Genomic DNA, 72,089 nt, shown 5'->3' on the forward strand with positions numbered 1-72,089 from the left:
TTTAAAAAAAAATAGCTTACAGGGCAATAGTGGCTCAGAGGCAGAGCTCTCTCGCCTGCTATGCTGGAGACCCGGGTTCAATTCCTGGTGCCTGTCTATGTAATAATAATAATAAAAAAACTTACCAGTTAAAAAAAATCTTTTTCATACAATCGATTGAAAGTTTTATAGGACAAAACATTAGCTAAAGTTTCTCAACCTGGGAATCTCCCAATGTATTCTAGGTGGGGGGTAGGGGGGTGTTGGAGAATGGCTTTCTTTACAAAGGGTACTACAATCCTAAATCTGCCCTGGTTAACTAACCCATCAATGACTTCAGAGCGTCTGCAGAGCAGGGACAGTGTGGATGGAGCCACAGGCTGAGGTATGCAGGTACATTAGGGGGTGGTCATTTTGAAATAAGTCCATTTTTACACCAAAATATACAATGTGGGAGCTGCCCTGGAATAGAATTTTCTTTCATTAAGTCATTCAAGTATTTATTGAGCATCTACTAAGTGCCAGGCACTCTACTGGACAGTGAAGATTCAGCTGTGAACAAAACAGACACAACTGTCCTCATGGAACATACTCTAATGGGGAGTTTGAAAATAAACAAGATGATAAGGAAAATATGTTTTGAAGTGTTTAGCACTAAAGAGGATATGCTGGTTTGAAAGGATGTATGTCCCCTAGAAAAGTCATGTTTTTAATCAAAATCCCATTTCATATAGGTAGAATAATCCCTATTCAATACTGTATATTTGAAACTGTAATCAGATCATCTCCCTGGAGATGTGATTTAATCAAGAGTGATTATTAAGGTGGATTAGGTGATGACATGTCTCCACCCATTTGGATGGGTCTTGATAAATTTCTGGAGTCCTATAAAAGAGGAAACATTTTGGAGAATGAAAGAGATTCTGAGAGAGCAGAGCAGAATGACATAGCCACGTGAAGCAGAGTCCACCAGCCAATGACCTTTGGAGATGAAGAAGGAAAATGCCTCCCGGGGAGCTTCATGAAACAGGAAGCCAGGAGAAGAAGCTAGCAGATGACACCTTGTTTGCCATGTTACCTTCCAGCTGAGAGAGAAGCCCTGACTGTGTTTGCTATGTGCCTTCTCGCCACTTGCGAGAGAGACCCTGAACTTCATTAGCCTTCTTGAACCAAGGTATTCCCTGGATGGATGCCTTTGATTGGACATTTCTATAGACTTGTTTTAATTGGGACATTTTCTTGGCCTTAGAACTGTGAACTAGCAACTTATTAAATTCCCCTTTTCAAAAGCCATTTTGTTTCTGGTATATTGCATTCTGGCAGCTAGCAAACTAGAACAGAGGAAAACTAAAGTAAGGAAGGGTTTATGAAGAGAATGTGATTGAATGTGAGGGAGGCAGCACAATATGGAAACTTAAGATAAAACAGATCAGAAAGCCTCACTGGGGTGGTGACTGAATAAAATCCTAAGGGAGGTGAGAAGGAGATGTACGGAAGTGTGGGGAAGCATTCCAGATGGGTGTGTCATGTGTCCTGTTTCTGGGTGTGCTGTACAGGGAAGAGGCTGGTGTGCAGTGTGTTGGGGTGGGGGTGTGGTGGCAGTTTGAGGAGGTTATGGGTAGATCCTGTGATGACATTCCTGATGAGATGGAGAGCTACCAAGTTTGGGGAATGAATGGGATTGCTTTGGCTTCTGGTTCAAACTGATTGTAAAGAGGGGAGAGGACAAGCGGGAGATCAGAGAAGAGTCTTTTGCAATAGACCAAGGGTATGATGGTGGCCTGGAGCAGGGGGCAGCCAGAAAGGTGGTGAGAAGTGGTCTGATTCTGAATAATATAGCAAGTGTGGAGCTGATAGCCTGGGAGTGGCATGTGAGAAAAAGAGGAGTCAAGATTAGCTTGGAGGAGTTATTAACTGAAAGGACAGGTAATGGAGTAAAAACTGAAAATCTGGGCTCCATTGGAAAAAAAATGTTAGAAAGATCTTTTTTGAAGCTTTCAGTGAAACCTCCCATAAACCCCCTTGTCTTGTCTCTTAGACCACTCCCTTTTATTATCCTGGCCATGCCCCGGTAATACCCCCAGCAGTCACCTCAGTCCTTAGTAAAACCCTATCCCACCCAGTTCCTGATTTTTACTTTTGCTTATCAGCCAGTTCAAACTGGACAAAATCAGAAAATTCTGGCTATCCCTACTTGCAAATGCACAAAGCAACAAAGTTCTACTTTAGGTCAGAGTTATAATACAAAAATTATAATACTAAAATCTCTGCCCTTCTTCATGCTAAGGTTGTCATTTGAAATGATGCAATGTATGCGCAGGTCTGATCGTCCTGAAGGAAGATCCATTTAACCCTGCGCGTGCTCCATTTAACCCTGCCTCCAGATCTACGTCATCTCACCCCATCTGCGTCACCTCATTCCACTTCCCTAAACCAACCTCTTCCAAATCATATAAAAAACTTATACCTTTTCAGTATGGGGAGAGATTTGAGCCTTACCTGCTATCTCTTTGCTTGATGGGCTCACAGTGAACTCTTTCCTGGAACCTGGTGTCATAGTATTGACTTCTACACACATCAGTCAATGAGTCCGCTTGCTCGGTAACACTGGTGGGGTTTTTCTTTCCCAAGATTTCATTGTACTTAATTTTGCTGTCAATTAACTCATATTCAGATGCAGAACAGTAGGTTTGATGAGCCAAAAAAGGTTTTAATTAGCTTACATTGTTTTAGTTAGCATAACTGCTTTTGCACTAATTGTTGGTGATTGAGTTTTAAGACCTAATGAATGCAGATACTGGCTGGAAAAATTCTGCACTGGCTCACTTCTGCACTAAGTCTTGTACATTAAAAGAGGAGGTAGGGAGCTCTCAAAGAGAGAACTCTCTCTTTCCAGTCTCAAGCTTATGAAACTACCATTAGATTCAGGCTCAGGCTCTGGAGACATGGAGCTATCACAGCTAGTTTCAAGATTTGATATTAGAGACCATTTTACTGTTTTTCCAGCACAGAGCTCACTGCACCCCTCTGCTCTCCCTCCTCTCTCCCATATAGCAAGTGTCACAACCCAGCTCAGTCCTAAGATCAAAGAATACGCCTGGCATGGAGTTAGGCGTGAGTTTATTAGGACTTACAGACAGGAGATCTTCCATGGTGGCCACCACCTGTGGAAAATGAAGGTTAGCCTTCGCGAGGGGGTGGGCAAGTGCAAGGGCTTATAAAGGTTTAGGACAAGGGTGTGAGAACAGACTTCTAGCTCAGGAGTTTGGAGGTTTGTTACCAACAGTGATCAAGGGAGGGGAGTTGTAACGCTTTGTTAACGTTACCACTTGTACATTCTTTTCCCTCTAAATAGGTCTGATGACCTTCGATGTCTGTCCTGGTCATGTAGGCAGCTACGTGCAATGGCCTGCTCTCAATATGGCTGGGAATCCTGGGGCCTGGCTCCCTACAGCAAGAATGCAGCTTCAGATAAAATCATCCAGGGAAACTGAAATCTCTGTGTAGTGTGGCGCACCCCCCATATCTGCTTTTCTAAGTGTCTCACTGGACATGTGGACAGGTGACAGATTCTTCCAAATTCATATTTTTGGAGGAAAACTCCTTTCAGGAGAGCAATGGGTCCAGAATTTCACATTGCAGGAAAATTCACAGTGGTGCAATAGTAGGGGAAACACTGAAAAGGACAACTTCCCCCCTGAGGAATCCCCTACAGCTCATCCTGATTGTATTATCTGCCTCTCCCAGCATACACCACATAGTATCTGGGCTCTGATAGAGCCAATTTACAGTAAACATTTGCTAATTCAAATTGGACCCTTTTCTCTTTGAAATCCAATTACTCCTGACACAGGACTGAGGTTTCTCCGTCCAGTGTCCAGGACTGTAATTCTGCAATGTCCCATCTGGCCAAATTGAAGAGGCTTTCGATTTAAGAAAAATCAAGCCAGAAATGGTGAGCCCTTTAGCCTAAGCTTTATTTTCTTAACGTGAGAATGAACTGGGACCCAACACAGGTCAATCTGCCAAAGTGCCGCTGATGGGGACTTGCTTTCTTTTTTAAGAAGGATGTAGTTTATTAAATGGCAGTGGTTATCAGTTTTATGTTATGCAAACTGCCCAAGGTAATGTCAGAGCCCAGTTCACCTCTGGATATGTCAGCCTCCAAAGCCTATCCTTTAGCCATCACACCTCCCACTAGGAGGAAATGGCACAGGGGCGGGAAAACAGATGGTTGCCGATTTTTTAACTCAACTACTAACAAGAAAAGAAAAGCCATAGGCCAGGTCAAGGACAACAGATAGTGTCCACCACTGTCTCTCATGGTGGATTCAGGAGTGAGGGTAAAGCAGTAGTACTACTCAGCTGTTTCACAGGTAGTCTTAGTAAAAACTGAAATTATTCAGCTCAACCACCTTTCAGAAAAAGAAACACTTGAAGAAAGTTGACATCTCAGCCCTCTCCTCCCCAAGCTGGGACCCTTCCTTACAGTTCTTTTTAATAATAAACTCCCTGGTACTAGCCACAGCATGATACTTACAGCCATGCACATACCTATGCCCATAGTGCCTTATAAACAGCTGACTCAACCCTCTGACACACTTTAGAGGGGACATGCCCTCCATTCATAACCTGGGCAAAAGACTCTTAAACAGCTTCAAAAAGCATGCATAAGTGGTTTTGGTAAATTTAGGTATCAAGTAAACAGGAATGCTCTGAAATAACTTCCTGATGCCAAATAAAAATTCTTTGTGCTTTGTGGTAAATATCCTATATGGGCTAATGTTAAATAGACAAGGGCCAAATCAGAGAGAGAGAGAAGAAAAAAGAAAAAAAAATGAGCCAGATAGACTTAAGCCAAATTAGCTGTTGAGGATAAACATGGATGCATGGAGACTAGAGATGTGGAAACCACTGCCTACTTACTCACTTTTACCCTAAGCAGCCCCGCCCGTACTAGTCTACAGAAGTTTCAATTCCTATTTCTTTGAGCTTCTATCTTCTCAGATTTATTCATAAGAAGTTTGCCTCACTGCAAGATAGTTTCCTGTTTTCCTCTCCTTTTGCCAGATCTGACCGGTTCTAGACACAAGGGCATGCAGAATCAGGAGAAGCCCTGACTTACAGTCACCTCGGTCTAATTATAATAATAAAAATCACACTCATGGATAATATTAAGCTGCCATTTTTGAACATGTGGCACATAAAGTAGTGTAATTTGGAACTACATGCTCCATTTAAGCCTACCACTTATCCCTTATCACCTCACTTTATCCTAAACTACCTTGGACCCACCTACCCAAAACTAAATACACATCTCAAACCTTTTCAACTCAGGCAGATAGATATGAGGCATGCCTTCTGTCTCCTTGCTGGGCTGCTTTGCAATAAACGCTTTTCTCAAAATCCTGGTGCCATGGCATTAACTTCTGTGTTCATTCAGCAATTAGCCCCCTTAGGTGGTGACAATATCTGTTGTGCAATCTAACAGTGGGTCTACTAATAGGTTGCTTTCACCTTCTCTCATTTTTCCCTCTAGTGTTACCAACCCCTTCCTCAAGGAGAAGTCTATAGACACAGCTTGACTTGAAGTAAATCAAGGAAAACTAAACTTCCTAACCTGGTTGAGAATCAAGTCCAAAGTGTAGAACAGTAAGGAAAGGTCTTCAGTTGTAGGACAAGGGATTTAGACTAGCACCTAAATTTAGGTTATTCATAAGCATTTTCTGAGTACAGCTCAGGTGTAGTTGTGAGACTGTCAAAGACAGATGAGTAAGTTAGTAGTCTTCCCCAGGCCCCTCCCCTACCGATCTAGGAGCCTGTTCCATTGGCCACAAAATCAACTCCAAGATTCCAAAATAGTGATTAAGCTGGCTCTCAGCTCAAGAAGCCATTTTGAGTTTAAGAGCTCCAGCTTCCCCAGCATCTGAGAAGGTAAATTTGCACTGCTGTCAGAGAACACGTGCATTTTCTTATTCAGTAGGGCTGAGTAATCTGGAGCACTTCTCTTTTTTAACTAAAGATTTAAGACATGTCTTTCTCAAGTCATCTTTACCACTGTTCACAAAAGGTAGAAACTAGCAAAATAGATGGCAATAGTATGATTATGATTGAGGACTTTGAACTTGGTTCAAAACTGTTTCTGGCCCCAGATGGCCAAGTGAACTTGAAAAGGTTCAGCTTCCTTTTCCTTTTATGTAAAAGACAATAACGGCACATTATTATGAGAGGTATATATAATACATATAAACTGTCTTAGAACAGCTGCACATGGTAGGCATCCAAAGAAATGTGCCTTTCTCCTTATAAACACTGTTTCACTCACATTTCTAGAGAAACAGAGTAGACAGCTTTCACTCACATTTCTGGAGAAACAGAGTAGACTGGACTTTTGGAGCGGAAGAAATCCAGCCTTCAATGCTATGCAAGTCAGGCAGGACAACAAACTTCAAGTTGATGCTTGGGTTTATGAAGGCTAATGAATAGTCATCTTAGTGGCACAAAAAGAATGCCAGATAAATCCACTTTTTCTGGAAACTTTGGTGTCAACATATACAGCATCTATTGTCAGATGAAACCTTTCTCCATTAAGCGGATCATTACCGCAGGGAACAAAGGTTCTTGGTGACTTGAACTGAGAAGCATCTCCTATAGCAGCTCTCCTAAAGTGCTTTCACAAAAGTATCAGTGCCTAGACCCCACAGTAAAGCAATTCATTAAATTGGCTTGAGATGGGGTCCAGACACAAGTATTTTTTCAAGCTCAAGTGATTCTCATGTGCAGCTAGAACTGAGAACCACTGCCTGAATACTTTTTACTAAGATGTAGCAGGCTTAAAAAGTGTGTCCCTCTGCCATGGAAAGTGCTCCCATACAGCTGAAAGAGCACATCACCAGCACAAGGGAGGACACTCTTGGGTGGGAGGATGGGGTTATGGTCTTTTCCTCTCAGGCAATCCCAGGCAAAGCTCCCAAATTATACCTCACTCTCCAGAGAAGACATTAATTCCACCTACATAGATTTAACACAATTACTGCCTGGAGGCAGCCCAGTAACTAAGACTTATTGGAAAGGCAGTAAGAGGTGAATTTTTGAGGCACATCAAAATTATCCATTCATTCACCCATGGAAACTTCAACAAAATTACATTCTGGTGAAGAAGCCTGTCTGCTGGGCAGATGCCAAATAAAGCCTTCTTTAAACTTCCTCAGCAAAGATCCTAGTACAAGGCTTTTAAACCTGAGCAATGCTATCAAAGCTTCCCTACCCTAGCCCTACTCAAGTGGTACAAACAAACCCCTTGTGACAGGAGGTTAATTTAAGCGCAGTTATATTCAGAGAAAATTCAGATTTATCTGCAGGGCATCTGATTCTCCCATGAATAGATTCCACTGGCTAAGACACTGTCATCAATTAACCCGGGCTCATACTGGCTAAGGGAACAGTAAATAAAGGTCTAGAACAAATCTATTTCAAGTGATTTATTGAACAAAATAATTTTCCAAGTTGTCACAAAATACTTTGAACATCTGACACCGTAAGTACAATTCCATGCAGTAAGATCATCTCTATATTTACACAATTAATTGGTGATAAATTCCTTTTCTGGAATTCCCATCTACATTCAGTATTTACCATTATGAACACTTAAGCAATATTGAGTTCTGGAATATTGCAGAAGGTCAGCACAGACACCTCTCTGTATGAAACAAACCTCAATTTATACTTGACTGAATGCCTGAAATTCCAACCTAAGGTACATTTTAGACTCTAACTTCTTGTGTTCTTAGGTACTTTCACAGAAACCAGTTAGAATCTGACTCTTCCCTCACCACTATTTTAGGGGAGTGATGAGCAGGAGGAATTTCCACAAGAGACAATGCTATTTATCCAGCTCTTCTTCGGCTAGTCCAGAGCTCAACATATACAAATACATAAATAATAAAAAAGGCTTCATACAGCATCAAAGTGGGAAAACTCTCTCTTTAAATATACATTGGGCTTGAACACAACAGACAGGTTCATGTGTGATGCACATAAACTCTCAGGTGTAAAGAGCCTCTGCATTTAAAAAACAGCTCTTTGCCTGGTTGTGCAAATATGCAAATATGGTACAAACAGAACCAGAAAACTGTCACTGGCCCATCTTTGCCCAAAAGGAAATCAATCACTTCAGAGACATAGGTATTCGCTTAGAAGAAACCATGCATTGCCACCTAGGGGGTGGAACAGAGAAAGGGAGGGCTTGTGGAATATCTAGCATCCAACTAATGACACACATATTTGCCAATGAAAAGTAGAGAGCGCTTTTGTTCTGATCCCTTTATGATCCAAAGTAGACAAATTCCACTACGCACTTAATATATTACATTAATGAGCTCATAAGAGGGTCTGAGGATGTGATTTTTCACGGAGTGATGGAGGTAGTCACTGTGAAAGGAAGACAGGAAGATGTAAACACCCCCGCCCCAACAGGAGGCTTCCAGTTAAGTGCTACATTGTAAGGAATTTGAAGTAAGAAGAATCCCGAGAAAGTGAAAAACTCGTCTTATTTAAAATCTAGTTTCTTCTAAGTTAATAAGCACTCAGCAAGAGGAATAAGCTTCACTATAAAGTTTTCTTCCTCAAGAGATTTGTTTAAAAATTCAAGACTCATCCAAAGACTACTTATGAATACCTGCTGTGTTTACCACTCTCGTAGGCATCATTGGAGAAGAGATAAAAATTAGAGCATCCCTGGAAGATTCTTACTTGTGCAGCTAAGAAATCACAACTTCAATTGCTCTTTTACCTTTTTTTGCATGGGCAGGGACTGGAAATTGAACTTGACTCTCCAGCATGGCAGGCGAGAATTTTGCCACTGAGCCACCATCAAACCACACTTCAATTGCTCTTGACACCCAAGTATAAGGAAAACCTCCTGGAGACCACCCTCCCCTTCCCCATTTTGTATGAGAGGAAGGAAAAATACTAGATTAGCAGCTAACTCTGTAAGCAAATGGCTGATCAGATTTGTGCATCCCTAAATTTTTTTCTTACAATTAAATATGTATGTTCTGAGTATTCTATCAAAATAGAAGAAAAGTCTTTCAAATGATGAGCCAAAACTACCAGGGCTAGAATCAAGACACTTGTGATGGCTAAGAACTGCTAGGTCAGAAATGTTCCTCCTCTAACATCATGAGTGCAGTGATTCCAGGGCTACCCCTGAAGCTAAGGATAAACTGTAAAGCACCCCCTCCTGGAGGCTATAAAAAGCCAAGACATCTGTCAGCAGAACATTAGGGTTAGGTGCCTAACCCCCATGCCAGTATCTCTTCCTTTCCTCCACTGCTCCAGCCATGCCTTCCCCACCTTAGCCTTGCTCAGAAACCATTCCAACTTTTTGGAGACTGTTAGCAGAATGCATCAGTTTCTCAGAAAAAGAGAAAGAATAAGCATAAAAATATTTTCTTAGAAGAGTAACTGAATGGATGCAGAGGCCACACCTGTGCATGTTACAAGTTTAGGAACTACATCAGCTGCTATAGTGTTCATAGGTCATGCTGGGGAGATGAGTTTTTCTAGAATTTTATTAAAACTTTTTAAATGATCTCACACTGTGTTAAAAATAAATGCATTAACCATGTTTACAAATTATATGACTCCATTTATATGAAATAACCAAGAAAAGGCAAATCTGTAGAGACAAAAAGTAGATTAGTGGTTGCTTGGGGCTGGGGGAGGAATGGAGAATGATGGTAAATGGGCATGAGATTTATTTTGGGGGTGTGGAATAGTTCTAAAATTACATTACAGTGATGATCGCATAACTCTGAAAATATACTAATTGTTGAATTGTTCCCTTAAAACGGGTGAATTTGATGGTGTACAAATTATATCTCAATAAAGCTGTTAATATAAATAATATACGGTATTTAACAGTAAGCCATAAGTGTGTCTACCCAAAGATGGGACAAACAACTTTGCTGAAAACCTGGGAACAGAAGCAAGTGGATTACAAAGTTTTGTTCAGAATTCCTTCAACTTTAATTGTGAGGGTTTAGAATGGAAAGGAGAATCAGGCAGCCACTGAGGATAAAATACAGTCCATGGGTAAAATCACAATGCTGCTTTTTTGGTAAAGTGGACATGATAAGAATTATTTTTTTTATTAGTACAAGTGGTAAAAGACTCCAAATTGTCCTCATTCCTCGATCGTCTCTTTTTTACCAGTCTCTTGTCCTTCAAACAGAGGATATCGGGCCTCCACATCGGCCCACGTGATGCTTCCACTGGCCAGATCACGGACTACACCAGGCAGTTCAGACACCTGGGATGAGCAGAAAGAGAAGTCCAGGAGTCAACCAACTTGTTTAGATTTTCACAAAGAATATTTGCCCTGAACCTAGGAAACCTTATATAGAGCCAAAACAGTATCTAAATAGGGGCCCTCTAATGGCCTCACATAATGATCCAACCTTGCTCCTTGTCACTCCCACCAAAGCCTTCTTACTTACAATTGAGTAATGTAAGAGAAAGGGGTCAGTTGCTCCTCAGCCTAACTAGATGTTGGTGGCTGCATAGCAGAGGTCCTCAAATTTGAGTGTGCCTCAGTCTTCTGGAGGTCACATTAAAACAGATTTTGCCTCATTTCTACCTAAGTGATCAGGAGGTGTGGGATGGGGCCTGAGATTTTGGTTATCTAACAAGTTCCCGGGTGATGCTACTGCTGCTGGTCCAGGGACCACACTTTGAGAGTCACTGCCATGTGGGAATGCAGGTCCAGAGTAGCCATAATTGATTTTTAAAAGATAAGCCAGAAATCTGTGACTTCCGAAACAGACCATAAACTCCTTTAGAAAAAAGCAGTCTTTTACTTCTGTTTTCCCTATTATCAACTCTCTGTATCAAGCTGAGTATAGTAGGCACTCTATAAAAATACCTGCTCAACTTTATTAGTCAGGCAGTTGTCAAAAGTGGCTGCCACTCTTTCCTTTGCATTACCACCACCTTTTCCTTTCTGTGCTCACCCATCTTCATTATTCTCTTCCCACGAAGCAGAATTACTGAAACATTATTGATGATTCTGAATGGATTACCATGGAAAAATCTATATATATACACATGTATCCATTTAGATAGAAATATAAATTCACAAATGTTTAAGCCCCCAAAGCCTGCCAGTAAATCTATGGCAACAATCTCTTGGGATATTTCCCTTGCCCAAATAAACAAACAACAATAAAAGCAAACTAGTTGAGAATAAGTCCACAGCTATCCTAATGGCTCTACAAAATTAGAGAAGAACTAATAGATATTTCCATAATTAAACCAAGGGGATTTGGGAATTGAGGCTCTATCTGATACAAACTTATCATTAAAATTAAAAGGAAAAATAAAAGAAGAAAAAGGGAACACAAATACATCGAAATCCAATTCAAATCTGGAGGAACTGGGACACATTTATAATACTGAAAAATGCCCAAGAGAAGCCAGACACCTCTGCTCTTATTTGCCGCATGGAGTCTCGGTCCCTCAGAGTTGCAGTGTGAGGAGTCTTGTTCACTGTATCAAAGTCAATGGTGATGCCAAAAGCCACGCCAATCTCATCAGTCCTGGCATAACGTCTTCCAATAGACCCAGAGGAATCGTCTACTTTGTGAGAAACACCGTTTCTGGTCAGGGCATCCGCTGTCCAAGATAAATTAAGCAAGTTAAAAATAAAATAATGAAGAACATCCCAATGTCATCATATAAACTCAGGAAACTTAGCAAAGGGTCTGAGGCAATACTGCAACTTGTTACAGTTGCAAAAGAAAGAAAAATCCCAAAAGTTAATGGAAGCTTCCTGCTAATCCCTCTCTCACGTGATACAATTGCAGCACTGTACTAATCACCAAGACCAGGAAGCTGGTCCCGACTCTGCCACCTCCAAGCTGCATGACCGCACCCAGCTCAATTAGTTCTTCCCATCTCCCAACTCTGAAATAAGTGGCCACACTGGATTACCACTAGATCCCTTCAGTGTTGAGGAGTGGTGGCAGAGCTCCTAAGGGTTGCCATGCTCCAGGAGGGCTGTCCTGATGAAGTGGGCATCAAAGGCAATTTGAGAAGCAAGCAGGTTTTAAGCATGACTCCTGGGTCCTACTCTGACTCATCCAAATCCAAGGAAAAGACATGCTAATCAAATATACTTCTCTCTTAGAAATAATAGAAGCTAAAATCACTTCAATTTAAAGTTAGTAATGTAAAATTTTTGTTGAAATAAATGATACTTTTCCTGAAATACAGCCTACTTGAGGGTGTTTACACAGAGATTAAGAAATTGGACTGACTTACATAATTCCTTGACAAACGGCATGAACTCCTGATTCTGGCTCAGTGGAAGGACGGAACATTTGAATGGAGCTACTACTGCAGGGAAACTGAAGAGCTAGATGGTTTAAAAAGAAAGAAATCCAGACAGATTAGTTAATAATTATCTAAATAATATCTTGCCCAGTTAATGTCCCAAACCAAAAGAGATTAGCATTCAATGGATATCCAAGCATAACTTCACTAAGAAGATACCAGAAAACATGCTATGAAAAATAGTATGATTAAAGAGAAGAAACAGGACAACCAGAACCAGAATCAGAAATAGACGAATTTCAAATCTGTATCTGGACCAACCTGGTGAACTCTCTCTGAACCCAGTTTCCCCATCTACACAGTGGGTTTTCACCACTCTGCTTACTGTATATATCTGCTGAAAAAAAGTTAAATGATACGAAAGCGCTCTGAAAGATACTACATATATGAGGTGGTGATTTTTTAATAGCACACAAAGCCTTACTTCTTTATGTGAAGATCAACGTTAAGAACCTTCCCCAAATCAAGTAACAAATGGTAGTGCCAAAGAACAGAATCTATGACCCTTTCTTTAACCTTAGTTAAAGAAAACTTTAATTAGCTTACAAATATATGCCCAAAAGAAATAGTAAAAAGATATGCTATATACCTCTACTGAAAAGTATAGCCCTCCTGAACTGTTCCTAAAATAGGTTTCTGAGTTACTCAGAAATGAAAGAAGGCAAAGATGTACTGTGGTATGCCAGAAGCCAATGTAACCAATTTGGGTTGGGAATGAGAGCTGAAGCCAGTTCTTAAATACCTGTACAAAAGGCTTACTTAAAGGGCATGAATATGCAACTGGGAATGAATTATTCCCATAAAAAACAATGACAGGTTCTAATTTAGCTCCCACAAAGCTCAGTTAACATTTTATGCCAAGCAGCAGTGAATATTTCACAGTAAATAAATCCTGAGCTCCACTAATATGGCTGCCTCTTCCACACAAAGTATAGAAATCCACTCCCCTCCTCCATCTTGTGATAATTCTATTTAATGTGACAGAGGGGCAGCAATAAATTTATTAATGTCACTTACAATGTTTTCATACCAAATCTATCAGAAAATGGCTTGAGGAACTATGTTCTCATAATTTGGAAACATTTTTAGTTTCCCACAAACTAATCAAATCTCTCTTCATGACGGGAATCCCAATTAATTCATAAAACACTGCCTTAACTTATTTTTATTTAGCCCTTATGAAATTACTATTAAAAGTCACTGTATCATTACTGTTAGATTCAAAAGAATAGCTAAAAGATTTTCTTAAAGCTATTAGAAAAATAAGTAGGAAAAACTCAAAGAAAGTTTGGTATTTGAAAATAATATATTCACTTATTCCTCAAGAAGAACCACACCTTACATTTATATGCCTGATGCCTAGCCCAGGTTTTGAACTATCTTTTTGTTTTTTAATTATTTTATTTTATTTTTTTTAAATACCAAAAAACACCTAACAAATGCAAACATTCCTATTTTGATCATTCCGTTGAACTATCTTTTGAATGAATGAAGAGCTGCTTCTTCAATGCTAGGAAATGAAGATGCAACTTTAGGGGAGAGATTAAAGCAATGAGTTATTAGCTACATATTACCAAAAGCGTGTTAGTCTTTGTATACAATAAGACCAAGAACTCAGCAGCCTATTCTTCAAGGTTAAATCTCCTAAAAAGAACTAAGGAATTGATACCCAACATTACATGCTCATTCGTGCTTTAGAATTATCATGCAGATGAGGCCATTTCTCTCAATCAATTTCATATAAATCAGCCTCTCCTTTCTAGCCAGCCTTCTGATTGGTTTTCCTGGATCTGTGCCTAGAAGTTAAATGAGTGTAATTTCTGCAAGCCAAATGAGAAAGGTGAAGGTTGAATAAGGAGATAAAGTAGAAGGCATAGAGAAGTGATTAAAAAACACCAGAACCAAAAGAAAACTTGTGGGAGTCTATGAAGAATTCTTATCAACGCTTATCTTCAGCAATGCATGAATATGAGAAAGGGCTATACACTTAAATAGTAAGGCCTAATTTATGACTTGTCAATCTCCCTCTACAGAATCACCTGGGGCTCTTATTTTAAAGTGCAGATCCCTCAGCCTCAGACTAGTGAATAAAATATCTCTAGAATGAATCTAGGAATTTATATCTTAAACAGACACCATAGACAATTTTATGAGTTTGAGAAGGATCCCTTTAACATTTTATCAGTGCATATACATGATTTTTTGGTTTGGCCAAATTCTATGAACCATCTTATTTTCCCCAGTTTTCTAAAAATAAGAGTATATCCAGAAAGTACAAATCTTTCTGTTGCTGCAAACTTCCCAAAGTAATATGTTGTATTTCAGAATTGAGAACACCAGGCAACTATTATTTTGCCTTAAAAGTAATGTCTTCTATTCTCTTCCGGGAGCCTGCTCATGTCAAAAAAAAAAAAAGGCTTCTAGAATAACCTACATTCTCAGGCTCAAATGATATATAAAAAAGTGTTTTGCTTTGTAAACAGCATCACTAATGCATTACAGTAAATAACCACGGATTGATCATTTCAGAGTCTTACTAATGTACTTCAGTAAATTTTATTCTCTAATACTGTAAAAGAACTAAAAACACACTGGTCAAAAGAAGCTTACCGTTCTTTGTTCATCTCCCTCGCGTACATGGAATGTATGCTCAAATACCGTATACATGATCCTTCCCAGGCCAAAGGAGGGCTCAATTACATTTGGAACAACTTCTTCCACTGCAAAAGAGATAGAAATTCAATAACATTCTCTCAAATCCCATATACTTCATCTCCAATCCTCTCCAAACAATTCTTAGCCCTAAAAACATCTCCATTTTAGACAGATTTTGAACTCTGTACATCAGGACAAATAAATTAGAACATTCTTAAAAGTTATTTGCTGGTAGAAAACATAATATCTTTGAAGAGAAAGTTGGAGTGAAAAAATTTTCAATAAATTAGGTAATTCTTAGTTTAAAGAGTTAAAGTGACTTTCAGTGCATCCCTTCCCTAGCTGGTAGGCATACGAGCAATAGCAGCTACAGTCTCATATCACCTGCCTTGCCTATAAAGAAAAGTCGACCACTACAGCTGGCAAGAATTTAACAAAATTCTTGCAACTTCATGCAACTAACACCACATGGTTTGTGTTTGTTTTACTTTTATTCCTGATATCTTGATGAGAACTCTTAAGACAGTCAAGTTACTACTGTTATATTTCCTCAGCTCTGGGGTCAGGCGGGCTTCAGAGAAGAGTTTACATAGGGATCAGCACTGAATCAAAGGCATTTCTTCCATGGGCCCTGGAGTTCTCCCCATGGGGGGTAGTATACCTGTGTTTATACATGGGATATACACTTATTATTCAGAAAGGAAGCACTGCTGAGCACTGTACAGAATGAAGGTAACTAACCCTGACCTTGGAGAGTACATGTTCTAAAGGAATTGACACAACTGGAACCAAATTGCGGTTTGAGTAATGGTGAGGTACAGTTGTGAACTCTCATGGTGATAGCTAAAAAGCCCCAAAACCTGCATAAGACTCCCTTTTCTTGCTCTCATCTCTGCTCAGAACTGCTTCTACTGCTCCCTGCAAACTGGCTACAACGAATCAGGCCCCAAATAAATGGAAAGGTAGCCCTGCTCTCTCCACTGGCAGCAGCTTCTCAAACACCCGCTACTCAGGTTCAATTTCAGTATAATTAACTACCAGTAAAAAAATGCTCCAAAATATTCAGTTCCCAATTCACAGAATTTCTTCTACAAAAAATACCTCCTTAGCTTTTAAAAAAGAATGGAAGATCACTGATCCAAATGACTTTTTAACAAGTTAATTTGTCAAAAAAACAGGAGGTGTGTGATTTTCTCTTTTACTTAAGAAACAAAAGGTTTGCTCTTCAAAATGAAAAAAACTTTCAAATAAAGATATCTTTTTGCATGCACCTTAGGCCATAGGAAATATAAAGGTGGTGTTATAAACTATTCTTTCGTATAAGTACAATTATCTTAAGAAAAAACAAAGCCCGAGATTAAACATATTCACCAAATTTAGGCTTGTGGCATTAAGAATTTTTCTTTTTCTCTTCAAATTTTCTGTAAAACAGGTATGTAATAAGTCATAAAAAATAAAACTTTAAGGAATAATGATATTTTTGTTTGTTTCATTTATTTTTACAAATTTACCATGTAGTGTTTTCTGGAATCTCTTCACGCTGACCATGTCTTTTGTTAACTGAAATGTTTTTCCTTCAGTTTCAATAGTGAATTCCCTATAAAGAAACAAAACACATTATATTAATGAAAACATGCACCCTTTTAAATTGTTTTACACATTATTAAATTTTTTTTTTATTTTAAGTGTAATACAACTTATTTAACTCTCCAGATATAATACCTAAAGTCAACTTCAAATTATTTCAGAAGAAACACCAAATTAAACATTACTCTAACAATGCCACCAAACAGTATTCTGGGGAAGCATGCAAGGATTTAACTAGTTTTATAAAATTCCACAAGTGACTCAATGACACTAATTCCTCTGATTTGAGATCAAAGTAAAGACATAATTTTTAGTTTCAGAATAAAAACAATAAACTTGTCAGATAGAGGCGTGCTGGTAAAAAGACTACTGTTTTCATTATTGTCCCAACAAAGGTAAAAATGAACTAGCTTGTCATCTTACAGGGAATTATTTTAAAACTCCTCACCCTATGGTGTCTTCCTCTCCACCTTGTCTGCCCTTGTATGTGTGCTCAAGTGAATTAACTCAGCCAAGCCATGCTGAGTATCCAGCACTACAAGAGTCAAATGAGTCCCTTCCAGCAACCATCCTGGCTGTCAGTTACCCCCACCCCTCAACTCTCTGCCTCTTCAAGTAACATTTGTCGATGACCCATTGCAGAAGCAGTTTTCAGAAAACTTCTAACTGATCAAAATATTTCAGATAACTTGATAGTGCAGCAATATCCATATATGGAATAAGAAACGCTCCTGATCACTAAGAGCAAACTTGTATGAAGAAGCATGATGTTCCTATGAATCACACTGCCTGGCAGGCTACCAAAACAGACTGTGCCACATCTGAATATATGCTATGTATGGATGAAAGCAATCTGAGAAATATGAAAAGTTAAAAACTGCAGAGCTAAAATTGAACTTATTGCTGTTACGGGAATGACTCTGAGTTTGAGACTGTACCAGTGTGTTAGGTAGCTACTAAGCATTTTCGGAGAACTCACAGTAACACTATCCCATCATTGCTGAAAGCCAACAATAATTAACATCTTTACAGTGATGCTCGAGGTTTTTCAATCAAGTGTGTTTAAGTGTAACATTTCATAGCCTAAGGCCACAGCTTGTTCTGGGGTACATTATATGTTCTTTAACTAACTAGCTCCCCTAACTGAAAATAATTACAAAAATAGTAGAGCAAACAAAATAATAGAACACAAAATATAGAATTTTATATATATTTTAACACAATTATTTCTTTTCAATGTTTAATCTTAAGGAACTAATCCAATGACTGCTAGCATTCTGCTATACTTAATTATGATCTTAATAAATAATGAAATAAAACATCACTTCAAGGCTCAAGTCAACATCTGAGCCCAATGAAACTTTTACGTAATCTATTCTCTCTCTTCAGTAGAGATAACTTTTTGGACAAATAATCACTATTCACCTATACTACCTTTCATCTTTTTTACCCCAGGGACTTTTATTGAATTGCATAGTCCCAGTCATAGGAGTTCACAATCTTGATTAGAAAAGTATTAAAATTCACATACACCCATAGTGCAAACCTGTACGTTAAAAAGATAGGAAAGAGAGATTGACTTATGGAAGTAATCTTTAGCACCTTTGATAATTCTTCATTTTTGTTTATCTTAGTTTATTTCATAAAAATGTCAGCTTATTTGCTCCTTTTTGGATACTTTGCCTCTGAAAATTTAATTGTATCCAGAAAGGACACTGTATATTTTTATCTTATGCTCACTTTGGCAAAGTAGTTTTACATACACATATAACCCAACTGTCAAATATGTATTAGCTTAGATAGGGAAAAAAATGTTTTAAAAGCTGGAAAAAGAGAAATCTGTTATTTTGAAATGATATATAGTGTTCTTTCATTACTGTTTCATTTATAGGAGAATATAAATAATTTCTATGTAATATGAGATATCTGTAATATGTCTGGTTTGTGAAGTTTACATTGTTTAGTACTCAATTTTCCTGCATTCCTTTGAAGATTTTTCTCTATAGTTTTTATATTTATTCTTAAATTAATTACAGAGACCACTGCAACTCTCCAAGAAAGAGCAATGACTTGAGAGACAGGAGATTGTAGCTCCTAATCCTTCTTCAACCTCTACCTTGTGTAAGTCTCCTGCTCTAATAAAGCTTATTAGAAAAAAAATTATCTTTATAACCCATTTCAAATCTATTTCCAGAAATCCCAGCAGACAGTTCTCTCAATGTAACCAAGAGACATTTTAACCTGCAAAAAATGTCTAAAGAAACCAATCTCATCCTAACTTTCAGAACCTGGCAGAGACGACATACCTGACCAAAGCCTACATAAAAGTACACATCTTAAATCTTACCCTTTCTCATTCAGTAGAGTCTCCATTTCTGTAATATAACACTCATCACAAATGGCAAGGTACTCCATCACCAACTTTGCGTCCTTCTTATATGCCTTACCAATTGCTCCCTTACTCAGTTCAAACTGAACAACATTGACTGTTTTGTAGGAAGAAGTCAAGGAATCAAAAAAAAAAAAGCTTGAGATGATCAATCATCATCTTAAAACAGCTACCAGTTCTCTATTAATATCCCACAAGCTGTTTATGTTGATTTCAAACACAAAATGAAACTATCTGAAAAGTCATCCAAACAAACCTCATTCAAAAATAAATAAACCCCTTCAATATAGACTTTTTCAAGGTTATAATGAGATAAAAAGAGACACTACCTAATCAGCAATATAATCCAATCTACAGCATTTGATTGTATTTATTCATTTCTAAAATGTCCCAACACAAGAGAATCTATTTCCTGTTACTGGCTTAGCCCCAAGAAATCAGCTCACAACCTCCATACCGGTAAAGGAAAGAAACTTCTATTGTTGATTTAAAAATCAAGTGAGGGGTGGGCCACGGTGGCTCAGCAGGCAGAGTTCACACCTGCCATGCTGGAGACCCGGGTTCGATTCCCGGTGCCTGCCCGTGTAAAAAAGAAAAAAGAAGAATCAAGCAGGCTAAATTATTATTTCATCTACTTTAAAATAATACTCATCTGTTAACAGAAAAAGTATTCACGAGGTACCCTTTATTTAAAGTGCAGATAGGTAGATAGGTGCAGTTATGGAGAAATGCATTTCGGAACTGGCTGAAGAAAATTGGTCAACACCCTGAAAGACATTCAGAGCATTTCTCTGAATACCTTCCTTTAAGGACCAAATACTGAGTGGGCATATGTCAATATGTCAAATTGTAAGAAAAGAGAATAGGAAAGGACCAATGAGACATGTAAAATAAGAGATTTAAACAAGTGTTACCACAATATCCAAAACATTTTCATTTATGGACTTATATTTTACCAACATGTTTAAACTTCAGTTCTGAGTAACAGGATCTGAGTTTTTAAAATAACCACAAAAGATATGGGTTCTTTCAGAGGTTTCTCAGCTACCAGTGGAACTTTGGTGGCTTGTGCATGACAGGAAAGGTCATAACAGGATCGATCAGCACATCCAACAATTTCAATCCAGCCCTAAAAAGACATAATTAATAAAAACATGTATCACTTACATTGGATTCATTAACAAAATCAGACAGACTATACTAAGCTGTTCACATATTAAAGGAGAATCCAATTACAAGATCTCTATGCATATTTTATTAACGTTTGCAACAGGCATACTTTCATAAGTCAGACTGCTAAGAAGCCTATAAAATATAATTCACACATGTACATAAAGTAGTTTTCTTACTTTCTGGTCAGATTTGCCATACTGTGAATGTAAAATAAACTAAAATATTATAGGATTCAATTACAAAAATAAAACGTGAACCTAGACAACTTGGAGATTTGGTTCAAATTTGTGAACAGGGTTCAAAATGAATTTGGCAGAAACCAGGACCCTCTTTGGATAAAATGCCTACTATTTCACAAGCTGACAACAGGTGGCTGTACTAAATATACTTCAGCTGATCATGAATGAGGGCGTCTTGTGCTCAATTCAGTTTTATTTACTGAACAAAGGAAAACTCAGTTCGGAGCAGATGAAGTTTCAGATCACAGAATAAAAGTGTATTACAGTGTTACTATTGCATTTGTGCCAGTTTTCATTTCTTATAATACCCAAGATCTTTTTCCAAAGCAAAATTCAGGTTGTTTTCAAATACCCATAAGAACATGTTATTTGAACAAGAATAAAAGAGATTAAAAAAAAAAAGCATATTTTAATACGTATCTAGTCAGACTTCTTCATTAATATTTATTTTTTACCTTGATCCAAATTCAACCAACACAGCTACTGTTTTCCAAGCAAAATGTTACCACTCTGGGCAAATAGGAAAGGGCAAATATAAAAGTCATACAATCTCAGAAACCCCAACACATAACAAAAAAGGAATTACAGAAAAGAACAAACCCTGAAAATATCTAACTTGATAATATGACTTCAGTAAAGCTGTCTAGTATATTTATGTTCTTAAATATACAACTTGGTGGTTATCATTTGCTCAAGGTGTCAACTTACACATTTATATACCAAAAAGTAAAATTATCTCAATGTCTTGAACTTGATAATGGCACTTAAGTAGTTACATAGTGAATATCCTTATTCTTGGGAAATGTATATAGCAGAATTAACCATTCAAGGAGCAGGATGCATACAACCTACACTCAAGGGTTCAGAAAATGGACTGATAGACGGCAAATATGGTAAAATGTTAAAATTGGTGAATCTGGGTATTTGTGGTAGGGAAGGGTAGGACTATGTCAGAGTTCTCTGAATGGGGTTTGTATTATTTCTTGTAACTGTCCTATCAGTTCAAAAGTAGTTCAAAATAAAAAGTAAAAATTAAAAAAAAAGTGACATTATAAAAATGTGCCTGAGAACGATAAGCAACAACCTTAGGATAGTAGTAAGATGTCAGGAGAGAGAGGAAAAGGGTGTGGGCTTTGGCTATTATCAGTCACATTTTTTCACTAAAAAATAAAATGTGAAGCACATTAAAAGAGAGTATTCAAAGTCTTTAAAGGAGTTTCTCCACTCGCCTTAAAAATTTCTGCTGTTTGGAGCTTCTGGTTTTCATTAATCCTCTCTTCCAGTGGCCTAATCTCAATGGTAGACCCACATTTTGTGAGCCCTGCAACACAGCTCACAGTGGCACTCAGATAAAGATTAATTAGCAGGCATATAGTAGGGCTTATTATACAGTATAGCACAATGGTTAAGATGGGCCTGGGGTCAGACTGCCTGGGTGCATGTTCCAGTACCACCACCTAATACTAGCTATGAGACTTGACACAAATCACTTAATTTATCAGCACCTCAGTTTCTTTCTCTGTAAAATGAAGATAATAGCATCCATGAATAGGGTTATTGTAAGAAACACGTAAGATAATACATGAAACCACTTAAAATGGTACCCATCTCTTAATCACAAATGCTGAGTGAAAAACAAAATAAGTGAAAGCTAATTCATGTCAGATTTAGAATCTAAATTGAGAGAGCAAGAACTGTACCTGATCTAACCTGAAATTAGAATTAAGGTAACTAAAAGTTAACTAAGGGAGAGGAACTGGTATGGAAGAAAAAGAAAAGAAATAATCTCTTTTCAAACCAAATAAAAAATATTTTATTAGTTTGATCTAAATATAAAACAAAATTCCAGAAAATCCAAAAACAAAAAAAATTAATGTTCACCCATCATTTTGGCATTTGTCAAGCAAGCTTGCTAAGAAAACAAAGTAATGAGAAAAACTGAATAGATTATAATTCTTTTCCTAATTCCATAAAGAAGAATTAAAAACATCAAAAAAATAATAAAATAAAAACATCAAATGCATATTATTATACATTTATACATGCACATGGCCTGTTTTTGTACAGTCAACAAGCTAAAAATGGTTTTTGCATTTTTAAAGCATTGTTTAAAAAAACACACTAAAAACAAAAAAGATATGTGACAGACCATATGTAGCTTGCAGAGCCTAAAATACTACTATCTGGCCCTTCACAGAAAATGTCTGCCAATTCCTCACCTAAAAGAGACTTCCAGGGAGAGACGTGATTATAAGTTTCAATTTCTATATGTTCTTCAGAACTTTTTTTCCTTTTCTTTTACAAAAAACAATCAAAACTTTTTTCCAATGACTAATTTTTATTTTAATTTTTAAAAACTGAACCCATTAAAAGCAAGCCAATTCAAAAGTAAAGCCTTAGTGGTACCAAAGGCATATGGGAACCAGTGACCCTGGGTTAGAGTCTCTTTGCACATGGGTGAGGAGACCTTGCTAGTACCCAATAAGGGAAATGCAAGAAGGCTCCCAGCTACCTTGTTTTGGATGCCTCCTTGATATACTGCTGAAAGTATCTCCTATATTCAAATGCCTTCCAATCCTAATTGCCAGTACTGATGCTCATTTTTGGAAGATGGGAAGGAAGAATGAGGAGGTAGCCTGGAGGTATTCTGTGAATTTTTATGAAATATGTAGAATTTGTGAAAAGGTAGTGTCTAAACCAGAGAGGAAAATCTACTAGTCTTTCTTAAAAAATCTACTAAATAGCTCTCTAAGCTAACAGCACGGACTTTCTTTACTCAGTCCACAGCTATTTTCAATGTTTGTCAGGGTCCTTGTTGGGAAGGAGCTACCGTATCTTAGCTTCACAATAACCCTGCCCATCCTAGAACTTATGTATCAGCACTGTCACATCAGATACCTTCTCTCTCTTCCCGTAAAAAGCTGTGCAAGTCTACAAAGGGCTCCTGGAACACAAAGAATAGCTTTCTCCTTATAAGAAGATAGCTGGCAACTGTCTTTTTTGTTTTGGTCAGGAAAAGAGCTTTCTTTTTGTTCTGCTCTGATAGAATACACAAAAAGCAATTCCGATATCAATGCTTCTAAATCAACAATGTGAAAACTGTATAGTAAAAACAATTCCATTCTCCTTACATAGGATGTTTTAGATTCAGCATCCCAACAGTCACAGGCATAATGGGCCATCTCATTCTCCATGTGTTGTCGGAAGCGGAGTTTATCTGGAGATACTCCAACCTTCATGAGGTAGAGGTAGATGCGGCCAATGAAATATCCTAATACTGAGTTATTAATCACACCCTAAAATAAATAAATAAATAAATAAGTAAATACATAAATAAATAAATAAAGCAAGCACAGAGGAAGGAGGAAAAATGCACATATACTTTTGAAAGCCAAGGCATCATTTTCAAGTTATTCATAACCTACTGAAAAATACATGAATCATACAGTAAACTCGTTTATTCAGCTTTCAGAACAATTTTAAGTACCTAGAAAGTGAGACTGTGATCTTGGCTATTTTTAAAGGGGTGAATGTCAAGTTAACAAGTTGATAATCATGGAGTTATTAAAAATATCTCCTCTGTATTTCACAGGGTAAATAAAAATTCAGCCCAATTTCTCATATCTTCAAATCTATAATACTAAAAATGATACTCACAATATGGCACAAAAGAATGGCAAAAATAACCCCTTCTCAATTAACAAAAGTAGTAAACTCTTTGTTGAAAATATTTTAATGTATTCTTAGTCACTATAAATTTGCGAAGCCCATGCAGCATATGTAATCTGACAATCTTAGTGCTGGAGGGACTTAGAAATCCTCTAGCCCCATCTACTACCAGCTGCAAGGGTTTCTCCGAAACATGGGTGAAAAGTTCATCACCCAGGCTCTACTTGAATATTCTGAGGGCCAGGAAGCTTACTACTTCCCAGGGCCACCTGCTATTGGGCAGCAGGTACTATTGGAAAGTTTTCATTTACTCATTTCTCCAGGCAAATATTTAGAGAAATTCTCCTATATGCAAGGTTTTATCCCAATTATTATGGTATTACAGAAGAGTGTAAAATTCAGAGGGATTGTTTTCTATGAGTCAAATTTTGTCTCCCCCCAAAGTGTTACATATTAAAATGCAGACTGGTGGGTGGTGCAAATGTGGCTCAGAGGAAGAATTTTCACCTGCCAGGCCAGAGACCCGGGTGATTCTGGGAGCCTGCCCATGGCTAAAAATAAAAATATATATGCGGATTGGCGAGAAATGAATCAAACGAAGATATTTTTTAACAAGTGTTCTGAAACACATTTTTTTCCACGTTAGCCGCAATAGTACACAAATTGGCATATTCAGGTGATTTTATGAATGTAAAAGGTATTTGATACTGAATAAAAAGTAAAATGTCTACTAAAATAAATGATTTTATCACCCAATAAGCAGAATTTGCGAAGTGCTACAAACTCTGAGTAGGTATAATCTTAAAAAGTTATTTAAGGAATTTTACCTGTTCCACAGCATCTCCTAGGCGCATTTTCCGAGCAGACTGTCCGCTGACCTGAGCTTTTGCTGAATACAAATAAAGATGGAGGTCTGCCACATTTTGGAACTTGGGATGGTCCTTCTCACTGGGATCTACAAAGTGCTCAATTTCTGCCATTGTGAACTCTCTGAAAGCAAAAACATAAAAGGTAAAAACTGCATGCCATACTACTAAAAAAACAATAAATAAGGCCCTATAATTCAACGGCATACCACACTGAAAAAAGCCTCATACTATAGGAATCTCTTATCACTAAATGGAAAATTGGTTTCCTAAATAATGACGAGATTAAAAAACCCCAAATCTTGGATTTAGGTTTTTCTGGGTAGTTGTTCTAAGCATATTAATGAAAACCCTTTTGCCTCATGATTTAAAATAAATATAAAGCTCTCTGAAAAAATAATTCCTTCTCTCTAGCCAAAACTGTAAAAGATGATTATTTTTAACAGATAATAATTTTTCAAAAGCAGAGTAAGACAGTTTAAAAAATTATGATTTTTAACAGATAATAATTTTTCAAAAGCAGAGTAAGACAGTTTAAAAAATTATGAAATCTTATGCAAATATCACACACAAAAAAGAAAAGAGACATTGAATACTGACTTCAAAATTAACTGGTTTCCTTGCATTAGCAAGTCTTTATAAATATAAAACAAATGAAGCTCCTGATACTTACATATTTACTTTTCATAGAAAAGAAAATTAAAATAAAAATGAATTAAAATTTGTTCTTCAGCTTTTAAAGCAGTTTGGTTTTTTTCTTTTTTATGGCTCTGAACAAGTAAATGGCTGATAATGGCACCAGACAGCTGGTTTCTTTAGTGTAAGAGCTTTTTAAATAAAGTGTTATTAAAGGCAAAGGACATGAGGCATGAACTGAACAAGCTAACATCAAGCTAGCTGCACAGAAAAGAAAACAAATATCCACACAGTAATGGTTTCCAAAGAGATTTTTCTGAATGGCAATTTAGTAGCTATTGGGGAAAAAAGTGCTTTAAAATTAATTTTGGGAGGCAAAATCAAATTTCTCTCCTTTAAAAAAAAAAGAAAACCACATATTCACATTCTGAAGATTATCTCAATGTTTTACAAGTAATGTAAAACTGCTTACATGCATCCTAAAAACTCAGAAAATGCACTGTAAAAGAGCTTTGATCTGTAAGCTTTATTCTTAAATGAAATCACTTATTTGGCCCATCATTATTCAACAACTATCAAACATATGGGTACATAGAAATGTGAGAGAGACAAACAAACATAGTATTTGCCCTCACATACCTTATAACTGGACTGATAGTGACAGACTGTCAAAAATGCAGGGCAGCTAAAACAAGGGCCTTATTATCAAACAACAACAAAAAGACAGAAAAATACAAGTGGTGAAAAGGATTTGGAGAAATGGGAACATTTATTCACTTCTGATGGGAATGTAGAACAGTACAGCTGCTATGGAAGACAGTTTGACAGTTTCTCCAGAGAGCTAAGTATAGAATTGCCATAGCGCTACTAGGTATAAACTCAGAAGAACTGAAAGCAGGGACTCAAACAGACATTTGCACACCAATGTTCATAGCAGCATTATTCACAATTGCTAAAAGACTGAAACAAATCAGGTGTCATCAATTGATAAATAGATAAACAAAAATGTGGTATATATACAGAATTGAATATTATGCAACACTAAGGAGGAATGAAGTCTTATGCATGAGACATGAATGAACCTCAAGGACATTATGCTGACTGAAATAAGCCAGACACAAAGGCCAAATATCGTATGGCCTCAATAATACGAATTAGTTAATATGAGCAAACTATTTTTAAAATTTTTATTAATAAAATCAATCAACATACAATATGAACATTCTTTTTTCATCACATAGTTGTATATTCATCACATATGATCATTTGTATATGATCATTTCTTAAAACATCTGCATCAATTCAGAAAAATAAATAAAAAGAAAACAGAAATAAAATTCATACATACCATTCCCCTTACCCCTTTCTTTCACTGATCACTAGCATTTCAATCTACTAAATTTATTTTAACATTTTCCCCCCCATTATTTACTTTTATTCTGTATATTTTACTCGTCTGTTGATAAGGTAGACAAAAGGAGCATCAGATACAAGGTTTTCACAATCACACAGTCATGCTGCAAAAGCTATATCATTATACAATCATCATCAAGAAACATGGCTACTGGAACACAGCTCTACATTTTCAGGCAGTTCCCTCCAGCCTCTACATTACATCTTGACTAACAAGGTGATAATGCATAAGAATAACCTCCAGGATAACCTCTCAATTCTGTTTGGAATCTCTCAGCCATTGACAATTTATTTTGTCTCATTTCTCTCTATCCCCTTTCGGTCAAGAAGGTTTTCTCAATCCCTTGGTGCTGAGTCCCAGCTCATTCTAGGATTTCTGCCCCATGTTGCCAGGAAGGTCCACATCCCTGGGAGTCATGTCCCATGTAGAGAGGGGGAGGGCAGTGAGTATGCTTGTCATTTTGGCTGAGAGAGAGAGAGCGGCCACATCTGAGCAACAAAAGAAGTTCTCTTGGGGGTAACTTTTAGGCCTAATTTTAAGTAGGCTTGACCTATCCTTTGTGGGGTTGAGTTTCATATGAACAAACCCCAAGATTGGGGACTCAACCTATTGCTTTGGTTGTCTGCACTGCTTGTGAGAATATCAAGAATTCTCCACTTGGGGAAGCTGAGTTTTCCCCCTTTCTCACCATTCCCCCAAAGGGACTCTGCAAATATTTTTTTATTCACTGTTCAAATCCTTCTGGGATTTACTGAGATATCACTCTGGACAAACCTACAAAATCTCATGCCCTTCTCAAGGTTCCATGTACTTATGGTGTTCAATTAAGCTGTCCAAGTAAATTATATTAGGAACTACACTAGTGAAAATATAAATTTTGTACCAAATAAACATTTTTTGCTTCAGTCTCGCACATAAGTTAAAATTTTAAAATATTAATTTCCATCTATTTTCAACACCCTGGATTACTGACATTCCTTTGTTCTTCCTCATGCAAAACATTTTTAAATTTGTACATTTAGTCACTATCGTTATACACTCTAGGCATTCCTAGATTATATTGTCATAATAGCAAACTCTTGAAGTTAAAATCTAGACTACAGGTTAGCAGGAGATAGAGGGTAGTTAACAGGCAGCTGATGCTTAATTTTTTTCTTTTCTTCTTTTTTGCATGGGCAGGCACCGGGAATTGAACCCAGGTCTCCAGCATGGCAGGCGAGAACTCTGCCACTGAGCCACCATGGCCCACCCTGATGCTTAATTTTTACAGAACTTTTAATAAGGTTGATTGTGAATATTTGGAAAGCAATAAAGTTAAGAGTAGCACATTACTGTAAGTATAATTAACAGTGCTGAATTATGGGTGTGATTGTGACTGAAAGGGGGAATTTAGGGTTGTGTATGTCACTGGAAGAAAACTAGAGAAAAAAACATGGGAGTATATAATATAGTGAACTCTGTTGTGGTCAATGACTATGACTAATTGTACAAATATAAGAATGTTCTTACATGAACAGGACAAATGTGTGTCACAATTACACAGTGTTAATAATAGGGTGGTACATGGGAGAAAATTATAACCAATGCAAATTATAGTTAACAGTAATATTACAATATTCTTTCATCAATTGTAACAAAGGTACTACACCAATGTTAAGTGTCAATAATAGAGGGTTAAAAAAAAGTAGGGAGGTATAAGGGGTGTGGAATTTTTCTTTTTGTAGCAATGAAAATGTTCTCAGGTTGACTGTGGTGATGAATGCATGACTCTATGATTGTACCAAGAACCAATGATTGTACATTTTAGATGGATTGTGTGGCGTGCGAATAAAACTATTTTAAAAACAAAACAAACAAAAAAAACCGCAAGGGCCCTAGCCCAGAAACCCAAAAGGAGCTGCTGCCAAAGTCTTTCCATCTGTTCTGTCAAATAATCCCAGCTAACAGACAAGATGTCTGAATTTGACCAGTCCTGCCTCTTGTCTTAGGGCGGGGAACTAAAATACACGTAGGAAGACAGAACCAGCCAATCAAAACAAAATAAAATGGAAATCATCTATGAATAATTTAATGCCCCTGTAATAGAGTTAACAAATGATTATAGTTACGAATCATTACACAGATGCTTTCTTACTTTTTATACATTGTAGAATAGCCAAAAGGAAATAATTGAAATTACTGAAACCCAGTGAACTGAAACCAAGAGACCTTGATCTTTGATAAATGTGTATCCTTCGACTGTAAAACCTCATGACAGGCCCCACTTGTATCCCCCCTTAATCTGTTTTACAATTTAGAGTTTTATGAAATCAGACAACCCCATAATGTTTATTAGTGAAAGAACTTGAGTCAACCCAGATAACCCACCATCAATTCCTAAACTATCTTAGTAGACAAAGCTAGATCTAACCAAAACTGGCCTGCTTGATATGTGCAGTAACTTAAACCTTAACCTATAAGTGACCCATACCTAATTATAATAATACAAATCATGCCCATCATCATGTTAAGGCTGCTATTTTCTTACATACATTCTGTGACTAAGCATTTGATCTGCACAGGCACAATAATTAGACAATCTCTAACTGCATCATCTCTAGTCATTATACTTGTTATCCTAAATCTGCCTGTCTTTGAATACTATAAAAATCTCAGAGTTACTGCAATTTGGACAGGAAGATCTAAGACCTATAAGCCTCCTGTTCTCTCTGCTTTGTACTTTGCAAGAAAGCTCTTTCTCCCTTTGAAACCTGAGTCACAAGATTGGTTGTTGTGAGTAGCCAGCAGAGAACCCATGCTTTGATCGTTATCACTCCCAACTAAAACAAAAGGAATTATAGCTATACAAAGACTAACCAATTTCTAGGTCATCAAGAATAAGTAATAACATTAAACAAACAAATCCTATTCCTATCATGGGGATGTTTACTCATGGAATAAGTAGACTTCTAGTCAGAAACTTGCAAAGGCACATAAAATCAGCCAAAATTCAAATCCAAAGAGAAATACTTTGAAGTGAAAATGATCAGGGAAAAAAATGTGAGAATGCCCTATAAGGACTTTTCTGCCATTAATCTCTGGCTTTCCTACTTAACATTTTTTATTCCACTGGCCCCAGGCTTCACATTACTTCTCAGTCCTTTTTAAATCTGCCTATAGCTAGCTATGCTACTTTATGGTGTGCAAATAAAAAAGCCATAAACATGGCTTTAGACAAGGTCAACTTTAGAAAGTTTCCTCAGTATTTTGAAAGCATAGGAAAGCCAAAAAACAAAATAGATTTAAAAAATAAAGAAAGAAAAACCTAAACAATGAGAAATAAAACATTCACATCCAACACATTTTTCACCGTTAAAATACCTGGTTAAAGTTTCTGACTGCCTCTTCTCTCTACATAAAAGCTCAGAGCGGTCTTTTCCCACTCTTTCTCTAAGTTGTGTAAGCTTTCCTCCACAAAGCCTGAAAGCACTATAAGCCTCAAGATACGGTTTGGCCATAATAAAGAGGCATTTCTTCACGGAGGGCATCATGGGAACTAGTAAGATCAGGCAGGTGCTCTGGGTGCTCTGATCTTCAGTCAGCTGCTGGGGTATGCTATGACTACAGTCTGTAATTACAGCAAGTAAAAGGGAGGCAAGGGAAGGAGTGGGGCCAAGGTGTTGGAGAAAATGTTTTGGGGCCTCAGAAAGTTAAGGTTAATGACATATTCCACTTCTTATGTGGAATTTATTACTCTAAGAGATATTATTAGGAAGAAAATTTATAGAATTTACAAAAAGCTAAGCATTAAACAGCTAAGTCATATTGAGTTTCTAAAGAAAAGTGGAACCCAACAGCACCAGTATTCCTTCCCATACATTCCTGGGAACATCTGACAAAGACAATGTTAAAAGAAATAAAATAGAGTTACCATGGCTAAGAAATTAAAAATGGAGTCAGATCATTCTGGAGGTTACTCTTACGTGGGTCTCAGCCAGATATCACAACCTGCCAAAGTATGCAAAGTCTCAAGCAACAATGTTCCTCAAAACCCTAAAACATCCAAACACCATAAACAAATGACAAAATAAAGAACACAATAAAGTATTAACCTGAAGGACATCTGGAGTATGCCAAATGTTCACCAATCACAAACAACTTAACTCATCTTCTTTTCTTTTCTCTTTCCTTTTTAAATTTTTTTTTGCATGGGCAGGCACCGGAAATTGAACCCCGCCAGTCTCCAGCATGGCAGGCGAGAACTCTACCTGTGGAGCCACTATGACCTGTCCTCATCTTCTTTTCTTTTAACTATTGCCTGGGATGCATAGGTGGTTCAGTGGTAGAATGCTCGCCTTCCATGTGGGAGACCCTGGTTCAATTACCGGATCATGTACCCCCGCCTCCAACCCCCCCCCAAAAAAACTCTTGCCTGGAAATGCCAAGAACGAACACTATTTGAGTTGCTACCTGTATCTGTGCTCCCCAAATTGCAATTCTAAGACTCCAAATAAATATGTCTGCTGCCTTGCAGCTTAGTTTATTTATTGACAGAGAGCAAGTTATTAGAAAAGAGGCAAGTTCTAGTAAGCTAGCTGTGTAGGAGAGGATGAGTTCACCCCAGCTCCATACAGCAAGAGATGCAGTAGAAAAATGACAAGGATAATGGTTCCAAAGTGCAAGTGATTCTAGAGGGTCTTCTGTCCTATATAGGGAGGACTTCAGAGAAAAACCGGATAAACTGGAACAGAAAGAGCAGTGTCAATATATGTGATCATGACTCCACCCACTCCCACAGCTAGCTTGGGAAGATCTTCCCTTTGGTTCCATAGCTGGGAGTTCCTGTGGTGAACTTGGAAGATAACAGATGTGCTTTTCCTGTGCACAGACTCCACTTGGTTAAGGTATAGTGCCTACTCCCCATCCTTATGACACACTGCTGTGGGTGCCCGGTTTTTTTGGCAAAGACTCGGGGACCCTTCCCCAGGGAAGAGGGGGATACATTGAGTGGTACCAGTTCGACACCCAAACAGCACAGAGACTTGTTTTGGTCCTGACACCACTCCCCTTCTCCCACAGAGGTCCAAAGACCGCAGATGTGTACGGATGGAGAGTTGAGGCCAGGGAAGCTGGTTGAGTTGAGTGCCATGACTGGCCACAAGCAGAGCACCTGCAGCTTGGCACAGGTGGGTCTAAGAAGACAAAGAAGACTCAAGAGCACCATTTGCTGGGAAGAAGCAGAAAGTGCAGCCTGACAAATTACAGATTGCCTAGCTCTTAAATAAAGCTCTAAGTAGGACTGCAATCCCCCATTGAGGTTAGGGACTTGGTTTTAAGAGGAAGGACAAATCCAAAAAGGGATCTTCAAAGCTAATACAAGTAGATTCAAAATCTTACACAAGGGAAGGAAATAAATCTCCAAAATAACCTTATGAAGACATTAAAATACCCTGTGTTCTAGTTTGCTAGCTGCTGGAATGCAACACGCCAGAGACAGATTGGCTTTTAATAAAAGGGGATTTATTTTGTTGGTTCTTCAGAGAAAAGGCAGCTAACTTTCCACTGAGGTTCTTTCTTACGTGGAAGGCACAAGATGGTCTCTGCTGGTCTTCTCTCCAGGCCCCTGGGTTCCAACAACTTTCCCCGGGGTGACTTCTTTCTGCATCTCCAAAGGCCTGGGCTGAGCTGCTAGTGCTGAGATGAGGAATGCTGAGCTGCTTAGCAGTGCTACGTTGCAATCTCTCATTTAAGCCCCAGCCAATTAAGTCAAACATCACTCATTGCAGCAGACACGCCTCCTAGCTGACTGCAGATGTAATTGACAACAGATGAGGTTCACGTACCATTGGCTTATGTCCGCAGCAACAAGACTAGGTATGCTCACCTGGCCAAGTTGACAACTGAATCTAACTAACACACCCTGTTACAATTTATGATCATAAAGCATGTGAAGATCCAGGCAGATATGGGTCAGCTGAATGATCAAATTAAATTACCCAAGGTGATACAGAATTTGGAACTAATTAAGGTTGTTCATAAAGACATAAGGGATATCAAAATGACACTGGAGGAGTAATAAAGAAGAATTTGAAAGAATAAGTAGAAAAATATCAAATATTAGAGATGAAAGATACTGTAAACTAAACTAAAAGTATATTAGAAACCCATAACAGTAGACTTCAAGAGGTAGAAGAAACAATATGCAAATTAGAAGAAAGGACAATTGAACTTGAATGTTCAAAAGAACAAATGGCAAGAAAAATGGAAAAAAAATCAACTTGATCTCAGGGAAATCATAAATATGATGAAGCATACAAATATAAGAATTAACAATAAAAAAAGTTAAAAAAAAAAAAAAAGCATTACTGGTGTCCCAGAAGGAGAAGAGAAAAGGGACAGGAAGGCTACTTACAAATATAACACAGAAAACTTTCCAACCCTCATAAAAGAGATCAACACCCAAACAAAACAAGTTTAATGAATCCCAAATAGAATAAATCCAAATAGGTTTACTCTAAAACATGTACGTATCAGAACATCAAATCTTGAAGAGAAGCAAAAAGTCATGAAAGCAGCAAGAGAAAAGAGATTTATTACACACAACAGAAAACATCTAAGACTGAGCTCAGATTACTCAACAGGCATCATGGAGGTGAGATGGCACAGGTATGATACAGTTAAGATTCTGAACAAGACTTCCAGTCAAGAATTCTTTACACTGCCAAGGTATCCTGCAAAACTGAGGGAGAGATTAAAATCTTCAGATAAACAACGACTGCAAGAATCTGCCAATAAGAGACCTACCCTGTAAGAAATATTAAAGGGAGCCCTGGCAACTGAAAAAAAAGACAGAGAGGGAGGTCTGGAAGAGGGTACAGAATTAAAAAGTATTAACAAGAATAACTTAACAGGATAAAAAGTGAGAGAGGAAAATATATAGATCTGACAAATAAAAACTAGAGGCATCTATAGTAATATTAGATAAAATAGATTCCTGAAATCAAAAACTTAAAAATGTTTAGTAACATAGATCATTATTATAGTAAAGTTGATATCTGTAGTAAGTTCCTACTTGCTATTTTGAGAAAGTAGTTTTGACAGCTAGTCAAATGTTATTTAAGATAATGTTTAATATTTAGAATTTAAGAAACTTTGATAACTGTTTCTATAGATTTTTTCTTTGTTTGTCTTAATTTTAAATTAGTTTATGAAACATATTGTACAAACACAGGTTTTACAATGATTATTTAGATGTTTTACTTAAATATGCCTACGGATATGCCAACTAAGATATCCATTTCTAGTGGTTAAAGATTCTTATATGTTAATTGTGAAAACACTTGTATCTTTATATTTTCCAGAAATCAAAAACTTAAAAATGTTCAATTATATAGGTCATTACTATAGCAAAGTTGATATTTCTAATAACTTTCTACTTGATATTTTGAGAATGTTCACAATTTTGACAGTAATCAAATGGTATTTAAGTTAGTGTTTAATAGTTAGAATTTAAGAAACTGTGATATCTTACTTGTAGATTTTTTTCTTGTTTGCCTTAATTTTAAATTACTTTATGAAACTTACTGTACAAACACAAACTTTACAAGGATTATTTAGAAACTTTATTTAAATATGCCTATGATAAGCTAACTAAGATAACCATTTTTGGTGGTTCAAGGGTATTGTTTGTTTTCTTAAATGAAAATATTAAGCCTAAAAAAAAAAAAAAAGAAATGAGGCACATGAGAGCCTGAATTGGAGTAGATGAGGGTAAAGCTTGGTAGCCAGCCTTTCTGTCATACTGGGCGCCAAATACCTAGAGGTGGTATCCAGAACCCCAGTTGGTTACTGAAATACCCACATCCCACTCCAGCAATGTTGTTTGACCTGGACACCCAGAATGATCCACTTTCATACTCATCCCTCCACCCCCACCTACCCTACATTTATACATATCACCACGCCCAGAAACCGCCCAGGTCAGGAAATCAAGACCTTACCATAAACATATGACGAATAAGGGAGAGAGCTAATTTTGTTGCAGGTGAGAAACTTAAACTATTCTTAACCCTCTGTTCTTTCTCTCCAAATTCATTTCTGTCACTTAAAACTGCCTATTAACCCAGAGATTACATTTGGACATTATGATCATTAAAGCACAATCATATCAGGATAAGGCAGAATTGTTTCAAATTATATAATTTAAAACTTTCATTTCCTACTAAATGCCAAGATTGTCCACTAATTTTAGCAGAAGAGTAACACAGACAGTACCTGACTCTGATCAGTCCGGATCGAGGGGAGATCTCATTTCTAAAAGAATTTCCAATCTGGGCAGCAGCAAAAGGCAATTTTCCTTGGTTGAATTCCAAAAGTCGTTTGAAATTCAGGAAAATCCCCTGTGCAGTTTCTGGCCTCAAATACCTACAGATTAAATTAAATCAGTCTGTTAGAAGAAAGAAACTGTGTTTTCCCACTAATCTGAATTCTAGATACAAGTTCAAAAAGCCAAATACACCATTTTCACAAAAAGTAGTGTAGGCTTTAAAATGAAATTTTAGAAATCAACATGTTCCTTAGTAGCATTCTCACAGAAAAAAAAATTCACACATATATGAAAGTATTGGAAAATGTTCCAGGTAACTGGCACGTCAATGCTACTACTAGAATGTCATTTCATGTTTTCACTCCAGTATGTGAAAATACCTCCACTTTCACAGCATCTCTAAAACCTCTAACGTCATCCTTACTAATCATTTACATCGGGGCAGATGACAATTTCAGATCCTTCTGAAAATAAGCCCAATGGCTAAGTTTACCTGTTAATCCACATATCAAAATACAATTTGGGGGCTAAAGAGAAGCCAGTATGGGTTAACATTTAACATCCGAGCTCAATTATTATAAGAAATCATCCCACCAGGATAGGCAATTATTATGGTGATTCCTTATTTTTTTCCTTGTGGTATTTTATATTTTCAACCAGATGCTTCTTCTGTATTTCTCCAATTTTAAAGATACTCAAGCAAATCCTGTCCCTAATTTCACATAAAATATTCTGTGGAAAATTATCAACGTAGAAAGTGTTACCATAGGCTTACTCCAAAATAAATATTTTATTAAGACAACTTTGAAGTCAAGGTAAAAACTCTAAAACTTTACCCTCATTTTCATTCTAATACCAACTCTTTCCATTTTTGTGATTCTTTCTAGATTTCATCCAAATATAAGTATAGCTACAGTGTATATATACATATATATACATACATGTAGTGCATATATATTTACATATTTCTTTTATTTATGTTTCCATTTTCTGAATAATCATAAAAATTTCTCATATTCAATAGCCCAGATTTTTCTACTAAAATGATATAGTTTAATTTACTTAATCCTCAAATTAATATACATAAGACTTTTTTACTTTTAATTTACATACATATTTTATAAATATCAATTCCTTTCCTTTCAAAGTATTTCCTTAGATAAATTACTAGAAGTCGAATGACTCCATAAAATGGATCAGAGGGTATGGCCCTCTTTATGACTCTTTGCATATATTGCCCAAATGAAAGGCTTACTTTTGGTATCTTTCCACAAAATACTCCAAATCAAGATGTTATCTTAAAATAACTAAAAATACTGTCTGACATGATTAAGTGTTGTTACTCTTGGTTCTACTTCAAAAACCAAGATCTAGCTTCCTCTAACAAAAGCCTACACTCTCTTACCCTAAAATGAGATCATAAGCAATATATATGAAGCTAAGAAATGGAACAATGGCTAAGTTTAACAGTGGACAAGAAATTTGGAGATGAAGGTTCCAGTTCTAGATCATCACGTAAACTGTTCAGATTTTCTTCATTCCATCTGTGAAAATCATATCTTTCTAATCAACAGGCTAGACTTACACCTTCCAATATGGTAGGCCACTAGAGGCATGCCTATTTACATTTACATTAAAATTAAATACATTTTAAAATTTAATTCATCAAAAGCACTAGCTCCATTTCAAGTACTCAACAGTCATATGTGGCTGGTGGCTACCATATTGAACAGCACAGTTTATAGAACATTTCCATCATCACAAAGTTATACTTGAAAGAGCTGCGCTAAACTAAATGGTTTCTAAAGTCCCCTTTTTAAAGCTCGATGAATTTAAAAATCTTCTTCAATTGCCCCTCCTGTCCTATGCAGTTGTAACTAGAAGACATAGTGAACATAATTTTTATGATTTACATTATGGCCACAAAAAAAAAAGCATCATGTGCTTAAAAAAATAAAATACTATATTCAGAAAGAATGATTAGAAATACAATCCAAGAATATATCTGTCATTATTTCTTCTTAATATATTTATTTGGACTTTCTGTATATCATTTTTTAATATTTACCTTTCAGAACATTGATATTTACCTTTTACTACAAGCAAGTTTAACAACTTTGTTACACAAAAGAACTAACAGTAGGTGGCACATACCCAGGCATGTTTCCTCCAGGCCCAATGAAGGTCTTGAACATTAAATTAAAAGATACTGGTGGGGACAGATCATTTCCCGTAATGGGAGATTTTACATTGTAGTTCACAAAAAGATCCCCAAGGTCTTGCTGTCCATAGTTATCGAGCTAAAGAATATGTCAAGAAAACAATTAGTATAAAGTTTGAGAGATAACAAGACATAAGATAAAGTACTGTAAATAATGTCATCCATCGTTAAAACCCACATAAAATAAGACCATCACAATTAAATTAACCTTCAGGATATCCATATTAAAATCATAATCAATTTACACACTTTCCATTTAGCATCAGGTAAATGGAGTATATTTCTGGAAAAAACTAAACTCATACATAAACCACTGCATCAGAAAAAACAAGGCAAAATCCCTTTTGCTCAAATATATTCATTGGTCAGTAAACATCTAAAATCATGTAAATAAGTTTTCAAAGATGAGTTTTATTACTATGTGCAAATTTAAGAGTCGAGTACATTTTTTTTTATCTATCAATTGAATGTGCATAAAATTTTCCTTTCACACTAGATAGTAAGCTTCTTGGAGGCAAAAGATTTGTTTTATTCACCTCTGCGTTTCCCAGTGTATTGCACATTCTATATACTGATGATCAATATCAAACTCTTCAAAATTAGGTGTGACCTTCAATTCAAGAATTCCAGATGACAACAACCAATCATCTAATGGTAAAGAATATGTAAAACTAAAAAATAAAAATAAATTTAAAGCCCTATCTAGTAAACCTTCCAATTCTACCCCTTACAGGTGGTGTGACTTGGGATTAAATTCTTACATAACCTCAGTAAACATCAGTTTGCTTATCTGTAAAATGGGAAAACAGAATTTACCATTCAGGGCTATTTTGAAGATTAAATGACATAACATATCTAAAGCACTTAGCACAAGGCCTAGTGCATAGTAACTACTCAATAAAGGGTGACTATTACAATATATATTTACTCCCCTCATAAATACAAAGGACATTTTCTCTCCATAAAAAGGTAACCCACTCACACTGATCACATGTTCTAAATCTGAATAAAAATTAAAAAAAAAAATTAACCCTTTTAGGCTCAAATTCAATTATGAAATTAAACAAAAAGGAGAGCTTGGCGAAGATGGCGACTTAGCAATGTGTGCGTTTTAGTTTGTCCTCCAGAACAACTACTAAATAACCAGAAATAGAACAGAACAGCTCCTGGGGCCACGTCAGTGACCGGACACACAGCGTAACCCAGTCTGGACCAGCTGGACCAGCTAAGAGAGCCCCCCCATAACCATGAGTTCCCCAAGCCGTGGGGGCCAGTGCCCCTCCCCCTCAGACTGCTTCCAAAGGGGAAAGGAAAGAGACTTTATCAGCAGCAGGGTCTCCGCCCAACCAAACACCAATTGTGGAATTAATTAACAAATTCTGACTACTAAAAATAGGCCTCCAGCTCAGGTGAACCTGGTCAAAATGGAGTTCGCTCATTTTTGCCCCTGTGCCAAGGGGGCACGGCTGACAGAAAAAGAGAGAGAGAGAAAAAAAAAGGAAACAGAGGTTTTTGTGGCTGTGTTTCTACAAAGTCTTGACTGCCTGTGGATACAGTGGCAGGGCTTTTCAGGCTGCTACTGCCCCAGGCATAGGCAGAAACAAGCTCATCTGAGGGCTTGTCTGGAGCCTGTGCCTTCCCCAGGGGAGGGATGAAGCCCAACTCAGGTAGAATCCCTCCCTCAAGGAATTCAGACCCCTTGGTAATTTGAAGCCATTAGAACCAGTCTACAACCTCTCCTCTGTCTCCACCATGCCCACAGCAGGGAGTCTGCCAAAGTTAAAGGTACCACATCATCTTATGCTGGTGGGATATGCAGGCAGACAAGTACCACATACTGGGCAGGATAAGAAAAACAGAGCCCAGAGACTTCACAGGAAAGTCTTTCAACCTGCTGGGTCTCACCCTCAGGGAAAACCAACGCAGGTGACTCTTTTCTCCTGATAGGAGGCCAGTTTGGTCTGGGAAAATCCAGCTGGGGTCTATAATACCTACGTAGACCCTCGTAAAGGTGGGGAGAAAAAGGCACCATACAAGCAGGGCAAGAAACAAGAAAACAAGAACTAAAAAATTCTGCTCTGTTAAACAAAACCTAAGTAGAGGTCCAGAATAAGTTGAATTGAATGTCAAAGAACCGAGAGACAACAAATTCATCCAGCAAGAAAATCCATGTAAAAGAAGTGAAAGCAATCTCCAGAATAAACTAATTAAGGTAATTAAATGCCTAGACACCAGCAAAAAATAACAAATCACACTAGGAAAATTGAAGATATGGCCCAGTCAAAGGAACAAACCAACAATTCAAATGAGATACAGGAGCTGAAACAATTAATTCAGAATATATGAGCAGACAGGGAAAACCTCAACAAAAACCAAATCAACGAACTGAGGGAGGATATAAACAAGGCAAGGAATGAACAAAAAGAAGAAGTTGAAAGTCTGAAAAAACAAATCACAGAACTCATGGGAATGAAAGGCACAGTAGAAGAGATAAAAAAAAAACCAATAGAAACCTACAATGGTAGATTTTGAGAGGCAGAACACAGGATTAGTGAATTGGAGGATGGAACATCTGAAATCTGACAAGAAAAAGAAAATATAGGGCAAAAATGGAAAAATATGAGCAGGGACTGAGGGAATTGAATGACAATATGAAGTGCAGGAATATACGTGTTGTGGGTGTTCCAGAATGAGAAGAGAAGGGAAAAGGCAGAGAAAAACTAATGGAGGAAATATCACTGAAAATTTCCCAACTCTTATGAAACACTTAAAATTACAGACCCAGGAAGTGCAGTGTCTCCAAAGAGGATAGATCCAAATAGACGTACTCCAAGACACTTACTAATCAGAATGTCAGAAGTCAAAGAGAAAGAGAGAATCTTGAAAGCAGCAAGAGAAAAGCAATCCATCACATACAAGGGAAGCCCAATAAGACTATGCATAGATTTCTCAGCAGAAACCATGGAGGCGAGAAGACAGTGGGATGATATACCTAAATTATTAAAAGAGAAAAACTGCCAACCAAGAATTCTATATCCAGCAAAATTGTCCTTCAAAAATGAGGGAGAAATTAAAACATTTTCAGACAAAAAATCTCTGAGAGAATTTGTGACCAAGAGATCAGCTCTGAAAGAAATGCTAAAGGGAGCACTAGAGACAGATACGAAAAGACAGAAGAGAGAGGTGTGAGAAGAGTGTAGAAAGGAAGACTATGAGTAAAGGTAAAAAGAAGGAAAATTAGATATGACATATAAAATCCAGAAGGCAAAATAGTAGAAGAAAGTACTACCCGTGCAGTAATAACACTAAATGTTAATGGATTAAACTCCCCAATCAAAAGAGACAGATTGGCAGAATGGATTAAAAAACAGGACCCATCTATATGCTGTCTCTACTCAAAGGACATGAGGGCAAGGACACAAACAGACATTTGCACACCAATGTTTATAGCAGCATTATTTACAATTACCAAGAGATGGAAACAGCCAAAATATCCATCAACAGATGGGTGGCTAAACAAACTGTGGCATATACATATGATGGGATATTATGCAGCTGTAAGACAGAATAAAGTTATGAAGTATGTAACAACATGGACGGACCTCAAGGACGTTGTGCTGAGTGAGATTAGCCAAAAACAAAAGGACAACTACTGTATGGTCTCACTCATATGAACTGACACTAATGAATAAACTTGGAATATTTCATTGGTAACAGAGACCATCAGAAGGTAGAAATAGGGTAAGATATTGGGTAATTGAAGCTGAAGGGATATAGATTGTGCAACAGGATTGAATATAAAAATTCAGAAACGGACAGCACAATACTACCTAACTGCAATACAATTATGTTAAAACACTGAAAGAAGCTGAATGTGAGAATGATAGAGGGAGGAGGGCTGGGGGCATAATTGAAATCACAAAGAAAGATAGATGATAAAGATTGAGATGGTTTAATCTAGGAATGCCAAGAGTATATAATGATAGTGACTAAATGTACAAATTTAAAAAATGTTTTTGCATGAGGAAGAACAAAGGAATGTCATTACTGCAGAGTGCTGAAAATAGATGGTAATTAATATTTTAAAATTTCAACTTATGTGAGACTAAAGCAAAAAATGTTTATTTGGTACAAAATTTATATTTTGACTAGTGCATCTCCTATATACCTTATGTAGATAGTTGGTTGAACACCATAGGTTCATGGAACCTTGGGTAGGACATGAGATTTTGTTGGTTTGTCCAGAGCGATTTGATCAGTGAATGGAAAAGCATTTGCAAAGTCCTCTTCAGGGAATGGTGAGAACGGGGGAAAATTCAACCTCCCCAAGTTGAATTCTTGATATTCTCACAAGCAGTGTGGACAACCAAAGCTAGAGGCTGAGCACCCAGTCTTGGGGTTTGTTCGTATGAAACTTAACCCCACAAAGGGTAGGTCAAGCCTACTTAAAATTAAGCCTAAGAGTCACCCCCAAAAGAACCTCTTTTGTTGCTCAGATGTGGCCTCTTTCTCCAGCCAACACAACAAGCAAACTCACCACCCACCCCCTGCCTATGTGGGACATGACTCCCAGGGGTGTGGACCTTCCTGGCAACGTGGGACAGAAATCCTAGAATGAGCTGAGACTCAGCATCAAGGGACTGAGAAAATCTTCTTGACCAAACGGGGAAAGAGTGAAATGAGACAAAATAAAGTGTCAACGGCTGAGAGATCCCAGAGTTGAGAGGTTATCCTGGAGGTTATTCTTATGCATTAAGTAGATATCACCTTGTTATCTAAGATGTAATGGAGAGGCTGGAGGGAACTGCCTGAAAATGTAGAGCTGTGTTCCAGTAGCCATGTTTCTAGATGATGATTGCATAATGATATAGCTTTCACAATGTGACTGTGTGATTGTGAAAACCATGTGTCTTATGCTCCATTTATCTACCTTGTCAACAGACGAGTAGAACATATGGAATAAAAATAAATAATAGGGGGAACAAATGTTAAAATAAATTTAGTTTGAAATGCTAGTGATCAATGAAAGGGAAGGGTAAGGAGTATGGTGTGTATAATTTTTTTCTCTGTTTTCGTTTTATTTTTCTGTTGTCTTTTTATTTCTTTTTCTGAATTGATGCAAATGTTCTAAGAAATGATTATGATGATGAATATGCAACTATGTGATGATATTGTGAATTACTGATTATATATGTAGAATGGAATGAGCATATCTTAAGAATGTTTGTCTCTTTCTTGTAATTTTTTTAAAATTAATAAAAATAAAATAAAATAAAATAAACAAAAAAAGCATGCAGTATTTCCTAGTAATTTTGCTATAGCAATTTCTATAGAATTTCCAGAAGGAATTTTTAAATGCTATACTTTATACTGTTACCCAGGAGGGAGGGATCAATAGGAAATTATTCCAGTGACCTCTAACACACGAATAGCATAAATATAAGCTGGTCTCCCCACTTGAAATTCAAAGGGCCTGAGGGACATCTCTGTGTTTTCCAGGTAATTCAAGGATTTGTAATGCTTTTCAATAGAAGACATAATGAAAAAGGAAGTCAGGAAGAAAGATTCTGAGGATACAGAGAGGAATGAAATTTCTATGGAGGAATTAATTCAATATCTAGCAAAACTATATTTGCATTTACCTTTTGGCCCAGATTACCACTTCTAGGAATTTATCCCAAAGATACAACAGCAAAAAAATGCAAAAGACACAAGCACATGGCTATTCATTGTAGCATTATCTGGAATGGTAATTTCAATAGCGACCTGGTTATATTAAATGGTACACCCACTCAATGGAGACGTATACAGCTATAAAATGGAATGAAATATATTACTATACATTTACTGTGGCACAACCACTAGGTTTTTTTTTTGTGTGTGAAAAGCACAGTGGAAAACTGTGTATGGCATGCTATCATTTCCCTAGAAGGGGGCAGGGGGGGCATATAAATATCTATATGTCTTTGTTTGTATTTTGTAAATAATTAAAAATTAAAAATAAGGAAGTTGCTTTTAAGTTAAAAATTGGTTACCTATGGGAAGAAAGGAAATAGGTAAAGGGAATAAGCATAGAAGCTAGACTAAGCGAATATTTCTTGTTCTCTAGATTTGATTTCAGGTCTATGAAACTTTTTAATATAATTATAAAACAAATTTAAAATAAAAAAAAATAAAACCCTAAAGATTGAAACTAAGACAAAATACATGAACTAACTGCATATTCAGCTGGTGACCTAACAACATGTAAAGAACGACTCCAAGTGATGTTAAAACACAGTTATCACATGCATTCCTCAATGTTTCAACTACAAACCTGTAACCTCCCATTCCCATGCTCAGGGACTTATGCGGAAGAGGTGGCAGAAAGGTTTTAAAAGTAGTGGGATGAGGGAGGGGGATTGTACAATAACAATGTTTTTGTATTTTTCAGTATCCCCCAATCCTTCCAACATTGTCAGCAATTATGCACATTCCTGCATGTACTCTCTCAACTCTGTGAAAATATCAAAAATCCATCCCTCAACTTCCTTTTGGGATTAAAGGGACTTAACTCTTTCGCAGGAGGAGGGCAGATTGAAGCAGGGTAAAATAAAATAGGACAACTGTAAATCCTTGGTTTCCTATTCAATTGTGAAAGAGTTAACAGACAACTGTAAGTCCCCTGTTTCTTATCTAGCTCCAAAGGAACTAATACAGAGCTGCAAACTTCCTGAGACAAAATTTTCCTAAAGCCCCCAAACCACTAAAACCATAAAAGTTTGTAAAAATCTGGGCCCAAAGCAAACTCTGGTTAATAATAGGAAGATAGGGTCATAAAGATTGTTAACCCTTTGTCTAAGGACAAATTTTAGGTATGTGACAACAAACCATGGACTTCTGCTAGCTATCTCCTCCTAGATAGTATTCAAAGGTTACTATGAAAGCCTACTACCAACAAAACTTCCCTATAAAACAAGCTGGCCCACTCCACTCAGGGCATGTCCCTCCCGTGGGCACGTCTGCACTATAACCTCTTTAACATGTACTCTCTTTTTAATAAACTTCTCTTTTAATAAACAGTAGTAGTTATTCCTAAAAAAAATAAAAATAAAAAAATAGTTGTTAGACTGAACATTGCTGGTATATCCCTACAGAAAAAGAATAAAAACTTTTAAAACTATTTTCAATATTCACATTCTTGATGACAGCATTGGTGTTGTGGTTCCAAGGCTGTTAATTATATAATGTGAGATAGAGCATATCACTAATTATGCTGGCATTGTTAAGAATTGGGATTTTGGGGTAGGTAAAGGTGATACAGATACAAGATTAATAAAATAACGTAAAAACCCCATAAACTTAGCTTTAAGAATAAGGATCAATGTGTACTCATTATGATTTTACCTTTTAAAAAAGACCAATCTCCCAGCTCTGTTCACTGAAAAGGCCTGGAACCAATGACCAATGCCATTCCTACTGCTAGGTACCAGGACTCCTTGAAGAAATGGCCAATTTCAAGTCTGGGCCAAGAAATGTACCTTATCCCACCAAAATACAAGGAAGTTATCAAAGAATACTACAGCTGTGTCAATATAAAAAAGATGGTAACTACAACTGAATGAAAAATATCAAATGTTTTAATCTATGAATTCATAAAGGTAGAAGAGAGGGAAGGAGGAAAAAGCACAGGAACTCATTTATTTTTGAAAGGAAGGGGTTAAACAAAAGTGCCTCAGAAAAATCAAATCTCTGATGGCAATAAGGTTTTTGTCACGGAACTATCCCAACTAATAAACAAAGGAATATCAGAATGAGAAAATCAACAATTTTGAACCCCCTAATCAATTAATGGAGACAACAATGATCATCACTGGCTCTAAATCACAAGATAATCAAGCATTTTGTACCTCCTAATACACTTATGACATGTGTTGCCAAAAACACCTGACCAAGCCTCTAGATTTATCAACTTAGAGGAAACACAAACAGGAACATGTTAACATCGCCAAAATAATACAATCAACCAAATCCAAACAATAAGAAAACACTAAAGAATAAAATCTCAGCTTCTTAAAATCATTTTTAAATGAAAAGGTAAAAGACAAAGGAAGAACCAACAGATTGAAAGAGATTTAAGAAATATTTCAAGCAATACAAAGTATGGATTTTATCTGGATCCAGATTCAAGCAGGGTTATATGAACACTAACTCTACATTTGACGATGTTAAAATTATTAATATTTACCATGGTAACAGCACTGAGGTTCTCTTTAAAGGGTTCTTATATTTTAGAAATACATAATGAAATATTTAGGGATGTAATAAAATGAGTGGGTAAGCAGGGGAGTGAGTAGGGGATACATTTGACGAAATTGGCCATGGTTTGATAAAGATGGAGCAGGGTGATGGGTATGTACTACTTTCTCATTTTATATGTTTAGATTTTCCATAATAAAAAGTTAAAAATTGATTTAAAAAATTGGTATACCCACCTATTACAATCTATGGACTATAGTTAACAGTAAATATTTTAATATTCTTTCATCAACAGTAACAAATGTACCAAACCAATACCATGGGTCAATAATGGGACAAGGGGTGGGGGGATAAGGAGTATGGGAGGATTAGGGTTTTATTGTTATTTCTTTTCTGCAGTAATGAAAATGTTCAAAACTTGATCATAGGGATTCATTCACAACTATGTGATGATACTGTGAGCCAGTGATTGTTTATTTCAGATGGTTTCTATGTATGTGAACGTATCTCAATAAAAACGCATTAAAAATTGGTACATCCAGAGATGCATCAGCAAAAATGGACAAAATAGAAACAAGAGAAATAATTTTGTGCTGCTGAATCCACATAACAGGAGTCAAGCTCTTCCTAACCCAGGATATGATTCAGAGCCTTTTAAAGAAGCTAGACACAACATACTTCATAAAGTTGAAAGAAGTTACAGCCCTAACAGGTGCAGAACATGCTATTATGTGGTCAAGCAACAGATGGGCCTTTAGCCAGTGATTCCATGAGGGCCATTTCTGAGTACAAGAACATTTCCCATGTCCCTCACTTTTTATCAAGGAGTATATTGACAGCTGCATATAGATGACACGGCAAATCAGAAAATACACCACAGTCCTAGAATATGGATCTGAGAAGAAACAGAAAAACACAGCTCAAATTTTAAATCATGAGTTATCAAATCAACCAACATTTCTGATTCTGATATTTTACTTAGAAATGAACGAGACACTAAGATCAAAGACAAACATAGAAAACCTTAGAACGCATCTCTCTAGTTAGTCTGAAATCACAAATGAAAAAGAGCAGAATTCAGGGGGTTAATGAGGCATTTTTCATTTCTTTTTTCTAATAAGGTCAGTCCACTTTTGGAAAAAGAAGGAAATGAGAAACAAATGTGAGGCTTTAACAGTGTCAAAATACAAGAATCAATTTTTCTAAACCATAAGTAATAATACTAAAGCAATAAGCTTCAAGCAAGTGATCAAATATGCTTCATAAGGACAAAATAAATTGGCAAAAGACTCAACAGTGAAATTAAGAAGGTTTTATTTAAACGAAGAAGGAGAAAAACTCTTAGCTAATGTTGGAAAGCCACAGAGAAAAATTAGCATGTTAGAGGCAGAGTCACATTTACCCTCAGATATTTACATAGCAATGAAAAGAAAATAGGTTACAAAATTGTACTAGGAATTTTTACCAAAGAAAATAAATAAAATTTAAGACTGTGTGCTTTGGTGGACCTCATAACTAAATATGGTGTTGGAGAAACATACTTGGCTTAAATAAAACAGCAGATTGATAAGGTGAGAAAAGATGTGCAGTTTTCATTAATTCTCAAAGTGGTCTATGACCCAAAAAGAAAAGGATAACAACTACTTGTGATGCACCAAGTAAAAGGTAAGAATCGATTATCTCTATGGCCTACTTTGCATATCCCAAAATTCGTCAACTTAAGAAAATTTATAAAACTTTAGGTCTACAAAGAAACTAGAAAAAGCAGGGGTAGAAAAGCAGGGACCTGTAAGTCAGGTTCTAAGAATAGCAGCACGTAATCAGGGACAGCCTAACCAGAGGTAGATCAGGTAGCCGAGGAGACAGCGTCCATAAAGCTATCTGCCCCCAAATCACTATACCAACACTGAACACCATTCACCACTAGCCACTCCTCTGGTTTAAGCTATGAATTCCAGAAAACAGAAGTTTCTGAGAACAGAGAACAAATTTAATGTCTATTTACACTGACTTCTTAGCTTTGGCTGAAATAAATGATTAGCCACCAAAGATGGAAAGAAGGAAATAAAGTTGCAAAAAGAGAAGTTAAGAAATAGGTCAGCTCTGCTTCTTTACAAATGCAGCCAGAGTCAACACAATCTCATATTCAACAGTAGCAAACACTGAAAGATAGACAGTGCCTACCTACTGTTATACAGTCTCTAAAGCACTCACCTGGGCCAAGACACTTTCCATTTCTGATTTCTTCTCAGCAGAACACTTCTTATCAGACATTAATTTCTGTAAATGAGCTAGAAGAATGGTATTGATACATGTCAATTTCAACTAACAGGAAAAAGGGCAATGAACTTTTGAGTTCAATGCTGGGCAGGTTAAAAAAAAAAAAAAAAAAAACACCAAAGACTAAATTGAAGAACAATACTCAATTTATATGAATCCCCTGGTTGATTTTACAGGGTCATGATAGTATACTGATTATTTTTCTGGGTTAGAATTTCTAATTATCTGAATATAACTTTTTTTTCCTTAAATAAGGGACCTGCTATGTACTTTTAAAATCTGTGCAGTTTACTGTTTGCAGGTTATGCCACAATAAAAAGTTGAAGATATTAGGGAGAAAAGTTTAATGTAACCCCTTTGTCTGATCAATCCCACTTGAAAGACATTCATTCTTCAAAGATGAAGAACTATACCTTTTAATAGGTGGTCAGCACGAAAACATTCTCCATTTTTCACATCTTTCACCATGAAGTCAGCAAATTTGTCCACATGGCCAGAGGTCCTAAGTTAACAGATGCCAAACCAATTTAATCATTCTCATACAACTGTATATGCAGATTTTACCTTATAAGAAAATTCCTTTCTATGTTCATTCATTGTTTACATCTGTGTACCTGAATGACAGAAGCTCCCATATCGAAACAAGTGCTGTATCTAAGCCAATAGAAACTCTTTCTCAAGGCTATTTCTACCCTCTCTCCAAGTTCTTCCTCCCCCTTTCACAGACTGTCATGAAGTTTGTACTATTTCACAGGATCAATTAATCCATATCTATGCCATTATTATTAGTGATCCAAGCAAATGCCAAAACTCTTGGGGATTTGACTAGCCAAGAATCCAGCATAGCTCAGTCTAGACACTGACCCTAAAGGAAAGTTTTCTGCCCCTGACACTTGCATGGACATTGCTATTATCTCTACTTATTTGTGGAGCAAGTAGCTAAAAAATAGGTAGTTCTGATTTTTTTAGACCTATCACAAGGAATTCTTTTTCTCTGGAAACTGAGAGAGAGCCTAAAGGATACAGATAGTGAAAATCAGCTCTTTATCAGAACCATTAAATGAGTAAAGTGATGAGATATAAATAATAAAAATTCTTCTTTCACAGCTGAACATTCATTCCATGAAACCCTGCTCAGCTTTCAGCAATGCCGGTAGGAATAATCAAAGTTTCTGCATTGAACTTCCATACGAATAGTAGCATTTGATTTAAAATGTGCATACACTTTTGCCCAAAACTTCTAAGAAATTATAAAAAAATAAGCAGATTTATACACAAAAATTCATCTAGAGGGATTTTCAGCATAGTCAGAAATCATAAACAACTTAAATACATATGGCATTAGCTAAATATATTATGGCACATCCATAAAACAAAGCACTACTCTGTTATTAAATAAAAATGCTTTAGGGCAGTGCGACAATCTCTCAGTGGCAGAATTCTCTCCTGCCATGCCAGAGACCGGGTTCGATTCCCGGTGTCTATCCATGACGAAAAAAAAAGCTTTACCATAATATTTAATGACATGAGTAAATGTTCACCTACAGTATGTAAAAAAAAAAAAAAAAGCAGTGTGCTGCTAAAAATAGAATATATAGGGGTTTACAGAGTAAAAGACTGGAAGGAGAAATGCTAGAATTTTAACATGACTATCTGCAGACAGTAGGACAATATTTTCTTGTTTTTCAGATTTCTTATAACAAACATGAGCAGATTTTTAAAATATGCATATTAAGAATTTCAGCCCTCAAAGTAAGGATCATACTTTAAAACTGGTTCAGGGGTAAGCATGGTGCAATCAATCTCCAGGATCTGTTCCTCTTGGATAAAGTGCTGCCTCCAGGTCTGAATAATATTGTTTTTCAAAGCACATCCAACTGGCCCAAAATCATACAGACCGCTAACACCTACAAAAGACAGGAGAGGAAAACATGTACTTTACTTTGTTACTCTGCACAAATGAAGAAAAGGAGACATGTAAAACTGATACCTGGAAGACTTTACATACTCCCCAAAAATGTATTAAAGTCATTAATTCAAATTTCTCAACACTGAAGCTTATTTGCAGCTAGCTGAAAGTAGTAAAATCACAATTGTAAACACAAAATACTTCCTCCATATACAAGAAAAAAATGAAAGCAGATAATAGTTTTGCCATAGAAATTAGATACTATTTTGTCACACCAATAATAACAATGGTCTAAAATTTTACCATCCTATTATTTATTGAGTAATTCCATCACTATTTAAACCTCAAGAAGTTAAACAGAGATCTGCCTAGCCAAATCTGAATCAAGTTTCAGTGGCAAAGTACTAGAAATCCAATATTGTTACAATGATCTCTTTTGCCTATAAAAGATATACTTCTACATTTAATCTACAATTATATTCACCTATATAGTAGCTTCATAGAGAGGATACAGAGACTTATTTATACTTACCTATGAAGAATGTTCTTCTCAGAAAGCTGACAATAAAGAATAATCTAAGGACCCTTATCACTGTCCTTGTATGGAGGGAAACACACCTATTAGACAGAACTATGCTAGCCTTTTCTTGCTCCCAAGTCTCCACTGTATTATAAAGAGTCTCCAAGTACAGACACAACTGATGTTTAATATCTAGGCCCCTACCAGTTCCCTACATCTAATGGAAAAAAACAGTCTTCAAGAATAAGTAGGGTAGAGGGAAGAACAGGTATTACATCAAAAGGCTCCTCTAAACAAACAAAAATTCTGCTTTTTGTGATACAATTAGACAGCTATTGGCAAGCTACAGTCTTGATTTAAGAACAATATTTAAAGCCACTAATAATAACACAATTGTACTTTCTATCATAAATCCCTTACCTCCATAAATAGCAAAAGCTTGATCGTAGAAAAACCTCCTCTTCAGGGTATCTTCCATTTTTGCTCTGTCTACAATGTCATCTTTGGGCTGTAATGCCAGCTCCTGTAAGGGATTTTTAAATTAAAAAATGTATGATGGGAGTATGTGTGAGGTGGGTGGGAATTTGAATTTATAGATGTGAATTGAGTTTATTACTCAGCAAAATTCAATATAAAATTTATCAAATAGGTAAGATTTTGATACCTTTTTTAAAAAAATAGAAACCTTAGATTTTTTTTTCCTTTGAGTCAGAGAAAAGATACCTTTGCTTAATTATTTAAGAAAGCATATGATCATTTCCAAGATTACAAGACTAAGCCTATTTAGATGCACATAATGAAAAGCTATATCTCAACTTTTGGCGAATCACTATAGCAGATTGTGACTTATAAAGTCAAATTTCAGATTGCTAATGAGAGCAGATTTATTGTTTAGAAGCTTTGGGGAAAAGTATCAAATGGACAGATTCTCCCCTACAAGAAAAAAATTTAAAAATACAACAAACCATTATTACTAGGCATAGGAAAATGAATAAAGAAGAGCACAATGCCTTCCAGCGTTGAGGAGTCTACAGATAGAGGAGAAGAAGGCACCTAAAGAGGCAGAGATAAAACAAATGATACTTGTTCAGAAACTTCTCTAGATCTCTCCCATCCAAGAAGACTAAAGATGAAGAATCCTAAACTCACTTACATTCTTATTTTAGGATCCCAAGACTCACCTTTGCTTCCAGAACCCTCTTCCGGGCTTTGAGTTCAGCTACTGCTTTGTCTACATCTACTTGGGGTGCTTTATCTTCTTTCAATTTTCGCACAAGATCTCCCTAGTCAACAGAGAAAATTTATATTCAGGATTGGTTTCAAAAGTCAAGAGAAATGAGAAATGTACTTTTTAATGATGCCTTTTTAAAAGTTATCTGTTTAAGGATGATATAATTCAAATGTTTATTATGCGGGAGGTCACCATGAATAACTGAGGGTTATTCATATAACTGCCCTCAACATTTATAGTGCAGCAGAATATACAGAAGTACAAATATTCTTATTTTTCCCTTTTACTGGGAGGGGTGAGAAGAAAGACATTGTTACAAATAGGAAAGAGCAAGATTTATACAGAGAACAGAATCAACAAATAGAACACTATATCCTTAAATCTCGCCTCTCTTATTTACAAAACAGTTCTCTCAGTTTTCCACTTATTTCTCTGACCAATCTTCAGTCTCTGCTGATTTATCTTCCTCTGCCCTTTTCTAAATGGTGGAAATTTTCCCTTGTTAATTTCTCTAAATTATTTCATTCAGTTCCAACAACCTGCCACTTATACAATGATTCCCACACTTTCAACAATGTGATAGAATAGATAATCAGGGAAAACAAACAAACAGATGATTACCTACATGGTTTAGAGAACTTCAAAATTGAGAAATTAAAGTTGTCAAATTGATAAGAGCCCTTGGGAGCTTGACAGAACCAACAGGTCTCTGGAAATCTTCACATAGGCCCCTTAGGAATTTCACCAACCAAGGTTACAAAAATAAGTGCTCAACTCAAAATTTAAAATCAGAAGAAACAAACCACTATATGTGAGACTCAGCATAAACGGCAAATAACAGAATTAGAGCCTCCAAAAGTATTAGACTTATCAAATAGAGAATAAAAAATATGCACAAAGTATTTAAAAAATAAAAGGACGAATAAAAAAGATGAGCAAAGAACAAGAGACTATACCTCATGAAACTAAAAACTCACCTGACAGGTTAGTAGATCAGACAGAAATGAAGAGAGAATTAGTGCTCTAAAACATAGACTTAAAGAAGTTATCCAGAATGGAGCAAAGTTAAAAAATACAAAAGAGAGGTAAGGAGATATAGAGAAGAAAATTAGAGTCTAACATTCATCGAACCAGAACTCCAGAAGGAAAGAATAAAGAAAATTTGGAAGAGGTAATATTTGAAAAAATAATGGCTGAGAATTTCTCTAGAATTGATCAAAGACATGAATTCTAAGATTTACGAAGGCTAAGGAAATCCAAACAGTATACAAAACAAAAAAATTATATCTTGATAAGCTGCAGTAAAATTTCATGGGCTATATTCTATAGTCTCCAGACCCCTGTCATCTAAGACAGAGGCAGTCGTATAGCATAGTGCTTAAGTGTGGTTAAAGACCTGGCTGGATTTGTATCCCTGATCTGCCAACTATGAAACCTTGGACAGGTTGAGACTGCTTTTAATTTCAGTTTCCTCAACTGCAAAACAGGAATGATAATACTTACCTCACTAGATTGTTATTTTAGTAAATGAAACAGTTTGAATAAAGTATTTTCAGTAGTACCAAACAAACAACCAGATGTCCAGCAATAAGTAATGATCAAATAAACTACAATATAGATATATTCATAAAATGGAATATTATGCTGTTCTAAAAAAGATTAAGGATGATTGCTATTTAGTAATACAAAAAGATCTTCAATGTTTATCATTAAATGAAAAATGAAAGGGATGAAGTACAGTCTCTAGTGTGCTATCATTTGTATATAATGGGGCAGTGATAAGAATTTACATTTGTGTCTGCTTGTTATTTTCATAAAGAAACAAGAGAAACATTTAATAAAAGTACTACTATGGCAGTGACACAGAGAACAGATGGAAGAGTGATAGGTGGAAGAAGATACTTCACTCTTTACTTCTTTGTACTGATGGTTTTTGAACCAAGTAAATATTTTACTTATTCTAAAATTTGAATAGAAAAAAATTAAAATAAGACTAAATTCCTTGCATGTCCTTTAATCAAATTCTGCCCTTGTCAAGCAGCCGTGTGAGCATTCATTGGGCTTTCTGGTTAAACTAATCCCAAGAAAGAAGGTTCCCAGAGAAGATTATAGAAAGACACAGCCCACATTTTAACACAATAAACTTTTTGGCAGTTTATTGCTTATATTTTTTCCATTCATCCATTTGATTGGGATAAATGTGAGTATCTGATACCAATAAACACAGGGACACTGACCTGACTCTAGGCCAGAGCCCTAAGTGTGATATATTCATTAAGTAAAGCTGAGTCTATGAGGCATTTGAGCAAACAACCATTCAGATTTACTATTTTATCACTCAGAACACATATGGTTGACTTTCCAAGTAGAAATAGAGGTTGAGTAATAGTTCAGTTAAATAGAATGGGGACATTTTTACATTTCAGATTCTGATGCATTTGCAATGCTAAAGATTAAACCTTAAACTCAAAATGATCATGCCCTTAAAGCAATTTGATTCCACTTCAGTGCAGAGGACATTGATTGAGAGTAGAATCATAAAGCTTTGCTTATTTCAATTTTTGATTTGCTTCTTTTAAATAACCACCTTTTTTTCTGGTATCCACAGATTTCCTACTCCTTTCAGTCATGAAATCTAAACTTGGTTTTGATTATTATTAAGGTTTTCTTTCCTTAATCCTCATATACAAATAGTTACAGAAATTTAAGTATTATTTCAGGGTATGAGTTGGAAAAAAACAAAAACTTCTCACACTGAATGATTAAATAAAAAGCATTCATATAGTTGCAAATAATTATTAACTAATTATTACAACTAATATGCCTAATCATTGTAAAGCTCAGTTGTATGGTAATGCCCTCAGATTTATAGCAAATTGTAACACTTTCAACTACAAAATTTGAATAAAACTTACTAATACAGAAAAAAAAAGTACCAAGCACACAGCAGATATAAAAAAGTGATAGCTGTTATTATGCTATAAAATACCTCAACTTGGATGTGGCCACAGATATATTTCAAACCCCTTTTTATTCAGAACTTAATTCTTTTTCTCGGCCCCACACCTGTTATTTTTCCTGTGTGCGACTTTTATCTGTTAATACCAACAAAATATACCATTTCCTAAGCAAGAAACATCAAATTATCCTATTTTACCTTCAACATCTGGTCAATTTCACTTCAAATTTTTAAATCTAATATCTTCCTTCTCCCCTCATAGATTAAATTACACAACAGATTAACAGATCACCATTTAAAGTTGTCGCTACTAAAAATTACACCTGGCCTTAAATTACTTGAACAGTGTTATTTATTTCTGTGTTAGTTAGATTCAGTTGTCAACTTGGCCAGGTGAGCATACCTAATCTTGTTGCTGTGGACATAAGCCAATGGTACCTGAACCTCATCTTTTGCTAATTACATCTGCAGTTGGCTAGGAGGCGTGTCTGCTGCAATGAGTGACGTTTGACTTAATTGGCTGGGGCTTAAATGAGAGAACACAACGTAGCACAACCTAAGCAGCTCGGCATTCCTCATTTCAGCACTGCAGCTCAGCCCAGGCCTTTGGAGATGCAGAAAGAAGTCACCCCGGGGAAAGTTGTTGGAACCCCGGGGCCTGGAGAAAAGACCAGCAGAGACCATCCTGTGCCTTCCACATAAGAAAGAACCTCAGTGGAAAGTTCGCTGCCTTTCCTCTGAAGAACCAACAAAATAAATCCCTTTTTATTAAAAGCCAATCCGTCTCTGGTGTGTTGCATTCTGGTATCTAGCAAACTAGAACAATTTCCCATCTTTGTAAGCCTTCTTTTCACAAAAATACAGTGTTCCTAACATGTAACTATTCTTACCCCTGTGCATTCCATAATATTACTCTTACCCCCAAAATATGCCTCCCTTCACAATGGAATTCTGCCACATCCTTTATAAAGCATTTCTGGAACATTCCAACCTATGGTTGCATCTTGAGGACACTTCTTCCTTTGAAGCTTTCTCAGATAAAGGTTGTTTTTTCTCCCACATGCCTTGGACCTCAGGGGCTAGAGATGGGATAGATGTTCTCCTTATTTCCCTCTGTGCTTTCAAACTGACTCCTCTGACTAAAACCCCAACCTGTCATCACCTTTTCCTCTTGTTGCCATTTTTCACATCCCCACTCACTCCCCCTCAGTGACAGTTGCCCTCTCCTGCAACTCAGAATGCCCCAGTCAGGAGGTGACAACTGATTATGCGAACCAAAAACCAAACTCTGCTTGCATATAATCAGAAGTATTTTCCCACAGTTTTAGCATGTCCTAAATTGTCCAGGAAATCACCCAGAAAATGTAATTCAAAGAAAGATTTTACCTTGTTTTGTTCAGAAATACACTTGTTCGCTATTTGAGGGGGAAAAAAATCACCAAGGGCAATGCTGCTTGTGGTATCTGTAATACATCTTTCTCAATCTGAACTTAAAGTGATTGCTTTCCCAGTAAACTTAAGTCAGAGATAGAAGCATCTGCCTATTTCATCATAACTTCCAGTGGAGTCATACCCAAGAATTTATATATTAAAATAATAATATTTTATTATTGAATTATAAATTACTTTTTCTTTATATTACATTTAGTGCATTATATATACATCTATACTTTTTCTTTATTTAAACTTAGGTATATTATCTTTTGTATGATTTCACTCCAGGATATTTGTCATGAAACGAAATATTAAAAAGATGTGTGTTCAGAAGTCTGGATTTAATAAAATTAGAAATTTTCACTACTTCATCAAGGGCATTCTTAATCATAACTGACTTCTTCAACTGCAAGGGCATGGCAGAGAAGGTAATGACTACTAGTATGATTTGGTGCCCCTGACTTGATTGGTGCTAAGATCCCGGCAATTTTACCCACTGTGCTGGTATGAATCTGTCACGTACCCAGAAAAGACTATATTCTTTTAATTCATTCCTACGGAAGCAGATCCACTGTGGGTAGAATGTTCTGACTAGGTTTTTTTCATGGAGATGTGAATCACTTCTTAATCCTTTACTGGAGTAAGAATCTAAATCTTTTACTGGAGTCTTTTATGAGAGGACACAGAGAGCTCAGAGCTCAGTCATATTTGGAGATGGAGAAAGAAGATGCCCTGGGAGAAATTAAGAGAGAAAGAAAGGCTGAAAGACATTTTGGAGACAGCCACTGAAAACAGAAGCAGGAAAAAAGGACGAGCCAATATGGCCATATGCCTCCCCATGTGGCAGAGGAACCCTGTATGCCATCAGTCTTTCTTTCAGTGAAAGTATTCTCTTGTTGATGCCCTAGTTTGGACATTTTCATGGCCTTAGAACTGTAAATTTGTAACTTAATAAATCCCTATTGAAAAAGCCAAACCATTTCTGGTATTGCATTCCAGCAACATTAGCAAAATAAAACACTCACCACTGCTTCTGCACCATCAGTGCAAATGTCAACACAGTGAAGAAGGCCCACAGCACCTTGGTTTTATCATGAAAATGGCTTTTGACCTTGGGAACCTTTAAGAGTTTCCAGACTACACTTTGAGAATCATTGCCCTAAAATAATGTTTCCCAAACAAGAAACTCCAGGACAAAGTTTTTACCAATACATGACAAAATGAGAAAATTAAAGACAATGTATTAGACCTTTTTCAAAGCTAAACCTACTAAATATAAAAGACTGCTCTTTATTCTGAGTTACGGTCTGCCTTTTTTTTTTCTTATGGTACTAGAATAATCTTTTTTTTTTTTTTTTTTTACAAAATCATGGGGGAAATTAGATGATTTGTTGTTAGATGGGTTGTGTTTTCTTCTGGTACTTAAATTTTTTCTTCTTTTAACATCAACATGGGGGAAATTAGATGGGTTGTTTAATTCCCTTATTTGGCAAAATAAAGGATGGCCACCCTATGTCAGTTCCCAATCAAAAAAAAAAATTGTCCTAGGGTGCCCATTGACAAGGCAGTTTCTAGTTGCTCTGAAGCCATCTGACAAGTTCCATAAGTAATTCTCCAGGAAATAAGTAAGAAATGCTATGGAAAAATATTATATTTCAGTAAATCAACAAACCAAACCTTTAAAAAGCAACAGCATCCGGGTGGGATAGGATAGCAGAGTAGCAAATTTATATAAGCCACTTGCCACTAACAAGACCAGTCGTTAGAGACATTAAAAATCACACTCCACGGATGTCTTCAATTGCAGAAACTTTATAATTGAAATACATAAACTAAAGATGACAGCATCTCTTATTTCCTCAAATGCAAAATACAGTGATTTAACTAGATGATCTTTAAATTTCCCTTTCAGCTGGCACTGTGTGACTCAAAATTCCAGGTAGTCAACAGATATCTGTATGGTTCTGGAAATTTAGAAAAAGAACCCAAACTATCTTACATAATCTAACACATATTCAGAAAATAAAGTACAAAAAAAAAATTAATGCTCAAGACAACAAAAACAATACCCAAGATAGCAATGGCACTAGAAGTTGTTCTATGATCAAACTTGACTGCAGTTAACTAGTTCCACTGGATAATTTGCGATGCAGCTCCAAGCTAACGTGGCAGAGGGAGGGGCTTGGGTGTGTGTTTTTTCCAAATTAGCTGTATTCTGCCTTGTGAAGGGAAGAAGATTTAAAACAAAACAAAACAAAACGGGATTACAAAAAATGCAAAAGAACCACACATCTAATTTTACTTGGGGAAAATGAGTGGGGGGAGACAGGCACTAACCATGCCGAGTGTTCCTGATACAAACAATGAAGAAAAAAATAAAGCCTACAGTGAAATTTCAAAATACAATACTATTAAATCAACCAAGCTAACACTAGGGAAGCAGAGATTGTAAAGTAGCAGAACTCGAGGCTGCTCTGTCTCAATAAATTGTTTCCGAGAGAAGGTCCCACCCTCCATAGCGTCAAGCAAGTTATTGCATCAGGCGCCGGTGCAGGAGAACCCGTTTGGCGTTTACTACTAGGTCATCGATCCCTATGGTCCTACTGCAAGCTGGTGGCTCGACCAGAGTGGCTATGAGGATCTATGTGAAATGATCTTTCCCCTGTCCTCTCTAAGTTCTGATCTCTAGGCAGTGCCACAGGAAAAGAAAGCCTTTTTAAAAAAACACCCAGTCCTCCAGCCCATGAAACCTCCCTCCCGTTCTCAAAATCAAATTTCAAAATATTCCATCCTGAGGATGGCCGACTTCACTCGTAAATTCAGCAACGTTTACAATTTCCCAGTTTTACATTCTGAAACCTCACTCATTCCCAATGCCGAGTGTTCCTGATACAAACAATGAAGAAAAAAATAAAGCCTACAGTGAAATTTCAAAATACAATACTATTAAATCAATCAAGCTAACACTAGGGAAGTGTTTTCTCTCCAGAAAAGGAGACAGGAGCGAAAAACTACGAATTCACATCATTATTAGAAAAGAAGGTTCGATAACTCTCCACATTGACGTTTCAACTGCTTCTAATTTTCTCAACTGAACATTTGGCTAAGCACTGAATGAAGGAGATGGAAAGGAGGAAGCACTAGTCAAAGCATCCTGAAGATTTAAAAGGGAGTGTGGCCGCAAGAGAGAGCCGACAGCTTCAGCTCACAAAAGAGCAGGGAAGAATTAGAAACCTCGCCAGCCAGCACAAAGAACACAGCAAAGACTGGAAAATGAAGTGCAGGTTATTTGGCTAGGACAGGAGAGGGAAAAGGTCACAGCTCTTAGGGCAAAGCCCCTCGGAGAGAGAAGAGGCGCAGGCAGTAACGAGGATAGAGAAAGAACAGATCGGAAGGAAAGGGGATCAGACTGTCGAAGGAGATTCAAGTGAGTCGCCCAAAGAGAAGGGGGAAGGAGGTTCTCTAGAGGGAAGGTGGCCGACCCACGCGGAGACTTGTGTCCAGAGTAGGGTAGGCGAAGAAGACTCCGGGAAACCGAAAGGCTTCCATAGGATGAAGGGAAAGACGGGGTAATCGGCGACGGGTAGAGCTGTAGACTGATGCCGGGGAGAAGAGAGATTACCACGAGGGAGAAGAGCCAGGAGCTGCGGGGAGAGCACGCCACGCGGGTACCTGCTGGCGCACAGCGAGTCTGAGAGGTGCCAGCACCTCTTCAGTCCCGGCGCCGTCCATGCTGCTCCGGGAGGCGCCGGCGTGGAAAGAGATTGCGGCGCGGGCGGATACGCTGAAGGGCCGGCAGCGAGGGAGCGGGGGCCGGGGCTGGAGCCCGGACGGCAGAGGCACCGGCACCGACAGCGACAGGAGCAGAGCGGCGCGGGCGGCTCTAAGCAGCACTGGACGAGGAGAGGTCATGAGCCGGCAGCTCACAGAGGTCCGGAGGGGGCGGCGGCGGCGGAAGCGGCGCGCGCGACCCCGCCCGGAGCATGATGAAATCGCCGCGTAAACGCCGCGGCGCGCGCGCAGCCGCACATTCTCCACTCCGCGACACGACGCGGGACAGCCGCCAGCAGATTCGACAGAACACCCCGGAAGGACCCGGAATGTTTTCGCCCTCGCAACGGGGCGTACAATACTTTTGACACCAAGGAGTGCTGCGAGGTTGCAGGTAGCCCCATACTACACACAGGTTCGCACAACCCACCCCAATAGGGTGGACATTCAGGAGCACCCCTTCATACGAGATACGCAGACTGGGATGTCCAAGGACCTTCAATGCATATACTAGTACACGGTCACCGATATTCGGAGAGACCCACCAGGATACAAATTTCTGTTTCTGTTTTTTGTTTGTTTGTTTTTAACATGGGCAGGCACTGGGAATCGAGCCTGGGTCCTCTGGCATGGCAGGCAAGCATTCTTACCTGCTGAGCCACCGTGGCCCACCCTGTTTCTGTTTTTTTTCACGCTGGAACTTAATGGGTCATAAAACCCCAAGTCAAACAGGGGCTTAGACTTAATGTTGTCTAAGCTCCTCAGATGAAGGAACAGGTCCAGAGAGGTTAATGATTTGCCTTAAGTCACACAGCCATTCCCTGTCAATGTTAAGAACAAAAGCCAGGCAAAGGAGGAGGAGTGACGGGTTGGGGTCACGAAAGTCTTTTTGGAGAAGCTAAGTTTGAGCAGCCTTTGCAGAATGAGCAGGATTTGTATCAGCAGAGATGAGAAAAGGCAAAAGGTCCCAATGAAGATAAGAAAAGGCAGGAAACAGGACCGTCCCGGGGGTATGAAGATGAGATTCTAGGTGCGCGGTAAATCCTCTACTTGGTCTTGGCTCAGCAGACCTGATTCTTGAGTTTAGGCCCCAGCAGAAGGACCATCCCCAGCTGGCTTCCTTGCTTCCTCTCTGCCTCTTGCCAGAAGGGTGGATTAGCCGAGGAGTCAAGTAAAAGAAGATGGGAGGGCAGGCCACAGTGGCGCAGCAAGCAGAGTTCTCGCCTGCCATGCAAGAGACCCTGTTCGATTCCCTGCCCATGCAAAGAAAAAAAGGAGAAGATGGGAAAGCTGGATTCACTCTCCAGAGACGGAATAAAAAAAATAAGGAAAAAACAGCATTGAACACATCCACCAGTATGCCTAAAATGAAAAGGACAGAAAATGACAATTGGCACCCTGGGACTCTCCTGCACTGCATTGGGAAGTGTCAACAGGTACAGCCACCCTGGAGAACTGTGGCAGTATCTGCTGAAGCTGACCATACACCATCCTTGTGACCTATAATTCCACTCCTGTACAAACTTCCCACAGAAATCCTGTTTCCCGGTATATTAGGTAGGGTTCACTAGAGAAACAGAATCAGCAGGAGATATCCATAGATATAAAATTTATAAGAGTCTCACATAACAATGGGAACGTAGAGTTCAAGGTCCATAGGGCAAGTTGCAAGCTGGCAACCCTGATGAAGGTCCTCACTGAAGTCTCAGGAGAGGCTGGCTAGACAACTGTGGGAATGGAAGAAATCACATCAAAGGCTGTGAAGCTGGTGGTTCCAATGAAGGGTCTGGACTAACTCCACAGGAGAGGCTCACTGGCTGAAGCAGGAAGAAAATTTGTCTCTTCTGAATCTTCCTTGAGAGCTTTCAGGTGATTAGCTTAAGCATCACTTATTGCAGAAGACACAGCCCCTTAGCTGATTACAAATGCAATCAGCTGTGGATGCAGTCAATGTGATCATGATTTAAGTTCATGAAATGTCCTCATAGCAACAGACAGGCTAGCACTTGCTGGATCAGACAACCAGCTACTAGCACCTGGCCAAGTTGGCACATGAACCTGACCATGACGCTCAGGTAGCCAAATCCGTGTTCCTTTTCTTCCTTTTCCAATTTATAGTTCCAAAGTTAGAATTCCACATTAGCAACTGAAGAATATTCTCTGATATCAAACAATTAATATTTTTAAGACTTTTGCTTCAAAATTTGATATTTATTATAACTTCCATTTGGCCTTTATTTTAACAGGTAATTTTGAATGTTTTAAAATGTGAAATATAATTTTAATTTTCAGTTTTTACTTTTGTTTGCATTTTTACTGAAATTTATGCAAATTTCATATATTCTAAATGCAATTCTATTTAATTTTTTTAATCCTTTAGATAAATAATGTTTTATCTGTTTTAATGTTAGGACAGTGTTTTGTTAAGCATCATGGTTAAGGTCTCAATTGGAACAGGGCCAGATTCTTAAGAAAGACACATCTCTCTAAGCTATTAAGTATTTATTGATTAAAATAAGAAAGAGTAATATAAGAAAGAGAAATAAGTCACATCACCAGGCAGAAATTCACCAACACTCAAAGAATAACACTGGGGAATCCTGGAGACAGCATTTTTGGGGTCTTCCTGGAAAAGTCCTGAGTGGCAAGTCCTCCTCTTGGATGAGATTCCGAAGTCTAACTGTTTGTGGGTAGTTGATTGCTTTTTTACACATTGGTGGCCAAATTCCAATTAGCTTACATGATGTTCTAGTTTGCTAGCTGCCAGAATGCAATATACCAGGAACGGAATGGCTTTTAAAAAGGGGAATTAAGTAAGTTGCTACTTTACAGTTCTAAGGCCAAGAAAATGTCCCAGTTAAAACAAGTCTATAGAAATGTCCAATTAAAGGCATCCAGGGAGAGATACCTTGATTCAAGAAGGCTGATGAAATTCAGGGTTTCTCTCTCAAGTGAGAAGGTACACGGTGAACACAGTCAGGGTTTCTCTCTTAGCTGGAAGGACAGATGGTGAACATGGTATCATCTGCTAGCTTTCTCTCCTGGCTTCCTGTTTCATGAAGCTTCCCAAGAGGCATTTTCCTTCTTCATCTCCACTGGTCGCTGGCTGTTGTGCTCTGCTTCATGGTGCTACAGCATTCTTTGCTGTATCTGAATCTCTTTCATTCTCCAAAATGTTTTCTCTTTTAAAGGACTCCAGAAACAAATCAAGACCCTCCCAAATGGGTGGAGACATATTTCCCCCTATCCAGCTTAACAACCACTCTTGATGGGATTACATCTCCAGGGAGATGATCTAATTACAGATTCAAACATAGTATCGAATAGGGATTATTCTGCCTTTACAAATGGGATTTAGATTAAAACATAGCTTTTCTAGGGTCCATACATCCTTTCAAACCAGCACACATGACCTGGCTCAAGTGTTTCTCATGAGACTGGCTAGGTCCCAAGAGGAACTCTCTTGAGCATGAACAACTTTATGACAGTACCTTTCCCTCTGGGAGGGTAGCCAGTCCCCCCCAGGTGGGTTGTACATATTTGTGTGTTTAGTATAAATAGTTACAAATAGTGTGTTCCTGGGCAAGATTGCAGACCCCTACATCCAGGTGTTGCAGTCACACTTCATTCTTCATGCTCAACAGTCACAGTCACATTTCATTTGGCCCTAGGATCTGATCTTGCTCCAGACACACACTGTTATTATTTTTCTTAGAAATTATGTAAAGAATATATTTCTTCATACATTAATAATTAATGGATTAGACAAAATAGTCTTGAGCAGTCAGTAAATAACATCTTATGATCATCAGCTGAGCAGAGCGAACTCCACAAACTCAGTTTTCGTCTTCTACATTTCTTTCAGCTCTGGAGTTTTATCCACTCACAGTGTAGGCTGTGGTTATTTTAGGGACAAATTTAGCATGTGTCTTTATCATTTGAATATATATATATAGCTATTTTTAAAAGGGAATCATACCAACGATGATTTACATCAGACATGATTATATGTGAAGCAATCTAGGATAAAGAGACAGCATCCACATGATCTGGGGGAGAAATAGAAAACATCGTCCAGCTAGTACAGTATTCCACATGGTATGGGGGAAAGAAACATCACCTAACCAGTGTTACATTTCTATATGGTATGGGAATAGGAAACAAAACCCAACCAGTACAGTATTCTTGGAAACCGCAATTATCTAGAAATGGGACTTAATGAATTAAGCAGAGAACATGGAACTCCGTGTCACGACCCACACTTTATAGAGTTTCCCATCAAATGTTTGCCGAAGAGTGCAGCAACAGGAGAGTAAGCAACAGAGTAGAATTAAAGATGCTATTATACTGGCCAATGTTATTAATACGAATGCCAGGTACCAGTGAGAGAGGTCCACCATGACCGCAAAGGGTTTTGGGAAAGGACGTGCATGGTTTTTACTTATAACAGCACAGGTTCCTCCTTGAGCAGCTGTTAGATCCAGCCAAGTCCATTTCTGTTCAGTGGCAGCTGCTATTTGCCATGGAAGTCTTTCAGCTATGTTGGTTGGGAGTTCAGTGCAGATCCAGCAGAGGGAGACATTATGAAATCAGGCATAAGTATTGGCCCACGATGCCAGACTCTTAGTCATTCATCTGGCAATCATCCATTTGATAATGGATACTGTAACATTATTCATGAAGAAAAACTTGATTAGTGGGCAATATTTCTGATTTATCCTCTCCAGCACAGGTTACTACCATTGTATTATTATTTCCCTCTGCTATTAATTCAGCAGCCATTGGCCTGTCTTGATTGCATTTCTTTACCCAGACTTTAGAGCCAACTTTGATATCAATGGAGCATTAGGAACATGATTTAGCTTTTCCCAGGTCCCCTTTCTCTAAGGAATAATTACTAATTGAAGTGACCATATGATTCTATTTCTTTGCTCTTAAAATGGGAACCATTGTTACTTTGGATTTGGGAGGGGGTTCTATAATATAACATTATAATATCTAATGTCCTATAAGTATTTTTCTGAGTAGCACGTTGCTATGCATAGGCCACTAAGACTCCTGAATAAATGTCAACACGTGCATATAAATTGACACCCATGACTAATTGGAAGTGGTGTCAAATCTGAGCAGGAAGAATTCTCCTCGCTAGTTCTCCTGTAACAATTCATTGGATTACTTCTTCTTTTTGACATCTGTCACATTCATCTTTTTATTTTTTAAATTTTTAAAATATTTTGTATTTTTTATATATAGTTATTTTTCATAAATGTGTTTTGTCAATATGTATAATGGATTTACAACTTACTTATAAATGAATTAATAATTTTAGTTCTCAGTTTTAATTCCTAATATGATTAATATTGGTTGACATAAACTCACCCAAACAAAAATTAATGCAGGATCCTCAATATTATTTAGGAGTGTAAAGAGGTCCTGAGACCAAAAGGTGTGAGAGCCACTGCTACAGGACATCACATTCATCTTTTATTTGTTTCAAAATGGAGAGAGGTAAATTAATACCTCTAGCCAATGCCCACCTGCACATAGCCTGTGCTCCCAGGTGTCCTGACTGATGATGTATTTATTTTGCTAATGAATTCTCTCCCTGGGTACAGGTATTAAGAGAAAATTTTCCTGCCACATCCGTAATGGAGTTATACTCATGTTCCATCGAATTTATATCAGTATGAGTATCTACATGAAAAACAGAAACATTAGTATTTTATACAATTTCCCAAATTTCTTTTCATAATACTTTTCCCCATAATTCTCAACCATGAATTTCCCAATTCATTTGTTGCCAAATGGGCATCCCTGTAGTTATTCCCTTAGCTACTGCCCATGAATCAGTAAATATGTGACGTTCTCTTCTTCTTTTATGTAAACTGCTTGCAATTCAGCTAACTGACTACTTCCCTGTTTTCCAGTAGTTTCTAAAGTAGTTTTTGGTTTGGGATTGTAAAAAATTGCTTTCCAATGTCTGGTTTGCCCTACATATTTTGCTGTACCATCAATAAACCAAGTGTGAATTTTCTGAGTATCTATTAAAATTATATCCTTCATTTATTATGTACTAGAAACACTGGCTTTAATGTGGGAAATACAGTTAGACTTGGGGAGGAACCTTCCTGTGCTATTTTTTCATGCAAATTAGCTACCCCATTTTTCCTTGGCTTGGCTCAATTTTGTATATACCATTTACATTTAACAGTACTAGATTCTTGTGCATGCCATATTTTATGAGAGTCAGGGGTACTGATTATCCAATTTATAATGGGAATTCCAGATGTCAAAATAACTTCATAACCTATAGTCATTTGTTCAGTTTCTACTAATACCCAGTAGGCAACTAATACTTGTTGTTCAAGAGGAGTATATGACATTCCAGATGAGGGCAATTTCTGAGACCAAAAACCCAAAGAAATGTGCCATCCCTTTTGCTGTTGCCATAGACTCCAAGTAGCATATTGATCCTGTACAGTCACACATATTTCAACTGGATCTTCTTCCATAGGCCATAGGTCCAGAGCGATTTGAATTGTGGCCTTTGCTTCTTCAAAAGCTTTATTTCCTCTATCTCCCCATTCAAAGACATGTTTTTTCCTTGTAACCTTATATAAAGGTTGCAAAGTCATTCTCAAATGTGGAATATGGGCTCTCCAGTAACCAAATAATCTAATAAATCTCTGTGCTTAGTGGAAGGTTTGGGAGGTTTAGTGGGAGGTTTAAATCTAATATTTTTTGCTTAGCATTTGGGAGAATTTCTCTATGGCTTTGATTCCAATGAGTACCTACAATTTTTGCTTTTTGAGTTGGTCCTTGAATTTTTTCTGGCTTTATTTCCTAAATATCCCCATCCCACTTATCTGGATCCCAACCAGGAGAGGTGGCAACAATTAAAGCATGTGCTTTCTTTTTATTAATTTTCTCTTTACATTTTTGATGTGTGTATTGAGCACATTTTACTGCCACTTTTTCTACAATGCTCTAATAATTGCAAGCTTGATCACCCAGAATAAAATTTTGGTACTGCGTAGAAAGTTTTCCCTGCAAATCAGCCAATTCTTTTTCTAATAGTGACTTCTGTAGCAGATGCTCCTTTCTCTCATGCATATTTCAATATGCTGTCAAAATTATCCATCTTCTCCTACAAATTCCTACCATTTATTTTCTCTTTTCTATAGGCGCTAACAATCATTCTACTAGTTGAGGAAGTTAAGCAGCTTGAGTTTTTTTTTTCCCCATTCTTCACCTGTCCAGTGCCAATAGCCCACTCTTAAAATGGTAACCCATCCTACACAGGAATATCACAAACTATAGATTTATTTTTATTTTTTGGGAGGGATGGTGCATGGTCCGGGAATCGAACCTGGGTCTCCACCATGGAAGGCAAACATTCTACCACTGAACCCACCCATGCACCCCAAACTACACATTTAACTTCTGATTTTTGGAAGAAAGTCATGTTAAACTCCCGAATCCTTGCCAACTACGTCAATTTGTTTCATTAACTTGGGTGAGGCCTCAATTTGAACAAGGTCAGATCCATGAGTAACACCTCTCTCTCTCTCTGATTCAAGCAAATAAGTATTTATTGATTAAAGTAAGAAAGATTAATATAAGAAAGACAGAGATATAAAATGTTACATCACCAGGTGGGAATTTGCCAACACCCAAAAAAGAATGCTGGAGAAGATAGTCTTGTCATTAGTCTTTGAATCCATTCTTTTCCCCTCTAATTCATCCTCCTCACTGCTGCCTCTGGGATTATTTCTGAAAGACAAATCTGAGCACGTTACTCCTCTGCTTTGGACCCTTCGATAGGTCCACATGACCTTAACAGAATCTTCCAAGCAGTTTTCTTTAGTGAACTAGGTCTGCAAGATAATAATAGCTAACATTTGTTGAGGAATTAACTAATGCCATGTAGTGTTCTAAGTTATCTTGTGTAATTTATTCATCAATCCAAATGAGATAGGTTCTATGATTATTCTCATTTTACAGGTGTGAGATTCAAGGCACTGAGATGCTAAACCTGTCTAAAGTCACAATACTACTAACTGAGGGGGGACCAGAATATGAGCCCGGGAAGCAGAAGCAACTTTTCCATGAAGCTAATGAAGTTTTAGGTGAGCTTCAGAGGCCCTCATTTGGATGGGTTCTTTCAAAACTCTGCCAGAAGCCCTAGTGCTGTGTGCACATCATCATGTTTTTTCTTCCTGTTTATTTTCTTCTTTCCTTTTTTTTTTTGGTGGGGGGGGAGGTAAATTTTGCATTCATTGAATGGCAAAAATCTTAAGTGTATAGGTCAACTGATTTTGGCAAAGGAATACTCCCCTGTGTCTCCACCCAAATCAAGATATAGAGTGCTTCTCTCACCCCACAAAGTTCCCTCATGTATCTTCATAGCACACTCTCCCTGCCACCCAGTACTCTGATTTTTTTCCTCTTAGATTAGTCTCGCCTATGGTAGACTATTGTATAAATGGAATCACATAATGTGTATTCTGTCAGACTTTTATCACTGAGCAGAATGTCTGAGAGATTAATCCACATTATTGCATATATCAGTAATCCATCCTTTCTACTGCTTAGTAGTATACCATTATATAATATACCACCACATGATGGACAATTGTATTGTTTCCTGCTTGGGACTATTATGAATTAAGTTGTTATGAACATTCTTTACAACTCTTTTTTTAAACTTTTATATTGTGTAATATAACATAAAGACAAAGCAAAGAAAAAAAGAATAATAGTTTTCAAAGCACTCTTCAACAAGTAGTTATATGACAGATCCCAGAGTTTGTCATGGGCTATGTACCATCATCTCAGATTTTTCCTTCTAGCTGCTCCAGAACATTGGAGGCTAGAAGGTATAAAAGTTTTATCATCACTTTGTTTGTGAAAAATAATATATATACAAAAAAGCAATACATTTCAAAGCATAGCACAAGTAGTTGTAGAATAAATGACAAAGTTTGGTATGGGCTACAATTCCACAATTTTATGTTTTTACTTCTAGCTGCTCTAAGATACCAGAGGCTAAAAGAAATATCAATATAATGATTCAGCAATCATTCATTTGTTAATCGACCTTCTCTGTATAACTCCACCATCACCTTTGAACTTTCTCCCACTCTTTAGGGATATTTTGTCTATGCCCATTGTAACTTTTTCATGTTGGAAGGGGCTATCGATAATAAGGGATAGGGAGATGGAACTAGTTGATGTTCTGGAGAGGCTGGGCCCTCCAAGTTGCAGAACTTATCTGGTCCAGGGAACCATTGGAGGTTATGGGTTTCTGGAAAGTTACACTAGTACATGGAACCTTTGAAGAATCTTATATATTGCCCTGGGTGTTCTTTAGGATTGGCCGGAATGGTTTTGGTTCGGGTTTGGCGAGTTAAAATAGGTAGCAATATCTAACTGAAGTTTGCATAAGAGGGACCTGCCTCTCAACTCTATTTGAACTCTCTCAGCCAGTGATACCTTATTAGTTATACTTCTTTTCCCCCTTGTGTTCGTCTCATGGTGCCAGAGCCAGACTCTTCCCTGGGAGTCGTCTCCCACACTGCCAGGGAGACTTTCACCCCTGGATGCTATGGCCCATGTAGGGGGGAGGGCAATGATTTTACTTGCAGAGTTGGGATTAGAGTGAGTGAGGCCACAGCTGAGCAACCAAAGAGGTCCTCCAGAAGTAACTCTTAGGCGTACCTATAGGTAGGCTAAGCTTATTTGCTACATACATAAGCTTCACAAAAGCAAGCCTCAAGATCAAAGGCTTGGCCTATTGATTTGGGTGTCCCTAATGTTTGACACAGTGTCAGGGGTTTCCCCGGTGGTAATAGTTCCATATTTTTTCTCCCATCTCTAAAGGGACTTTGCCAATACTTTTTGATTATCTGTTTAATATATTATGGGATGTATCCAGGCATTACATTAAGCTACACAGGATTAAAGGCCCTCATTCTTATATCAGGCTCCTTGTGTTTCAATTGTTTAAATGCTCTATCCAGACAGATTGAGTTAGATTAAGTGCTACAGAAAATTTAGGTTCTGGACAAAATAAACCTTTCTTTCTTTGGTCTCAAAGAGTAGGTAAGGTTCTAAAATACAGACAATGTCTTCCTTACCCCTGTGATCTGAATTACTTTAATTCAGACATGATCAGCTTCATTCTTACCTCTGAATGCCAGGTTATACATGTATAAAACAGCCTCTCAAATCCAGAAATAATAATTACCACTCTGGAATAAATGTGACTGCTATAAGAGCTTCCAATCTAGGCCCCTGTTTTCTTATAAGCATTTTCTAAATGAGACTATACAATAATTGCTCTTTTGTTTCTGGCTTATTTTGCCTCACCAGATGTCCCATAGGTTCATTCACAATATTACATGCCTCACAACTTTGTTCCTTTTTGTAGCAGCACAATATTCGATCATATGTATACACCATCATTCGCCTGTCTACTTCTCAGTCGGTGCATCCTTCAGCCACCTGCATTCATTAGGCATCATGTATACTGTTCAAAGTCCAACACTGTCAATTTTAGATAATTGAATTGTTCCCAAGAGAAAACAACCAATACACAAACCATCACCAAATAGGAAATCTAAAACTCCCCTTAACTCTTTTCCCTCCCCCCATTATTTACTCCTCGTGTTGCTGTGTTACTATTGAATTTTCCTGTTCAGCATATCCCATAGCATGCAGTAGCAGTTTTCCCCCATACCCTGAATTTGTACAAACACTCTTCCTAACTTGTACAAACACTCTTTGTACAAGAATCATATCTTTGAAGTAGTTCACTCCAGAACTTATTTGTAGTGTTAATCAGTGGGGGACCTAGGTCTATATAACCCCTTTCAATCATGCTTACCTTCAGTATGGTGATACTTATAGACCCACTAGTGAACCACCTTCAATTCTATCTGTTCCCTTACATTTGAGTTCAACCTCATTAGCTAACCATCTACCCATCTTTAATTTCTATGTATCTCTAAGTCCACTATATTTTGTATTATAAGCCTCTGATTTTACCTTTACCATGGTCATAATAGTAGAGTCATACAGTATCTATCCTTTTGTGTCTGGCTTATTTCACTTAGCATTATGTCCTCAAGCCTTATCCGTCTTGTCATGTGCTTCCAGGACGTCATTTTGTCTTACTGCTGAATATTATTCTATTGTACACATATACCACATTTTGTTAATCCAATCATCTGTTGATGGGCACTTGGATTGTTTCAATCTTTTGGTGATTGTGAATAATGCTGCTATGAACAACGGTGTGCAAATGTTTGTGTCATTGCTTTCAGGTTTTCTGGATATATACCAAGTAGTGCTATTGCTCAGTCACAGGACAACTCAATATTTAGTTTGCTAAGCAACAACCAAACTGTCTTCCATAGCGGCTGAACCATTATACATTCCCACCGGCAGTGCGTAAGTGTCCCAATTTCTTCACATCCTCTCCAACATTTGTAGTTTTCTATTTGTTTATTAGCAGCCATTCTTATAGGTGTGAGATGGTATCTCATTGTAGTCTTGATCTGCATTTCCCTCATAGCTAAAGAAAATTAGTATCTCTTCATGTGCTTTTGAGCCATCTGTATTTGTTCTTCAGAAAAATGCCTATTCATATGATTAGCCCATTTTATAATTGTTTGTTCTTTTGTTGTTGAGCTGTAAGATTTCTTTATGTGCACAGGATATCAAACCTTTGTCCAATGTGTAATTTCCAAATATTTTTTCCATTGAGTTGGTTGCCTTTTCACCTTTTTGACAAAATCTTTTGAGGTGCAAAAGCATTTGATTTTGAGGAGTTCCCATTCATATATATATATATGTTCCTTGTGTTTTGGGTGTAAAGTTTAGGAAGCTACCTCCTATTACAGTCTTAAGATGTTTCCCTACTTTTTCTTCTAGAAGCTTTATGATACTAGTTCTTATATTTAGGTGTTTGATCCACTTTTAGTTCATTTTTGTATAGGGTATGAGGTAAGGGTCCTCTTTCATTCTTTTGGCTATTGATATCCAGTTCTCCCATGCCCATTTATTGAAAAAACGATTTTGTCCCAGTTCACTGGGTTTGGGGCCCTTGTCAAAATTCAGTTGACCATAGATTTGGTGGTCTATTTCTGTACTCTCGATTTGATTCCACTGATCAATACTTCTATCTTTGTGCCAGTACCATGCTGTTTTGACCACTG

General features: G+C 37.3%; 1 protein-coding gene across 1 annotated transcript; it reads right to left on the reverse strand.

Moving 5' to 3' along the window:
• Nucleotides 1–9,984: 9,984 nt before the first annotated feature.
• On the reverse strand, nucleotides 9,985–60,075 carry GARS1 (glycyl-tRNA synthetase 1). The gene is made up of 17 exons (XM_077120591.1): nucleotides 59,770–60,075; nucleotides 51,655–51,756; nucleotides 50,894–50,996; nucleotides 49,810–49,951; nucleotides 48,458–48,546; nucleotides 47,979–48,055; nucleotides 37,460–37,605; nucleotides 35,254–35,403; nucleotides 24,912–25,074; nucleotides 23,547–23,711; nucleotides 20,024–20,132; nucleotides 18,962–19,106; nucleotides 16,539–16,624; nucleotides 14,983–15,092; nucleotides 12,301–12,394; nucleotides 11,462–11,652; nucleotides 9,985–10,291 (listed from the first exon to the last, which is right to left on the reverse strand). Exons 1-17 carry the CDS (start codon nucleotides 60,007–60,009, stop codon nucleotides 10,166–10,168), a joined length of 2,238 nt encoding a protein of 745 aa, XP_076976706.1. The 5' UTR covers nucleotides 60,010–60,075; the 3' UTR covers nucleotides 9,985–10,165.
• Between the last annotated feature and the right edge of the window lie 12,014 nt (nucleotides 60,076–72,089).

This window comes from Tamandua tetradactyla, chromosome 1 (genome assembly GCF_023851605.1).
Source record: "Tamandua tetradactyla isolate mTamTet1 chromosome 1, mTamTet1.pri, whole genome shotgun sequence".
In the NCBI taxonomy this organism is placed as follows: domain Eukaryota; kingdom Metazoa; phylum Chordata; class Mammalia; order Pilosa; family Myrmecophagidae; genus Tamandua; species Tamandua tetradactyla.

Bases quoted from the DNA above. Each gene is read 5' to 3' on its own strand.
- GARS1 (XM_077120591.1), bottom strand. From the start codon at position 60,009: ATGACCTCTCCTCGTCCAGTGCTGCTTAGAGCCGCCCGCGCCGCTCTG. The intron at 49,952-50,893 runs GTAAGGGATTTA...TGTCTTTTGTAG, and splicing joins AGCTTTTGCTATTTATGGAG to GTGTTAGCGGTCTGTATGAT. The intron at 16,625-18,961 runs GTAAGATTTAAG...GTTTCTTTATAG, and splicing joins ACTCTACTGAATGAGAAAGG to GGAATTCACTATTGAAACTG.